The following is a 72,089-nucleotide window of genomic DNA, read 5'->3' on the forward strand; positions in this document are numbered from 1 at the left end:
GAAATACAGGATCTCACAAGATCCCAATAAAATAGGTATAAGATACAGTTCAAGACTTACAGTAATACTGTAATGTTCTACAGTCAGAAACATTGTCTAAGGTATGAAGAAGCAGACACTAATCATTTGAAAGTCAAACCCTTCAGACAGGCCTGAGATTTCTGCATTAGGAATTAATCAAGACAACTTCACATTCTGTCTGTATTAACAAACTACAAAAACAGCTTAAATTAAATAACATGAAGGACAGTTGTTCATGGTATCAAAATGATTTAAAAGGTCTGTAAGGTCTATACAATATCTTGGTATTTTCTATCCACTTTAGAAATGTTGCTAAATGTTAGAATTGTATCAAATGGGAAATTTTTATCCAATGACTTCCAAACCCTGAGTATCCTCAGTGGAATAAATGTTGTGTTGAGCCAAACTAGGTCTAAGTAGTTGCAAGAGAGAGGTTCCAATAAAAATGATACAAGATATATTTGAAAGAGCAAAGATCAATTCTCCGAGAACTGTCAGTGGCAGTCTTCTGGTTACATTTAACAAAGGTCATGATTTTACCAATATAAAATTCAAAATTGAATGAAAAAAGTTATGGATACTCAACAGTGCTAAAATCTGACAAAATATTTAGTCTCAGCAGACGCATATAAATCACTGTACACTTTCAGGTAAGCAGCACTGGATCTTTGATGGTAGCTGAAACTTTAATAAATAATGAACATTTGGGGACCTTAAAGATATACTGACGTGTTTTTAATAAAAAAATAGATTAGCAATGCAGCATGAGTCAGTGAATTCTTCATTAGTGAAATTGAATACTACAACTTATTTCAATCTTTAAAACTGGTATGAAAGGTAACCTTTATATTTGGCAATGATTAAACATGTTGGGGTGGAGGAAGAGAGAGAGAGTAACATGCTTAGATTTTCAATTTTGGAAATTTACGTTCAGATCATCCTGGATCTATTGTAAAAGGAGCTTGGGGACTCAGTCCTTGAAAGATTTTTCTATCCCTAAAGCAGCACATAGTATGAAATAAGTAGTAATTCAATCCAGGAGTGCAGTGGAGATTGTTGCCCAGATCTCAGACTACATGTCTGTCTGTCAGTCTGTCTGATGCTTCTTTTTTTTTGATTTAGTGGCTTTATTTATTTTGATCGTTGTTCATCAATGATGCTAATCTCAGGTATAATCCTTTTTTTTTCTAAATAGAAAAATATTGAATCCTACACAGCATATCCCTTCAGAAGAAAGCAACAAAAATCCCCTTCTGTCAGCTTTTCCTTTAACATAAGTCAGTTCTCTTTGTAGGGGTGGCCTCTGAACATGTCCTAAAGTCAAGAGGTTTGGGCTATTTTGACTCATGAGAGGAAGTACTTTCTAAAGTCAAGAAGCTCTCAATGAAATTCCTTTTTAGTAGTCCTCTTTCTTTTAAACCATGGAGAGCAAAGCTCTGGTACTTACCCTTTTTGCAACTGCAATGCTGTGATATTGCGAGAGAAGAATTTTTTTTCTGATTTGCAGGTTCCCCACTATTTAGGGTATGATAGGTCAAAAGCAACACCTATAACTTCAGTAGTCATCAGACAGACAGCATATGTTAGGTGGGGCTTGGAGGGTGAATTTACATGAAAAAAAATCACATACAGAAAGGGATAAGACAAAGATGTATTTTGGCCCCTTTGTTGTTTAATCATTACACAAATGACATTATTGGAAATATGCAGGCTGCACATTTTCATCACCCAAAACTACTAGCCAGCCCTATCCGTATACCGTCAAGAACTCCTGTTGGATTATAGAGAGCAATTACAACTTTTGAGCATCTTGGTGGACAAAATAACTTAAATTATGATAAATCCAAAATAATGGATTGGTGAAGTCGTTTGGTGAAGTATCCATGAAATATGGGGGGAACCAAACTTGAAGTTGTCAAAACCTATAGGTATTTGGGTGTATTATTCACAGCTTCTCCAACATGGAAACTTCATATTCAGATAGACATCAACATCAGTTAAAACAAAAGCTGCCCAATCAGCTGTGGCTATAACGAAATTTTATGAAACCATAGCAGGACAATCAATCCAAGCTCCTATATCAGCATATAAAGTGAATGTTACCTCTCAGATCTTATATGGTGCTGAAGTATGGGGTGATGCTGCTAGTAATGATGTAGAACAAGTTTTTAGGGCTCTTCTGGGTCTTCCTCCCTCAACTCCTTCATCTTTTTTGAGATGGGAATGGATTCTATTTTAACTAATATTATTATTAGAATGGCGGAATTTTGATTTTAAATCCTGCCCCTTAGAGCATCCCATCTGATTAAATTATGCTACATAGAAGATATTAATAATCCTTCCCCTCTCCAATCATCCTGGTTATCCTTTTTTTCGCTGTACTTTTTTTACTTTCTGGGATGGGATACTATCTCAAAGATAATGAAAGATTTTTGTCCCCTATACAAAAGGTTTGGGTTTTCCAGAGGTTACAAGATATTGCCAGGCAGAATGATTTTGCAGTGGCAAAGGCTACTCGTATTGCCTCTTTATGGAAATTAGAACTGGGGGTGGGGGGGGGGGGACGGGACAAAGGTATTTACAGTTGGATCTCGATAATAAATGGTGGTCCTCTTTGACTAGTCTTAGTACTGAACAGATGCCCACAGATGTTCTGGCTGGATGTAGATTTTCCATTCCAAGGGCTAAAAGATGTTGCCCAGTCTGTCTAGCAGTTTTGGAAGATATTATCCACTATGTTTTACAATGTTCTTTATATAATGACATAAAGATAATCTATTTATTACCATTCTTGCAGAAATTGATACATTTTTGCAGAAATTGATACATTTTTCAAACAGAGAAAAATTAATCCGGATTTACAGCAAACAGATCCAAATTTAGAAAACTGTCTTGCAATTTTTGCTAATAAGGCTGAGGTGATTAGTGTTAAATATGCTTTATTACTGATACGAGTGATACGTTTTAACATTAGATTTGATTTTATTGTCTTAATTGTGGGTCTTTGTACAACAATATTATAGATCCGTGTCTTGATTTACAACTATATTTATATTAATAATGTTTTTATGTTGGTGGGCTGTATTTTTAGTATAATATTTGTAGTTCAGTTACTTTGTTCAAATGTATTTATAGTATGGTTGTGTGTGTGTGATGTCATTTTCGGGAGGATGGCATTTAGCCAGAATCCTTAATAAATTAAAATTGAATTGAAATATGCTTCTAATGAATTATATATTTAAAAAGCAAACTGTATTGGGCCTCTGAATGTATTTAAAATCTAGACTCCAGACCATTCTACAGGTACTTTTAATGAGGACAGGGAGGTGTCACTGTAGCTATTTGAATATTAAAGAACAATTGGGATACTAACACTTGTGTTTAAAAGAAATGTATGTAATATTTGCACTAATTTCTCCCCATAAGCAAGCGTCATAATGACCTCAATCTTTTGTAGACTAAGCCTAGTGATTAGACCTATAGAATCAAATAATCACATGGCTTGGTCCTTATATTCAAGAAAAAAGGAAAGGAGAACATGGCAAATCTGAATCTCTTTACATGATATGCAGAAGTGTAGCAGGGCAGTTCTGAGCCTGAGGCAGCACAGGCTGCCAGTGCCGATGGCAGTGACATGCCTGCCCACTGCTGCTTTGTCTGCTATTTTTGTGCCCCTCTGTCAAAGGCTGATGCTTGTTACCTCCCTTCTTCCGCAGTTTTGTAACTGGTGATATGCATACCTGTAAGTAAAGAATGTGGACTATTAGATGGCTTCATTTTTCATTTCCTTGCTTTTGTGACCCTCACTCAGGTATACTGCGCAGGTAGCAATCTTAACTATTTTGCAGTTTTTTAACATTATATATAAAAATGCTTCTTCCCTGTCAGCAGAGTACTGAGAGACCGAGTGGGAAGAAAGTAGGGCCTGTGGGTGAAATTCTGGCCCGTTTGAAGCAAAAGGCAAAACTACTGCATTCAGTGGGGCCAGGATTTCATACTTTCTTTTCTCCAGAAAGGAAGGGCAACTATATACTAATGCAGTTGTGCTTGCTTTGTAAAGATATAGGCACATGCTCCTGAGAAGAGACTGTGGAGGCAGTATCAGTTTTTTGAGCAACATGAGATGAATACCCTGGCCAGAATTACTTCTGCTTTTGTTACAAACCCAATGTATGTTCCTTGTTTTTTTCTTTCCCCTCACCCCAGCCTGCTGCACACTGTGATATCCAGGGTTTCTAAACGCAGAGGTAGATTTGAGCTATTTCAAGTTTTTCTATCTTTTTAATATTTCCCCTGCTAAGGAAATATTTTAATACTCACTGCATAGGTCTATACATTGATTATTCTTACTGAGCCCAATCTGCCCAGAATTGAAATCAGTGGCTTCCACTGACATCAAGGAGTGCCTGTGTAACTTAATGTTTCTTTTTCTATTTCTATGAGATTAGATGCTGAATTGAAGATTAAGGTCCCAATCCTGTATATGTTTAACCCTACATATTATGAGCAGTCCCATTGACTTCAAAGGGATTATTCACAATGCATAAAGTTAAGCATGTATGTAAATTTTTGCAGGCTAGGCAGCAAAGCTTGCTATATAATGATTAGTTCTGTGGACGAGTGTGGACTGTGTTCACACTATATTTTCTTGTTTTTGAGAAGCGTGGCATTTGATATGTAGTATATAAATTAAAATGCTGTTAGTACGTATTTTTCACTCACTGGTATCGCAGACTACAGACTCACGTGAGTTGTAGTATTGAGCAAAATGTTTCTCACAATTAGATGAATACAGCTCTAGTCTGTTTGCCTCTAGAATTTCAATAGCCCACATCACTCTAGAACCGAAGCCCTTCTTTCTGTTATTTAAGTGGATTACTTAAAAATCCAAGTGTAAATCTAAAGCAAACTGAGATCAGAATTGACCAAATCTATTCACATGAGCAAGAGAGGTAGGATCAGACTGCAGACATTGCAAGCAAACAGCCATCCTATCCCCTTGTCATGTTCTAAGTGCCCAAAAATGTTGCTGTGACCACCCCATGAGTCAGGGTGTAGCACCTGGAGCCATTGTCCTGCAGGGTTGAGCCCAAGAACCCCCAGGAGTGGCAGGCATCCAACTCCGTGGGACAGTGGTTCAGGGCAATGTCTGTAAATGCAGATGAAGCTGATCAGCTGTGCCAGGACACATCCTGCCACAACTGATCCTGCAGCAAAGACGATGCCTGTTTAATCCTGTGGAGAGTTTGTGCAGAATAGCTATTTGCTTCAAATATATACCCTATTGGATTACATGATGATGGAAAAGTGGTGGTGGAGACAGGACTAGTGAATCCAGCAATCTCCAGCCATGAATCTGTACACAGGTACGCAGGCAACAGAAGCCTGATGTTCATCTTGCATCTGGGCTGGGCAGGAGTGCGATTCTGCAGCTGCTACCATGATTGAGCGGTCCTATTCAGGATTCCTTCTGCTCACCGCGCAGAGGGATGGAGCTAGAAAATGTGCCCTAAACCTAGGTTGTCTTATCTGCTCCTGGATAACTGCATCCAGCAGGATCAGTCTCTCTGCAGCTGAAAGCATCAAAAGACAGTGATTTTTTGCAATGTGAAATGTTTGCACCTTGATGGACAACCAAGACAGTAAACAACCAGAAAAAAGAACTTCTATTATCCAGGAAACTAGTGAGATACAACATCAACATTGCAGGTGTGAGTGAGACGAGATGACCAGATAAGGGTCAGCTGAGGGAAGAGGGTGAAGGCTACACCTTCTTCTGTAAGGGGGAACTGGTGCAGGACAGACATATTCCTGGCTTCAGCTTCGCCATCAAGAATCAGCTTAATTAATTTACAAAGCTCCTTGTGGGTATTAACAAATGTCTCATGACCCTCTGTTTTAAGCTTAGCAACAACCCGTATGCCACCATCATCAGTATATAAGCCCCAATACTTGATGGTGATGATGATGTCAAAGAACAATTCTACTCCAACCTTGATCGTGTACTAATACCACAGGGAGATGCGATCATTCTCCTCAGTGTCTTCAGTGGCAGAGTTAGATGTAACCTGGAACTCTGGAGTGGCACCACTGAGAAGGAAGGAATAAGGAAAGCCACTTCCAATGGCATCCTTCTCCTAAGCAAATGCATGAAGCATGGTTTTGTCATCATGAACACAATCTTCAGACATAGTGATAAATACAAGACCATATGGGGATATTCTTGCTCTTAAACACTGGCACCTCCTTAGCTATGGTTTTTGTTGGAACCGATGATTGAATGGATGTTTGTACCATGTGAGCTATGCGAGGAAACAATGACTTCTGAACCGGTCACTGTCTTGTCAGACCCATTATAAACACCCGGCTTGCTCTAAAAGTCTGAAAATAGCCAAAAGCAATGTGAAGGAGTCTCAACACCAAATCTCTTCAAGACCCCAAGGCCTGTAAGGATCTCCAACAATGTCTCCATGAAAAGCTCTCTATTCACAAATGAAGGCAAAATTAAGGAACTGTGGAGGGGATTTAAAACCACTGTCTATATGGCCTGTGCTGAATCTCTTGCTTATCTTACCTGTGAACACCAAGAATGGTTCGATGAGAGTGATGCCATGATCCAAGCCCTCCTTGACCAGAAGAGAAGGGCTCACTCTGCTTGGCAAGATGGCACCGCAACTCAGCAGAAGGAACTGATCCTCCAAGGCTCAAAGGAGGATCCCAGAAATCAAAAATCAGTGGTGGCAAAATAAAGCCAAGGATATCCAGTTCTATGCTGACAAACATAACATGCACAGCTCATTCCAGCCAACAAAATTAATCTACAATGCAACTTCCCATGGCCCTACTTTCCTGTGATCACAAGATGGCTTGATGTGCCTCAAAGTCAATTAATCTATCCAAGTTAGATGGAAAGAGCACTTTGAGGCACTCCAAAACTGTGAGTTGACTGTAGCAATACCACCAAGTCCATCCCCCAGGCCTTGAAAGCAGATCCCTCACCAACCCTCCTACCCTAGAAGACGTCTGGTGTGCCATCAAGGAAACCAAGAGCAACAAGACTACTGGACCAGATGTTATGCCTGCTAAAACCTACAAAGCTGGTGACAAGGAACTGATACTGAGACAGAGACTCCATACATTTATGCAATGAATTTAGAACAGTGAAGAAGTCCATGGGGACCTGAGGAATGACAACATTATGACTATCTTCAAGAAAGAAGACAAGTCTGTGTGTGGAGAATTATTGAGGTATTATCCTCCTCTCCACAGCAGGAAAAATCCTCTCCCACGTTCTCCTAAACCATCGTCTACCTCTTGCCAAGGAAGTCCTGCTGGAATCTCACTGTGGTTTCAGACCATCAACTGACATGATCTTTATTGCCTGCCAGGTCCAAGAAAAGTGTGAGGAATAATGTTAGTTCCTGTATATAGCCTTCCATAGACCTCACTAAGACCTTTGATTCCATCACTTGCAAAGCCTTGTGGAGAGTATTGGACAGATTTGGATGGACATCAACGTCCTGGGGCTTCTCATGGCCAGATGACTGTGGCCGTTCTATGTAACAGGTCAGAGACTGAACCATTGGTCATCCAAACTGGAATCAAGCAAGGATGTGTCATCACCTCAGTTCCATTCTACAGTTTTTTTAACAGGTATTTTGATTCTCATTAAGGACCACGTTCCTTCTGGAATTTATATTGAAGATCAAATGGATGGAGGGTTCTTCAATCTGAGATGTTTTTGCTCAAAGACCAAAGAACACAAAACAACCATCCTTGGCTTTGATATTCTGACTGCACTGTCTTTCACACTGAGGAAAACCTCCAGAACCATACTGGATCTTTTCAGAGAAGCCTACCGAACTGTGGGCCTTTCTCTGAACATCAAGAAGACTAAAGTACTCTATCAGCCTGCCCTGAGCCATGAATGTGAATCCCCATTCACAAACTACCATTGAGGGAAAGATCCTGGAGGTAGTCAAGCACTTCCCCAACCTTAGTAGCCGTGCCTCTCAGAGTATGAAGATTGGTGAGGAAATCCAGCATAGGATCTAGTGTGCAAGTGCCTCCTTTGGGAAATCGCATTGGTGTGTCTTTATTCATCATGCCCTCTGGAAAGACACAAAGATCCAGGTCTCTGCACTCTTATACTTAAGTGCATGTCATTCTTCTAGTTGTGGCCTTTCCCATGTCATTCTGTAGCCAGCAGGATCCATGTCCTTGCTACCTTCATCAGAATTGACCTGTCATACACTACCAAAGGACATAACAGCTCCCAGAGTGCAATAGGATGGTGCACTGTCCAGGTCAATGACATAATCATTGTCAGTATATACAAGCTACCCTCTGCTGTGTTGTCAATCGCAGCCCTACCTATTTACGATCAGACAACGTTATATGCTGGTGACTTCAACTGCCAATATTAAGACTCAGGATACTCTGTTAACAATAGCAACAAAGATGATCTTTGTCTCTTGGCAAGCCTGAATGATACAACCCTTGTATATGACCTGGAAGAGCCACGTATCTTCCACTCAGGACGTTGGAACATTCAGACAAACCTAGATCTTTGCTGGTGGAAGGGTGACTCGAGTGAAATACCAATAAGAAAAATACTTGACAAGTTTCCATCAATTCAGCACAGACCTCACTTATCAGCATTGACAAGATGATATTTTAGCTCCCACTAGCCAGACCAGCTCCAAGATGGAACTTTTGGAAAGCAGATTGGCAGAAATATCAAAGGCTGATCAATAAGAGAGCAAACCAATTAGAGGATTCATCAGAAGCCAACACTGATCAAGGCTACAATATATTTGCATACTGACTAATTGAAATAGCCAAACTCTGTCTACCTAGAGGCTATATAAGCCATTATGGGCCATGCTAGGACGAGCAGTACAAACAGCTCTTTAACATCATCAAGCAATGCAATGACCCTGCAACTGTAAAGAGAACTACAGAACAGCTGGCTGCCACACTGAACAGTATGAAAAAGGAGAGATGGCTTAGTACCATAGAAGGACTGGATATAACCCACTCAAGCAGGGCTTTCAATACTATTATTCTTGTCTCCCTCCATTTTTAAAAATTTTCATCGTTGTGATTATTTGCATATTCATTTACAATCCAGTACCAAGAAATTAGATCACAAAACAGTGAACAGTTGTTGGGAGTATAAATCATTATTGTTCATGATTTGACAAGTGGCTGTCACACAAACCTTTAGTTTGGAGAACTCCAGAGGCTGAGCTGTTCATGTTAAAAGCTGTCTGATCAATGTATTTTATTTTCCCAAATATCATCGTTTCTTCCAAGTATTCAAATACCACAGGTATTCAGAAAGACCCAGGTGTATCATTGGCTGAAGGCTGTTTAAAGACTCTAGAAATTGTCACTTGTTTCACCCAATGAATTTAGTAAGAACTACCATATTGTTTCCAAAGGCTATGATTTTAAGGCTAGGGACAGAAGTTACGCATAAACTAGTTTAAGTGATCAGAAAGTGGCTTAAACCTGTAACGGGAAAGAAGTTCAGTGCACAAAAACCAGTTTCAAACTGGCTGAAACTGATTGAAGATAAATCTGGTTGAACGTAGTATCAGACTTAACTGATTTAGGTCAAACTGGTTTATGCAAGATTTGTCACAGACCCCTTCCTGGTTCAAGTTAACTCTCAGTCCCCCAACATCCCAGGATGCTTTTCAGCCCTGGCCTGGGCAGTGCTGTCTGCTTGAGCATAGCAGGGATGGCCCTTACCCTCTATTCTCTAGCTGAGCAGTGGGGGCTGGCTGACAAGGGGGTGGGTTGGGGAAACCAGCTGGGGATGCAAACTGGTCTGCCTGGTGAGGGCAGAGCAGCTCCTGCTAGACTTTTTCCTGCTGGAGTAGAGGGGGTGGGGGCATGGGTCATCAGACTCAGGTGGAGGGAAGGGAGGGGGTTTAAACTCCCTTTGTTTCCCATGAGACCCCAGTTTAGGTCAGCTGTGATCCTTCTGCTCCCCCCGCCCCCGCTACCCCATTCTCTGTTCCAGTGGTGAGCAGGGGGCATGGCTACACCCTGGCTGGGGCGGGCAGGGTGAGGCAGAGAAGTGGGGTTTAATTCCTCCTTCCACCAGCATGGGACCCCATCTGGGGTCTACCCAGCTTTTCCCCCATGCTTGCTGCTCAAACTGTGGGGGATGTGACCAGATGGTTGGCTGGGCTGTGCCTCAGGTAAAGGGAGGTGGGGAGGGAGAGGTTTTAAACCCCCCTGCTTCCTCTCTCCCACTGGCTGGGATCTGCCTGGCTTTTCTTCCCTGCTTGTCGCTCAAGCATTTAATTCCCCTTCCCCACCCCTCCCCCCAAGGCACTGTCTGGGTTACCATCTGGCCATGCCCCCCACCACTCAGGGAAAAATCTGGCAAGGGCTGCTTCCCCCTTCCAGGTATACCCTGGCTGGGGTCACTGCAGGCTAGGGTCAGGGTTTAACCCCTCCCCAATCATACTGTGCAGGCTACCGGGGCCTGGCCACATTCCCTCCCCCCACCTTCCCAGCTCAGTTTCCCTCCAGCCTTCCAGCCACTGCCAAAGGGAAAGGAGGGCTTGCTTTAGCACCCCCCCCCCCCCCGGCTTCTAGCCTGAGCCACTCCAGTCATGTGGCTGCATTTCTGGAATCAAAAATCAAAGTCTATTCACTTGCTTCTCAGTTCAATCTACAATTCAGTCTTTGCAGGTTAGATTAAACTGCAAAGTCTGAATCAATTCAGGCTCAGGCTTTTTAAATATCTGTACCAGGTGATATGTCTAGGTGTTATGGCATAATATTCATAGTACCAGCTAAACAGTGATGGACAGTATAATGTCTATTCTTTGTCATGTACAAACTTCTCAATAACAGAAGTTTTGGGTTCCCCATTTCCCTATAATCTACAATCCATAATCTGCCTTCCCTAGAAACTTTACATAGGACAAGATTGTTAAAAGAAAAATGGAGTATGTCTGTTTTTGGCTGATCATCTTGGAACATCAAAAATGCTGTTACCTCAAACCACTGTTTAAGGTGCCACCTAACTGGAGGCTTTTCAATTGTAGAGGTACCTAAAATTTCAGCATTTCAATTTACTGCATGTGCAAGTTACTTTCTTAGATCTGATTAGCTCCCCTTTAAATGGAAAGCAGAGTACAACTTTATCGAGCTGCATTCCAGGCCAATTTATCACCAAAAATTATCACTGGCAGTGTATTTTTTAAATGTTTTCTTTTGGGTTTTTTTTTTGTCGAGGAAGCAGCAAACTCTGGCCATTAAGGCCAGTTGGCAAATGGGAAGTAGTGAAAATTTTCAATCTTTGACTTCAGTCAGCAATGTTCCACCATGCCTAAAGACAGCAGCATAACAGAATAGGAGCAGCCAGGGCACCAGCTATGGGCATTGACCTGGATGGGTAAGGTGACAGTGGCAAAAATTATCTGTAGCTACATTGCCAGGCCCCATGCTGCAGTTTGTGGGGCATGTAAGTGCCCAGTTGTGGCTCTGAAGACAAGACAGTTTCTTGCTGATGCTAACTAATGAAGCACAACAAAATTAATCTCCCTAGTTGCTGTCTTCTGACTTTTACTGCTATTCTTATGAAGCATACTGCTCAAGTTTTACAAAATATTATACTAAAAATTAGTGGTATCCATTCCTTTTTTTAAATTTGATTTTTCATCTTTAACATCTTTTTTTTTTTTTAAATATAGCTATGAATCCAGTCATAACTAAAAGATCTATAAGTGATGTATTTTCATCTTTTTGCGGGGAGCAATGGATCTTAATCTTTTTGAGTTGGGGATTTTGGCTGCTACCATAGTGTAAATGTTTAATAATTAAAATAAATAATGATTAAAATATACTAAAACTATCCACCAACAATTGTCTTCTATTCAGGCTAGGAAACTGTGGAGAGAGAATAGTTTAAAATAGGAAGAAAAAAGAAAGATGTTAAGTTTTATTGTACTCTTTATTGTTATTAATGCCACAGTGTCATTTGTGTAGTGTAATGTATTAGTATAAAGCCTATGCAAATGGATTGTACTTTTTCACACAAATTGCTTCCCTGCAGTTTGTGTAGTCATTTTATTTCCAGGACTCTGCAGGTCTTAGTTTCCTTATTGCTCTTACTTAGGATTAGTAGAGATTATATGCAGCATGCAATTGTTTTCTTTATTTTCTTTTTTATTGCCTTAGATTATATGACGTTTAGCCTGACTTTTTATATATAATTAAACTATATGTGAGATATTTGTGACCCAGGACAGCATGTTCCTTAATGCAAATAAATAAACCAATAAAATTTGGAGAGCATTCTGGGAGTTTAAACCTCATGACAGGAATCTCTACCTTTACTGGAACCAGGTCCCTGTAGGACTGAGAAGTGGATATGTTTATTTCATAGTTTTTATTGTGCTCATCTGAGTGGGGATTAGTTGAGTAAAAACGTAAAGTTTTTGTTTCAAATGGATATTTGTTGCCAGATTTTAATGCCAGTTTTCTTTTTTCTGTTAGTCCATTTTTGCATTTCCAATTAATTGAAGGCAAAGATCTTAATTAATAAACATCTAACTGGCTGCTTCTCATTGTTTTTCAAATATTTTGTTGAAAAATTCTCAGCCAGGTCTAATGATCAGTGTTTAACACAGTGAGCCCCCGATCCCAATCAGGAGCTATCAGTACCACTGTCATACAAACAATTTACAGGGGGGCATAGTTGTAGGAGGTGGGGAGGCAGAGTGCAGGACAACAGAGAAGAATAAAAAAATCTGCAAATGTTTCTGTCTTCTCTTCATAATATAAAACAGCTTGTAGCCTTTTGAAATGTATTTATTCCACTTTCAGTGTACAAGCTGAACTGGGACTCATTGAGCACTCCAACACAGATAATATGTGTCATAAAAGAAAGAAACAAAATTGTTGCTGGGCCATAAAGTCCTGTGTCCCCATGGAAAAGGAAGGGTAGATGCAAGAATCTAAGTAGCGTCAGGAAACTTAAGTAGACAGACAGAGAGAGGGAGAAGGTTGGAAGAAAATGAAGAATGATAAATATGCTCAAACTGAGAGGTGTACCAAAGGATTCCTCCTTCACCCCCATTATGTTCCCTTTCACTTTTAAACAGGACCTACGTTTATGGCAGAAGAATATGTCAAACAACCTTACAAATGACAAATTAATGAGACAAACTCTAAGCCTAGGTACAGACAGTCAAACAGCTTGAGGCTGAATCGATTCAGTCTTTATGGTTAGTCTAAACTGCACAGATTAAATTGGAACAGAAGTGAACAGATATTTTTGATTCAGGAAATGCAGCCACATGCCTGCAGTGGCTAAGGCCAGAAGTCGGGGGGTGCTAGAGTATGGCTCTCTGGCTGTGTGTTTACTTCTTCTTCCTGCTGCTCCTGAGGTCTCTGGGATTTGCAGTCCACAGTCACAGCAGCAGGAGTCTGCAGGGTTGCTCATCACCTCCTCTTGCTGCTTCCAGGTGCCTCTGGGATTTGTAGTCCAAGGTTGCAGCCAGCAGTAAGTTTGAGCAGGGGAAGTGGTGTTTAACGCCCTCCCCCTTCCTGAACCCAGACCACAGCCAGGGTTTGCCTTGGGGGGGCAGTTCCCCCCCCCCCCGTAGACTGGGCTGCATCCCCAGCCGGGCTTGCCCCCCCCCTTGTCAGCCAGCCCTCACTGCTCCAGCTAGGAAGCAGGGTGATGGGTCCAGCACTGCTCTCTGGAGCAGACAGCACAGCACAGCCCAAGGCTGCAAAGCATGCTGGAATACTGGGAGACTGATTTAACTTGAACCAGGAAGGGGTCTGGGACAGAAGTTTCATAAACCAGTTTGCCCCAAATCAGTTAAGTCTGATACTACATTGAACCAGGTTTATCTTAAACCAGTTTCTGATCAGTTAAACTGATTTATGTGTAACTTCTGTCTGTAACCTAAAAGCAGTAAAGCACAGCAATGTGTGTATTAGTAAGCAGTTGGTACCCTTCTGAGGATGTCACAAAATGCCTCAGGGTTTGATCAATAGCTCACTAGTGCATGCGCTATTATGTCTTACTGGAATAATAGAAACCTTTCTGAATGTCATCTTCCACTTCCAAAGAAACACAGGTTTTCAGCAGCCTGAGCTGTACAATAAATGCCAAACTTATTGCCTATCAAGCATGGAGATGGTTTCCAAAATCAAAAATAAGAAAAGTCTTAAATGATTTGCCTCAGATTGTTTTTGACACTCCCTGTTTTCAAAGCTTTCAGAGCATTAACTGCAGTGCTTGCCAAAGAGCCAGATGCCTCTGTTGGAATAATATGTTACAGTTTGGCATACCTAATTATGGTTGCTCACATGTTTTATAGGCTTCTCCCAACTCTGAAAGTGAGAGGGAGGTAGGGGAAAAATAATCACAAATTATCTTTAATCAGGTGTTCATTTAAACTTTTGTATAAATGCCAGTAAGCTAATGCTAGCACTTGTGCTTTGGTAATATCATCTATACCTTCAAGGGCGTAGGCAGAAGTGACACTTTTCACTTGAAATGGCCACAGAAAGTGGTCTATTGCTGTCATCAAACACAAGCGTATAAATGACATTTATCATCGCACAAGGGTTCAGATGAAGACGTTTCAAAACAGAGCGTCTTCTGTAACTTGTGTCTGTGCTGCCCCCCAGCACTGTTTTCAGAATGGGAGGGGAGAAAGGGAGCACAAGGAGTATGGTCTGGGGTTTTCTAGCCCCTGCTGGAGGGTAGGGTGGGTGTATTGGAGCCACCCTGAGGTGGTGGGACTCCAGTTCATCCACCCCATCCTCCAGTGCCAGCTGGGGAACCCCTAGAATGAGCTCCCTCTTCTCCATTTCTCCCCTCCCATTCTAAAAGCAGCTGGGGCTGGCAGGGAAAAGGGACTCTTGCTAGGGGAAACCAGCTGCGGGCTGCAGCAAGCAGGTAGATTCCCCTCCTTCCTGGAACAAATGGTGAACTTCTGTTTGGTCTGTGGGATCCTTATAGCTCAGAACGCTTCCTGCAAAGCATTCTCAGTTACAGCAGGGTTGTGCTTCTGTCTATGCCCCAAGGGGGGACTACTGAGGCACTGGTAGTTTTGCAGTAATTTGCAGATGAAAAGCTTCTGCCTCAGACCTGAGCTGGGTTTCCTTTCCTCACAATGTCTGGAACTAGAGGATGTCCTGACAAGTGGGAAGGAAAGTTGGGAGGACAGATAGCAGGAGGTGAGGATAGGCCTTGCTAGTTTTTGCCTCGTAGGTAGTTTATAATAAAGGTGCTAATAAAAATTTTCCCTACAGCTCTACAATTATAAGTGGTATACTTATGCAGAGATTTTTGGGGGGAAGGTTATGGAATGGATAAGTGGGACATGGAGATTCTAAACCATACTAACTAAATTGTGGTTATTAAACACAAGTTTAAAACAATAAAAAGATTGAGCATGAAATATTATAGTTGATGTAGATATAGTGTCAATTGATCTCTGGAGTAATTCTATTTAAAGTCTAGTAAATGTAAATACAAATAACATTAAATGATTTTTTCCCAGAAAAAAAAAAAAATCAAAGTGTAAGGTTCCTCCCTATCTGGCCTACTATGGACAAACAGAAATAATGGCTATTTTACACAGTGATGAAAGAAATTTTAGTAAATATTATGAGATGTGAAGCTAACATTTATGATGAGACATCTCTATGATTGATCATAAACATTTTCATTTGTCTAATACTAATATTGTTACATCACCATTTACTTGTTTTGTTTTACTTATTATTTTTTCCATTTAAAAAGTACCCTACACCTGCTGATTTATCAGTATTTGAAGACGGTGATTAAGCCTCAGAACAACCTTGAGATGGATAAAGAGTGAAGTATGAATGACTCATGGTAACAGAGATCAGTTTCCGCTCTTAGATAAATGATTTCCAGTCCACCAGGCCTTTTCTTAGCCTTTTTGTGCAATTTAATTCATTTAATATTTTAAATAATCTGACAGGTTGACATTGAGAGCCATGATCTGATCCATTTGTTGAAAAAAACAGAAGTCATTTAAATTATATAACAAAGCTGCTGCTGTAAAAACAAATGTCTAATGAACCACATTGTGGTTATATTAGTTACTTGTTATTGATTACTTTTCATAATTACCATATCACTGCCACTCATGAGTAGTAAAGTAAGAAAGGTATCACTAATGAGTAGAAATTACATATCCTGTGGGCAGTGCATTTCTTACCGGTATATGGTTGGCCAACATAACTATATGCCTATGGTATCTTTCATCTGGATTGTTTAGATCTGTTGAGCTTTTTACTTTGTGAGCAACTCCTCCAGGCTAGATTTCTGTTTTATGAGATTCTATTTAACTGAGGCAGTTTTAGTGAGAGCCACCAAAAATGTTTCAGTTAAACACAAAAGAAATCTTTAAAGTGTAAGAAAACATACAACAGGAAGAATAATTCAGCCAACTTCTCCTAGCTGGTTCCCAGATGTCAGCTCCCCATTGGTTTATGTGGGTTGCTGTCTACTCTTATAATGAAACAAAGAATCCTTTGCTGTAAAGAACCTCTGCTAGATCCTCTTTATATTTCCTCTCTCCTTAGTTATCAGCAGTAGATAAGATTAGAAATCTACCTCCAACAATTATTACGTGCTCCCAAGACTGGTCTAACAAAAAATTGTCAAAAATGCTGTCTCTTATCTTGGTTGGAGAGCTGGAGGAGAAAACAGCTCCAACTGTGACTGGGTAAGGTGAGCAGCCAACTAGGTGCACACATAGATCCTTGCAGAAGACACTGAGAGAAATCCCATTCTTAACACTTGTTGAAGAAGGTGACATCTGAGGGGAAAAAGTGGTGAAACAAGCCACTGAAATTGGAGTCTGGCAAGCCACTGAAGTTGCAGTCCGAGTTTCCTGGGTCCCTGAAGCCATTAACTTTTTTGGTGAAAACTGGGTGCGTCTACACAAGATGCTTAATGGCGAATTAGCATAGTTTACTATGAAGTAAGCACATAGGTCTACATGTGCACATGCTTACTTCACAGTAAATCTCCCTAATCCTGAGTACATTCATTACCTGCAAACGCAAGTAGCAAATTTACTTGGCATTAGGAACAACACTGTAGCAGTTGTGTAGATGACTGGCCATAAGCCAAATCTGCTCCCAGACAACCATTCATGAGGGGGCAGGAGATAGCTCCCTGTCCCCAAGAGCTACCTGCCATCAGGGTGGACCACAGGAGCCCAGGTGGGGACAATGTCCCTTTGCCCTGGCAGCAGGGAGCTCCAAGACCACTGCTCCCAGACTGCAATCACAGAGTGGGGTCTAGGAGATGTCCCAGTCCCTGCTCCAGCATTGCAATTGGGAAGTGGGGGTCTGGAAGACCCTAATCTCCCAGCAGCAGCTCTGCCACCATGGGGCCACTGCTGAGAGATGCTTATCTCCCAGCTTGAGCCCTGCAGCTATAGGGCTTGGGCTGGAAGACCCTTATCTCCCAACCTGAGCCCCATGGGGCTCAGGCTGCAAGAAGCATCTCTCAGCAGCAGCTCCACTGTCACAGAGCTGGCACTGGGAGTTCCCTGTAGGCAGGGGCTGGGGATCTTGTTCTCTGCCCAACTCTGTGAGCTTGGAGCTGGAGGAGGAACAAGTTCCCCAGCCTGTTTCCCTCCCAGCTCTGTGCTCACAGAACTTGGTGGAGAACCAGCTCCCCAGCCCCCACTCTATGATTGGAATTGCATGGGGATAGTTCCCTGCCCAGCCTGGAGCTGACTGGGACCTGTTCCCTGACCAGAACAGTTCCTAGGCAGCCCCAGGCTATGTGGGGAAGCATGTGCTGCCTTGAGGTGGCTGGGGACTGTCCTGTTTTGGGCAGTCCCCAGCCAGTTCTGAGCTGCACAGGTAGACTTTCTAGTGTAGCCCAGGGCTGGCTGGGAACTGTTGTGGTCAGAGGCAGGTCCCATCCCCATTCCCTGATTGGGTGATTGAAGCACAAGGCTTTGAAAGGACTGTGGGGGTGGAGCAGGTCCCAGTCCCCTGCCCTGATCCACTGGTGGGGCAGCTAGCAGAGAGCTAGCTGCTAGCTGCCCACCAGTGGATCAAGGCAGGGGGCTGGAATCTGTCCCTCTCCTGCAGGTGTTTCTAAGCCCCATGTCCCTGATTGTGGAGCCAGGGCCAGAAGCTCCCTGCTTCCAGGGCAAGGAGACATTGTCCCTGCCCCAGCAGCAAGCAGGCCCCCAGGGCCAGAAGATAGCTGTCTCCTGGCTCAGTGCTCCCTGCCAGCCCCTGTGCTAGCACCTAGAGCAGGGGCGGGCAATTATTTTGGGTAGAGGGCTGCTTACTGAGTTTGGCAAGCCATTGAGGGCTGCATGACAGGGGCAGATAAATATTAATTTTCTAAATTTTTTTAGGGGCCCTATGGGCCAGATAGGATGGCCTAGTGGGCCGCATCTAGTCCACGGGCCGCATTTTGCCCACCTCTGGCTTAGGCGGAGCCTGGATCTCCCCCCCCCAGTGGTGGCAGGGGCACATTGCAGGGAACTGGGAGAAAATCTGTTTCCTAATCCCTGCATGTGTAGATACCCACCCAAAACCCCTTACTGGATGTGTATACACGTTGCCATATGGTGACATTGTAACTGCGCCATGTTTTAGTACTTGGTATGTGGAAGTACTAAAACATGGCACAGTAGCCACCCATACTGTGGCATATAGGTGGCATACGCTTAGATTCACTAGCTATGTTACTGTAGTAGCATGCTAAAGCCAGGAAGTGCACTGCTATGGCAACATAGCTGGCAATCACGTGTAGACGCATGTGATCACTATGTCACCCTAAGGCAATGTGTAGATGTGTCCACTGTATAGTAGCTTACTGCACAGTAAATGTAGGCTGGATAAAATGCATGTGCAGATGCACCCACTGAATCTAAAAGCTCTTTAAATGGGGCAGACATTGCTTTATTTTCTTTCATCTAATACTTTCCTTTTTCTTAACCAGGCTAAGTCAGAGCCAGGGCATCTTTATCCAGCTTAAATGTTGCCATTTATGGTGTTCATCCACATTATTTCATTATTTTCTCTGTTCTACCAGAAAATAGTAATGAGACTAAAGTCCACAATGAGGAGATGTGTGAGGACTTTGTACCACTGAAATACAACACAGAGGATGCGTCTACACGTGATGCTACACAGCATATGTGCTACATAGCAATGTGCTACACCGATTTAGTGTCTGCAGGCAAAAACCATGATGCCACAGTTATGTTGCCATAGCAACACACCTCCTCAATATATCGCGTCACTACAGCGATGTAGCAGCTAAAAATAACCATGTGCCACTCGCATGGTTCAATACGGGCTGTTACTGTGTCATCATTTAGTACTTCCAAAAGGAAATACTAAATGATGGCTCAGTAACAAAGGCACTATAGGGTTATGTATAGACATGCCCAGTATGTCTTGCCTTGTCTTGTAGTGGTAGGCTGACAACATGGAACTCCATGCTATCCTGTGGCTGACTGTCTAGCCCATTTTACCTGATCTTTTAAAATAGTTCAATTAACACCTTCCAGTTTTGTTATTGGGTTTAATTAAAATTACAATCTGTGTGCTGTTACTGTATGCTCTGTACTAGGATAAAAGGCGGTCTGTTATCACACAATCTGATCAGCAAATTGTTATATAGCATAGAGAAATAATTTTCTCATTCTCTTTGCTCTTAATTCATACAGGCCACAAGCCCTGCCTTTCTATTCTTGTCTTAATCATAGGGTTATAGAAATTCTAAGTGAAAGGAAAGTGATCCACATAGAAAACAGAATATTGAGTTTGTGCGAAGATCTGTCAAATCCAACTGTGTATAGTTTATAAACTGTGGTTGAGGTTACAATATTGGTGTGAATGTCTGCACGGATGTGATGTCAAACATATATTAAGGAGACAGGCAGATGTTATATTTACATCAATCTAACTAGGGTTAAGTTGATTAAAGTGCTGATCTGTACAGAAGTTTGGGGAGAGTAGACTGGGCAAAAAATGGTTGGCCTGATCTAAATTAGTTCACTTGCAAAGGTGAACTAAGTTAAATTAGGAATGGGTTAGCCTGGTCTACCACATGTATGTATACATTTCAAATTTAGCCCTTGGACTGGGAAAACCCAGCCACTCACCTCCACATGTGTGTGCGCACATGCGCACGCGCACACACACACACACACACACACACACACACACACTGTGACCAGGCTATTTTCAGCATCCAGACACTCCCACCCCCAGATGGACAACCCCCGCCCCCATCCCAAAGCAGGAGCTTTAGGAAAACATGTGACCACCACAGTGTCTGGCCAGTCAGCACTGGTCCTATGGGGACTTCAGGCAACTGGACTGTGAAATACCATTTTTTGAGCCCATGCCCAGGAAATATACCAGACAAGCCAGATCACCAACACATGTACATTGTATTTATTTTTATACCCGGACACTCAAATGTAGAAGTGTTCCTGGAATAGCATCTGCCTGTTGTATTGTGCTGCAATCCCCCAAGAATTTGCAATAATTACACTCTTATTGTGGCCTGAAACCAATACAGCATTTAGGACAATAAAGCAAAACTATTGAGCCAAGTGTCAACTTTAAATCCCACCATATTTAGAAAAAGAGAATACACAAGCTGATGTTGATGGGCAGTTAAAAATTAATCAAATTTGCATCATTGCCAGCAGTGTTTAAACTTAATTGATCTGCAGTGTGAACCTCAAGTTATGCCAGAGAAAATTCATTTATAATTTATTAAATATCAGACATGTTTTATGAGAAGGACTTGAAAACAGCAAGTAGGAAAACATTGCTGTTGATAACATTTAGAATTCCAAACACATTTCAAATTTAAAAACAAAATTATCAGGAGTGTCTCTTGATTTCAAAGCTAGCTGAAAACAAAGCAAGTTTCATTATAGCCTCTTAAACTCTTCCTCAAGATAGTACTGAACATTTTGTTTTAAATGAGAGATAATTCAATTTTCTTTTCTTTATCTCGCTAAACAGTCTGATTTTTTTTTTTCTTTTCTCATTCCAGGTGGATTGCGTATCAACTTACAGAAACTGTCTCCAAGGGCTTCGTCCTTTAGTCTTTCTGAACTGGGATGCAAGCAAAAGATATTTTAGGTATTTCAGAAACACAGACCTAAGGTAACATGTTTAACAGTACGTAAGTGAATTAGGCACCTGGGACTATTCTAAATCCCATGATCAGCCTATTCTTGATGAAGAAGACCAGTGATGGACATTAGTTGGAATAATAGGTAATATTGCTGGGATTATGATGTCAGTTTCCTAATTATCAATTAATTTTAATACACTTCGCCTAAAGCAGTCACACACAAAAAAAGTCTGCACGGAACATCGGAATAGAGTTTCCCCATGTATTTCTGTGGTATGTTGATAAGTAAAAATTTAATTTTCCAGTGCAAATAAGTGTGAAATTAACTACATATGAAACACATTTTTTTACAGGAGAAGTATCTCTATTGGCTGCTTTCATTTAAAGTTTACTCGGCAATCTGTTTTAAAAGTCACTTTGGTTTGATGCCTACAGAAAATATAGTGCAGTGGATTAATCCACTTTGTAGGCTATTTTCCAAAGAAATGAAGTAATAAAAAGAATTTCATGCAATACACTATTAGAGCTTCATTTACATTAATAAGACTCTGTTCTCAAATTATTAAGCCACCTTTAAGATTGAAAAACAAGGGACTCAGTGTGTTCTGCACTAAGCACAACCACAGTGATTAGAGTTTCCACTGCTCTCGTACCCCTCTGAGTGCAGTGTAGAGGAGAGAAAAACATTGTTCTTCTCCGAGCTGAGATGATATCCTATCATCTTGCTGGTATGACAGTCCCCTCAAGCACAGCAACAAAACCCAAGAGACAAGCCAGTAATATGGCTTTACTTCACTTAATTGCATTCCAAAGACAGGAACAGTTATGAAAATTAGTTCAACTCCTTTAGTTGAACCAGTTTCAGTTGGAGCTTTTTTTTTTTCTCTTTGTATGCCCAACACAAAAATTGGTACTTGCCTAAGTGATTGGGATATCAATGCCTCAAGGACAGCTCCTACTTTGCAAAATATGGGGACTTACTATTCCTTCTCTGTAGCTTAAATGGTAAATATCTCAGTGGAGGCAGATCTGAGGGGCTGTACCTTTGCATTAGCCTGTGTAAAGGATTCGGCACATAATTAGGTATTTAAGGAGGGATGATAGCTCCCAGTGCTTCTAGGCATCTCTTCATCAGCTCTCATGCAGGTTCTTTGTACCATGTATATGTTCTACCTTTCAGCTTAGTTGTGTTAATGCTAATATTTTTATGTTTTAACTTTACTGTAAGGTATTTGGTGCCTACTACAGCTGCAGTTCTCTGGGAGAGCACACAAAGAAATCTTCAGGGTATTAATGAGAACTTCTAACTGGAGCTGGAAAAAAAATAAGTAAATCTAAAAAAAATCCCCAACTATTTCTACTTTGCTGGTAGTTCTTGTTGGGGAAAATTCCAGTCAACCAAAGTAATTAAAAAAAAAAAAAAAAACGTTGTCAAAGAGAACAAAGAAGACAGTAACAAATTGTTTTGAGTCAAATGCTTTTTTTTTTTGTTGAAACATTGCTGCTTCAAACTTTTAGTTTTATCTAACCTTGAGGGAAATCCTGAAATAAATGTGATTTCAGATAAAAACATTGAAATGTTTACTTTTGAAAATACTGAAGTCAAACGTTCTGACTTTTTTGGCTTTTACATTTTTTTTCAGAGATGAACAACTCAGTGCAACTGATGTTAGTTCACAAATTGTTTCTGTCACCAAATCTGCATTTTTTTTTTTTTTGGTGAAAAACAAATGTTTCTTCTAAAAATAAAATTCACCCAGCTCTACATTTAACATTACAGATTCTATGGAAGAATCCAGATTAGAGAAGCTTTTTATTCCTATGTGGATATCATAATAGTTTTGAAACTATTAAGTATCAGAGTATCAGAGGCAACAATTTGTATCAGAGGAAAATAACACACTTTATTAAAGATAGGTCTATACCACTGGGTATCTCCAAGCAATAAACATACTTACTTATTTAGCAGGAAACTAAATATGATTAGTTGTGCTCCATCATAAATTAATCTAGTAATGCTGACTACCTTCTGAATCTGACTATTAGTAATTTCTCATTAGGAATGTAGGGTCTGCCATACCAAATTAGGACATCCGTCAACATTATGCTTGCCTCCTGCCTCTGGCAGTGCTTTGAAAAATTAAAGGAGAGGCAAGGGAAATGCAGCTATCCAATTGTTCAGTGTTGTGGATAAGAAAGATGGGAAGAAGTTGCAATGACCTTAACACCATCTGTTTTTTCAAGAAATGAAATTGGAGCCCATTGTATTTTATCAGAGATGGGGCTGGCCACTGTCTTCTGAGGATTGAGCACTGGAAGCAGACTCAGTGTTTGGGTGTCCTATGCACTAACACCTCCTTTCCCAAGCCATGGTTCCTGGTCTAACAGACATACAAAAGCAACCCCTATAGCTTCCCAATAGAGTGGTATGTGATACAATATGGTTCCTTTCCTTTTCTCCTGAATCATTTGGTTTATGAAACAAAGAAGTAGGACAGAAGGAAGCTCAATTTAACTTCTTCAAAGAGCAAAACCTGAAATATGATTAAACTAAGCATGTGCAGCAAACAATTTATTCAGTGCCTATATCCATAGTTTTTGCCACAAATTGATGTCAAATTATTTAATAAACAGATTACATGAATCATGGTCTACAAGTGCCTACAAGGCAAAGATGTTGCTGATAGGAATTGGGACTTGCATCTATTAGAAACCTATTAAGTTCCAAAGGCTAGAAGCTGCCCACTAGTTAAATTCAGACTGAAAATAAGTTTCACATTTCTATCAGTAACTATATATAATATTAGAATGACTTACTCATGAATGTGGCAGATTTTATTTCTATCATTTGATTTCTAAGTCAAGCATGGCTATTTATCTAATGACATGCTATACTCGATACAGATGTAGACATTATTGAATGAATTTGTTCTCTGCTATTCTGGAGGTTAAACTACAAGATCATACCCATCCCTTATTAGCCTTAAAATTCATGACTCTATGAATATATTTAAGTCTATCAATTCTTCTTAAAGTATTAGCTATAGCTTTTATAGGAGTGCTTCATGAAAGGTGGACGTCAACATATACAAAAACACTTAATAAACTACCTGTTGCAAATGCTCAAAAATGTGCAGCATTTCTACCAGATCAATAAACGTCTGTTGTTGTGCACTGCAAATTGCTTCTTGAATGAAGTTCTTTAGCATAACTCTTGGTTTGAGTATCTGCTATTCAGAACTCACTGTTTCTGTAATACAGCTGACCATGTAAGTCGCAAGGTATTGTTTATGTCCTCCGATTTGATAACTGGCAAATAAACAAAGCACAGTCAAAAGAGTTACTTCCCAACACAAATACCTTTATTGGCATCTATTTTCAGTTTTTAGACCTTTTTCTTTTTCCTGAACATTCTTCCAAACTGAAGTCCCCTCAGGCATCTCTTTGTAAGAAAGCGAATAAAAAATACTTGTGAATGGTGTTTAAGTGAATATTTATGGATGATTGAAAGTATGTAACAGAGAACTGTAGCCCTGTTACCAGAAAGCAGGCCAACCCCTTTAAGACCAGAACTTTCCAGGCACAGCCTGCTGACAGGGTAGGGCTTAAAAGCTGAGCCTTGCTGGGTAGTCAGGTGGCCAGAAGGGGACAGGCCAGAACTATAAAAAACCTGGGCTGAGTGGGCTAAAGGGGGGTTTTACATGCAGAAGGGGTGAACTCCTGATGACTCCCAGAGAAGCGGAGGGAGCCCCACAAGAAGGAGCACAGCAGACCGTGGGCAGCAGAAGCACAGAACCATGGAAAACATGAGTTGGCAGACTGCCTTCCTTAACTTTATTTGGGTTATAGCCCATGGGCTTACTGTTTGTGTTTGATTAGTAATCCAGTGGTTTGTGATTGAGGCTTTAGGGGAGGAGGAGGCCTCGTTAGCGCCTTGGGGTGCAGTCATAAAAGGCTGAAGGGCCCAGTGTGCTAGCGAGTGCATCTGTACAGGGCCAGGGACCAGAGCTGGCTGCAGGAAAATGGGACTTCGAAGCCACATCCTAGTGAGTGGATCTAAGCTAGTAGCCTAAACTATAAGAAAGGGGCCAAGCCTGAAGAGGAAGAAGACCCAACAACGTGGCGTCCAGGGGCATAGCATGAGGTAGGGCCAGAAGGCCTGCTGCCATAGTGAGCACAAAAGGAGGCCCACAGGCTCAGAGATTATTAAGCAGCTAGAGCCTCAAAGTCGAAACCTACCTGGTGGGTTTAGGGTGGTAGGGCTAGCTAGAGAAAGCCATGCGTGAGAAGCCTGTCGTGGCTGAGAACCCCAACATAGAAGTATAAACAACATCTGTGAGGCATGGGGCATGTATTGGGATGGTCGGAGCATGCAAAGACGGTCCTAGTTATCGGGGCATACAATAGGTAGTTTCCCGCTTGTAAGAACGACTAAACTATATTTGCATCAAGATGTGGCAAGTGAGTAAAGGTGGGATACAGGACAAAATACTGTATTAAAGCACTTCAAGGGTGCCCCTCACAGGCCACTAGAATGCTGCTGGGGATGGCAACCTGCTACATGGTAGCACTGATGGTAGTACTTGTACAGGTCTTTCCATAACACTGATTCACCACTTATGGTTACAAAACCACCTAGGTAGTTGTTAAAAGTCTCTGTTCCTGTGACCCAGAAGCAAAAGTGTGTTACCAGCAAGGTCTTAGATTATTAACACATCGTATCTGTGCTTAAGAAAACCTTTGATGGAGATGCTGTAAAATTGGGATCACTGTTATGCAACCCAGCAAATGGAAATGGCTATAGTTCTTAATTAAACCCCAACATTGTAGGTTTAACAGTAGCTGAAGTACTATTTCTCCACTCTAAGCAACCACTGGGTTTAAGTTTAGGCTTAAGAAATAACCCATTTTCTCTTTTTTGCACATGACTCTGATAGCTATATTATGCATATCTTTTGGCCTTATAGATTCATATTTCATAACATTAACTTTGGAATACAAAGAAATATTCATTTTTTCTTAAATCTTCTATTGATGAGTATTCATGAAGTTGCACTTTTATCAGGAGAATAAAATAGAGTAAATAACGTATTCAAAAGTATGCTACTTAAATTACTATTTATTTTGACTTTAATGTTATTTCTAAAGGAGTAAGGTACATTATTATGATCATACTAGAAAGAGTGACAAAGTTCTCAAAGCCCAATAATATTGAAATCACTGTTCACCAGCAGACTGATAAGGATTAACAATTAAAATATAGTGTTTAGAAAATTTGGGAATATTTCAACTTAGATTTTGATTTTTCTCTTTTTTTTTTCCAAGTTTTTTTATATAGTTCCACTGTAGTAAAAAGTTAAAATAAGAGCAAGTATAACTTTAAAAAACAAATTTTTCATCCTGTAAGTGTTAAAAAAGATGTTTTCCAAATTTTTGAACTTTTCCCTTAATACTTTTTGTCTATCTGGAAGATTTACTGACATCTTTAGTGCAAAAAAAATAGTTTGCCAAGCATTAGATGAGCTCTGTCACTAATCCAACGAGAAATTGCACCTGTGCTTCAAGGAAAGGACAGACTTATTTTAATTTCTCTTTTGGTCCATCTAATGTAAGCAAATGTGAATAAAAGCCTGCAGTGTTTGTGGACTTAGAAAGTGTGAGGTTCTGGAGATGTAGTCTAACTTATCAAACCCTGACAGTTCTTACTGTGATGAAGAGAAAAGCTTCAGCTGTATAGGCTGAAAGCATTTAGAAGCAAAGGGTTAAGGAACCATTCTTTTTGTGCTGTGCTTCAAACAGATATTATACCAGAAGCCTACCCCTTACAGGAATTAGATAAGCTCTTCTTTTACACTGGCTTTAAGACTCTACAATTCCTATAGGAGACTCTACTAAAAGATTGTTTTTTCCCTTCTAGTTTTGTGTAGGCCTCTGTGGTATTTTTGTCAGGTGCTGGCAGGTTTTTTGATTTAAGGACATGGTACCTGCTGAATCAACTTGGCAGTTCCTCTCCCAGGCTGGCTGAGGTAGACATGGCTAGCCGTAGGCTTGCCCAACACTAGAGTGGATTAATATTGACCTGCTGGCTTTGGCTTTCCATTTTTTTTTCCTGGGCAAGGCGTGATTTTTTTTGTCAACTTCTCAATTCTTCAATATTTTAGGCACTGCCTACATTTCAGTGAGGGTAAATCAATATTGGGAATTATTAAAACATTAGACTATTACTTGTATTCCACTAACATCTAGAGTTACCAGTCAGTGGTTGCGTCTACACGAGATGCTGACTACACAATAGCCTGTGAGTACTGTGCAGTAGCATTGCGTGGCACAAAGCATGACACAACACTACTGCGTGGTAGTCTCAGGCTACTACACAGTCAGTGTCACAAAAAAGCTGTTCGGTGATGCTACTGCGCGGTAGCTCTGGGTTATACAAGTACTAAATGACTGCTACAGTAACAATTGCGGAGTCAGCGTCTCATGTAGACATGGCCAGTGATCCTTTGCACCAGATATTGTGTAGTGAAATGCCAGTTAAAGAATGAAAAATAGACCGTAGATCTGTGGAGCAAAGAGGAGTTATCAGAAGTCGCTTCAAACCAAATGAAGGGCTGTTGAAATAGATAAGCCTAATTATGTAAAAGAGTAAGATTATAGAAAGGGAAAGAGGGTCATTATTACCTATGGAGTACAGATAGGTTAGCAGAGGAAGCAGTTGCATTATAATGACCTTTAAGCCATTATCTTTTATTTAGTCCATGTTTTTTAGTGTCCACAGGCCGATGAATTTTTTTTTTCAGATCCTCCTCCTGCAGGTTTTGTGCAAGTTTCCTCTGAGTACAAGGAACGTGAAGTCAGAGTAGAATAGCTGTTTTGTGGAAAGTGTTCTCCTCCTGGTGCCTGGGGTTTTTCTGTCCTTTATCATTTTTTTGTGAGAGTTGGTTTGGGAGCATAACAGGTAAGCAGCATCAGGGCCGTCTAGAACATTTTCGAATCTTTATGAGTTAAGCAGACCTTGCCTCCTCCAGCACCATCCCTTGAAAACAGGGGAATTTAAATGTCGTCTCAGCACAGTTAATGTGTGTGATTATATTTACCTCCATTGTAAAGGATTTAGTTAGTTTCCTATCTGGCTCCTCAAACTGTCTTTCTGTTAAGGTCTCATCAGAGCTTGGAAATGTTGTGTAAATACTCAACATCCCATCCTCCATAAAGTTAAATGTAATGTTGCATTTAATGCAGTTCTCTCTTGTTGTAGCAGTTATTAAGGCAATAATATGAAATCTTTTCAATATAGACACCAAGATTTTCAGAAAAATAAAAGCCTAGAACAGGGGGAGCACACCTCAGTAAGAAAGTTTTCCCAGTCTTCAAAAGTTTTCACAATTTCAAAATTCTCTCTTTCATGTTAGGATAAAATAATCATTTTTCAAGGTGTATTTACTTTTTGTGGGAAATGGGACAGAAAGAGACCTTGCATGCACTTCAAATTAGTCCAGTGATTCAGCACTTACATGTGATATGGAAGACCCAGGCTGAGCCTTCTTCCACTGCATATTTATTTATAAAAAATGGGATAGCACAATCAGGGAAAATGACAGTGTTACCCCAGAACCAGGAGCCTGGTGGAGGGGAAGAATAAAAGAAAATTTTAATGTCACATTATGCAATGAGTTGGGAAAATTGAAAAGCAAGAACTGAATAATTGTATGTTACCAACAAAAAATTGAGGATGTGATGAATATCCCTGCTTTCATTCAATCGTGTAAGAATGTCAACATTGTTTTATTTTGTAGCAAAGTCAATCTTGGATACTCCAGTAAAGCAAAGAGTATAAATACTGTACATTGAAAACTTGGATGATAACGTCTGGGGTAAATGATTTAACAAAGAAGAGAAATGTAGTGTAAATTGGTAAAAATGAATTTCTGTTACGTTGGAAGTCTCTGTTCTTAATATTTGGTACATTTCTAGCAGGATGAGTCTTTATATATTGACCAGTACAATGGACTCTACAGAGATATCATGTAGCGTATACATACCTCCAGATGACGATGGTTTTGGTTGACATAAATTGATAGCTAAATAGCTAAAATTTAACATTTTTTTAGGTTTCCTCTGTACTGAGAAGATTTCTTCTAACCCCTAAGAGAGAGATTAAATCTTTTAGAATTTACAGCATTAATTCCCCGGCATTGAATTTGGAAGCTGAATACTTAAAAACCCTAGGGATCATTTACAAAGTTTGCCTGTGACAGGAAACACTACAGCAGTACTGAAATGTCTCAGATTCTTGTAGCAATTCCCATCACCTGAGGTCTGACACTTGAATTCATAGGCTGTCTGAATTCTGAACCACTTGGGAGACAGTAAATTATTTGCTATTACAGGTTGAACATGGGGGTGTAAAGAGTGATTATTATTCACTGGGCAATCTCCTCTATGTGCTTATGGGACCTGCCATGCCTACCTCTATGTGGGTATAGGGTTAATCATGGAGCAGCACCAATCTCAGGTACTGATGGAAGGGCACTGAACAGTGCAGATTGAGTTGATGTCAGGTGTGTTAAGAGTTAATGTAGAGAGGGCTATATAGAAAATCATTTGCCATGTATAACAAGAAGTTAAATCCATTGCAGAACCTGGAGCTAGGGGTAGGTTTAAATCCTACCCCTAGCCTGGAGCTAGGGGACTGTCAGGACTTGCCTTCCTATAAATAGGTTTGTAGCTGGTAGAGATCTGTGGATAAGGGCTACAGCTGAGCCAGGTAGACTCCCAGAGGTTTTATTTTTAATATGAAAATATTCTTTGATAAAACTTGTTCAGGATGTTTCTTAGGTCTAGAAAAGAAAGAGTGGTTGAACTCCAGTTGCCCCATATCTGCTAACTACCTAGTGGCAAGTTAGGGTATGTTTGATGTTTTGGGCATTTGGACATTTTGGGTTGTTTGTGAAGTTAAGCAAAGTTAAGGCAAGCGCTTATCTAGAATGGCTTAGATAGGGATGCCTAAAGCAAGGGGTTAAACTAGATGACCTCTCAAGGTCTCTCCTAGCTTTACTTTTCTATGATTGTATGAAGCACCAGGCATTCTGTCCTCTCTAGAATTGTACAATCCTTTCTGTTAGCATTATTATTCTACTTTGTATAAATTATACATAAATATTAATAAGATTATGAAAACTGCCCTTGTGGACATAGTAGAAACTTATTTAAAAAACAAACAAACCCTGGATGGGACAAAATATCTAATCATTTCCTGTAGGCTATAGTATTGTTTTGAAATAATGGAATGATAATTAGGATCATTTGAATAGATCTTTTTGATCTATAATTCTTCTTATTCAGTTTTCTTTGTGCCTCTTATGTGGATCACAGAAGATGATTTAAATATACCTATATTTTAGTGTATACCACTGAATGCCATAGCAAATTATCCCGAGATTAAAATGCCCATCAGTTAAAAGAATACATTAGGTTTTTACTCTTTTGAATTGAAAAGATTTGGAAAATGAACCAAATGTTGATAAGTAAAGTGAGATATCTGTAATTACATGGAAATTTTTTATACTTGTTCTGTATGAAGGATTAATGTAACTTCTAGACAGGAATTGTTTTTCTTGAGCCCTTAATGAGCTGCCATTTTATTCCCTAAATTAGTTCTCAAAGGTCAAAATGCAATCAATTATCCAGTAATTTAGATACCTTAATTGGCTTGGTTGTGTTTGAAAAGCAATGTGAGCTACTGTTTTCATTCTAATATACAATCCACAGAGTAGGGTAGAATTTTGGGGTGATCTTTAGTACGACATCATAGATTTATCTGCAAAAATAAAATACATATAGATAATTATTTGGGTTCTTTGTGTTCATGCTATTTTATGAACTTTACAAAGTTTGCATTTTCTTTTGAAAGATTATATGAAGTCAGGAATAGATTTACTGTATTTACTCAAATACAAATACCATATTTACTACAAATACGAATCCATCTTCCATTCGCATACAAGGAAACCTCATTAAATACTTTGTCCATCTTTAAATTGGTGCCAAAAGCAGCATTTGCTCAGTAATGGAAACCAACTGTGAAGATGATTAAATATAGCCAACACTATGAACATGAGTGTAAAACACATGGCCCACATTGGGCAAACATACTGATGAGGATTTTTTTTTATATCTAAAATATATTTCTCTCTATATATTCAGAGTTATATATACATCCTCTATCATAAGCTTTGCATCACACATCCTAAAACTGCATTAAGAAACCCACTCTTCCCATTATAATAAACGCACCCAATCCCCTGTACCCCATGCACCCACCCTCACCTACCCAAACCACCGTCCAAACTCCAATTTGGGGTTTACATTCTCAGTTCATTCACTGTCCTTGACACTGTCGTTGTTGATGTCACTGTCACTTCCACTGCTGCTGATCCTGTTGTAGTCCTTCTCGCTGTCTCCAGGTCCAGTTGCATCTCTGTCCTCTTTATTCTCCCTGTCTGCTTCCTCTCCTGGGGGGTCTTGGAACATTCTGCTCCAGGTGTTGTTTTTCCAGATGAGGTTGGCTACAGCTTCTCCATCCTCACTCACCAATTTCCAGTGGTAGGATTGAAGTTCACGCAGAAATATTTTAACAGTCTGTTTCCTTGAGCTTGGCATGCCTGTATAACAGGTGGCTCCTGCATTGCCACAGGGCGCTCCTGACACAGGACACAAACTGGTCAAAACACATTGTCTGGAACCCCTGCTGCTCAGTTTGGTGTCTGTACGTGGCTGCTTCCCTTGTCATCAGCCTGACTCCTGTCACTCTTTCAAGGATCTGGCTTACCTTTTCCCACATACTCTTGGCATACAGGCAGTGCCATAGGAGGTGGTCAATGGTCTCTGCTTCTTCTTGGCAAGTTTCCCTGGGGCAATTGGGTCGCATCCCTCGTCCCTCCCCATACCTTCATGCCCTCACTGGGAGTACTCAGTGCATTATCAACCAACTCATGTCCCTGTGGTCCTTGTGGAAGCCCTTGTGGAAGATCCAGTTCCAAATGGCTTGGCAGTCCTCATTGGGCAGCATTTCCATGGTTGATAGCCTGTCTCTGTCTCTAACTGCTCTCTCTCTCTTTTTGTGGTTGGACATAGTCCAAGCTTTCCTTCTGTAACCTATACCGTCTCTAGAACTCATTCAGGACCCTGTAGAACCAGGACTGCTCCGTGGTCCACGGTCTCCCATTGGTTGGTATGTACACCCTGCACCATCTCAGAAAGTGACCTGAGTGCAAAAAACTTCACTAGACAGTCTGTTTTGGTCTCTGGCCCGGTTACCAGCTTGTATATCTGACTCGTGTACCATGCCTGCAGAAACAGGTGGAAGTCTGGCTCTTGCCCTTGCCTGTTTCTTTTTGTACAGGGTCTTTCTTGCCACCTTCTCCATTTGGGATCCCCAGAAGAAGATACTCATGGCTCTCCGGATTCTGTGGATGATACGCTTTGCAGGGGGGAGGACGAGTGCGGTGTACAGAAGCACTGGTAGCAACACCGCCTTTATGAGTGCCACGCACCCACCCATGGAGAGGTGATGCCCGTGTCATGTACTCAACTTCTGCTTCACCTTGGCCTCCTTCTCCCAGGCCCTTCTTCCACTCAGCTTTGGGTCAAATTCCACCCCAAGAACCTTTACCTCCTTGTGGGGGACTGAGACCACTAGAGACTCCAGATCCCTGAGCTCACCTACTGCCAGGCAGGTGCTTTTGCTCACATTGACCTTGGTGCCCCTGATGCTGCTTTGTAAGTCTGTGCCACAGGACTCTTTCTACTGTACACTTATTCTTGCACAGGATGTTCAAATTGTCCATGTAGGCCAGGACTTTTGCTTGCTCCCTACTTCCCCTGGGGATCTGGAGTCCATGGATCCCAGGGTCCACTGACCCAGGGGTTCAATGGTGCAGATGAAAAGGATCAGGGAGAGTGGGCAGCCCTGATGGACCCCCCAACTCTATTGCCATCTGCTTGCTCAAGAAACCATTTACCAGCACCTCACTGCTTCCGTCCATGTACAGGGTCCTTATCCAGCTGGTGGAAGTTGGAGGGACACTTCAGGGTCTCAAAAAGGAACTGATGTGACACCCTTTCATAGGCTTTTTCCAGGTCCAGGTTCAGCACTGCCATCTTCTCTCCGCTGTCTAGTTCCAGCTACAGCACGTCTCTCGGTTGCAGCAGGGCTCCATGGATCTGGCGTCCTTGTGGATTATGTCTCCAAGGACAGATTTAAATTGCTCAGCCAAAACCTTGGCCAGCAGTTTATAGTTGAAGTTCAGGAGGGTAATGGGCCTCCGGTTCTTCATATCCTCCCTAAGACTCTTCTTGTGCAGGAGGGTCATGAGGCCCCTGTCCATCCCAGCCCCCAGGCACCCCTCTTGCAGTCACTCCTGAAAGAGCTCCAGCAGGTTGGGGCCCACCAGGTCCCAGAAGATCATGTAAAACTCCTTAGGCAGGCCAGCTAACCCAGGAGTCTTACTGTTCTTAAATCCCTGGAGGGTCTTCTTGACCTCCTCCAGTGTCCACTCTCGTTCCAGCTGTTGATGTTCCTCCTGGAAGATCTTTTTCCTGGCCTTCTCTCGGTACCAGGCACCAATCTGGGCCTTTGCCTCCCGTATGTCCTCCCTCACATCCCAGCCCACCGCTGCCTGCCTAGGCAAGGCCTGCAACTTACGGGTCAGGCGCTCATGTTGTCTTCTGTGGAAGAAAGCTTGCCACTTGCCAGCCTGCTGGAAGAAGCCTTTGGTCCTGTCTTTGATGCTGGCCCACCACTCTGTTTGGTTCAGGTACAGGGCCTTTAGGGTCCTCTAGCCTGCATATTGCTTTCTGAACCTGTGCTGGGTCTTCTTATCTGTCAAACAACTGGTGTTTAGCTTCCACACCCCTCTTCCCCATTCCAGCTGTCCTCCCACTTTAGCCTGGATGTGAGGAGACCGTGGTCTGAGAAACAGATGGGTGTGGAGCAGGCTTCCTTTGCCCTCCGCTCCTTGGGGAGGAAGACAAAGTTTATCTGGGTCCTGTTTTTCCCTGTGGGGTCCATCCAGGTGAAGTTCCCCCCAGGGCTTGAGCTTTTTTACCAGCATCTACTAGGTTATGGTCCTGGATTAGTTGTTTCAGTTGCCTAGAGGATCTGCCCATGCCTAACTTCTGGGCGCTGCTGACTCTATCATTCTCACTGATGATGCAGTTGAATTTCTCTACTATTATTACCAGCTGGCCACTCAGCATTGTTTTGGCCATGTTTTCTATTAACTCACACCTTGCCTTGGGGTGGGCAGGCATCTACATGCACACTTCAAAAGTTATCCCATTTGCTTCCATGGTGGCTTGCAGCAGTCTGCCTGCAACTATTTCTCTGTGCTGTAGAGGTCACACGGTGTCTCTTTTCAGCAGCCCTATTGTCATCTCACCCCAACATGGCTGTTTAATGCGGCCAGCATTTGGAGAACAAAGAGCTGGCTGTTTGACTAGGCAAGCCAAATTCTTGCAGGCAGATTATGTCTGCCTCTATTTGTGCTAATGTCTGGCAGATCTGGTCCCACTTCCTTTGCCCAGCAAGGCTTCTAACATTAACTGATACAATGTGGAGCCTCTTCATTTTGCTGGCTGTTCAGGGGGGAGGGAGGGGGGAAAAGTTTTCTGCTTTTGCTTCCTCTTTGCAACCAGAGTCTCTAGCTTGTGCCTTGTGTTTTCATATCTTTGGTGACTGCTTTTCCAAGCCCTGATGTGCTCTTTTTCGGGAGAGTGGTGAGTTTTTCCTTGTCTGGCTTTTCTTTGTGCTTTCCTCTGCCTTTAGATTATTTCCCAGTCACTTATATTCAGATTTCCTGCTTGGACTTGCGGGGGGGGGGGGGGCGGGGAGGGGTTGAGGCTTAGGGTTTTTACCTTCCTCTTCCATGTCCACCTCTGCCTCCTGGGGCTGGCTCCGTGCTGCCTCTGGGGTCTCTGTAGTCACCTTCATTGCTCCTTCTTCTGTCTCCCCATCCTCTGCACTTTGTTCCTCTGCTGGGTTTGGCTGGGTGCCTGTCTTTTTAGCTAGCTCCTTTAGCTGCCTGATGGTTTCCCTCACTTCTAGAGATAGTGTGGGGGTCTCTGTCCCTCTTCCCTTTCTTCCTTTTCCTTTCTCTCTTGCTTTGCTTCCCTGGAGCTAACTTCTTTGATATCTCCCTGATATGTAATGTCAGAGAGCATTGGAGGGGATGTCATCCTCTTTCTCTTCTTGAAAGCCTGCATTGGCTTTTGCCCTGGGCCATTTTCTAAATTGGTGTCCCTCCTCCCCACAGAGGTTGCAGTGCCATGTCTTCCCACAGGCTCCTGTTTTACATCCTTTTTCCTGACACATTACACAGATCTCCACTTTACAATCTTTCCTCATGTGGTCCTCCAACCCACATCTGTGGCATTACTTGGGTTGCTCCCGATAGTAAATCATCCCTTGTGGTGTCTGAGAGTCAGGGCTGCTGGCAAACGCTGCAGCACTTCTGGTTTATCTGGGCCATGTTTCAGCTGGACCCTTGCTATCCAAGCTCTTGTCCAGATTCCCTCTCCATCTTTTTCTTCCTCAACAGACCCCACCGATTCACAGTGCCTGCTCAGCCAGAAACAAATGTCTTCCTCCTCTATTTCTGCAGTGAAAAACTGCAGCTTTACAGTCTTTTGCTTCCATGCCTTCCCCAGGGCACTTCCCCTGAAACAAAAAAAAACTAGATTAGCCAGTCTGGGATCCTCCTCCTGCTCCCAGAGGCGGTGCCAGAAATCCACCCGAGAAGTGGGGTATCTGAAGCCAATCTCCCACTCTGAGGCAGAGCCTAGGTAAATCATGTAAAACAAATTAGCTTTGTTTACCTATAGTAGATCTTGCAGTGCTTTCCTGGAGAATTCCTCTCTGGACATGTCACTGGGGAGTGCGTTTGGCTGCCTGTTACTCGGAGTCTGACAGAATATGCTCTTCTGCTCAGTCTTGCTGCTGCTTGCCTTGCTTGAGCCTCTCCTGAAGCCACAGCCATCTGGGCTGCTTCTGCATAGCTTGCCACCATCTGGATCTTCAGGTGTCCTCAAATACCAGAAGTCCCAAAGGGAAAAGAAAAAAATGCCTGTCTCAGATGCATACACTGGGGCAAACAACAAGGATCCCCGACCAAGCAGTCAGACAAAATGACCTATACCTTATCCTGGGTAGCCCGCCTACATGGTCACAGTGCTTCCCCTGCCAGGTGGGATAGCTAAACACAGCCCATCTGAATAAGATACATGCTAGTTCCCATTGCATACAGTCCCTCTCAGCACCAACTCTTTTCCAAGTCATGGTGAGCCCCTACATGGAATACATTTTGACTTCCTCTTTATTCCCACTGCTGAGTTTTACCTTTCTTTCCCATTTCCAAAGATTCCTGTCTCTTACTCAACTTAAATGTCTGGCAAACATCAGCAGATGTACTTCAAAGAGTTCACCCAGAATCCCTCTGTCATCTCTTCTTTCAGCCAGGGTTAATTAGCACATGAATCCTGGGGATATTTGGAGTACACACACATATTAACCAGTACTGAATGATGAGGTCACCATGTCTTGAAACACTGTTGACTTGCTGGGGCACAGCCTAATAAACTATATGGTAAATCGTGAGCCTTTTGGCTTTAGACTAATACTACCCATAATTTGTAGCATATATAAATAGGTACAAAAGTACCCCTTAAATATGTTTATGGGGTACCTGTACTAAAACTGGAAGCTATGAATGTTGTTAAATTTGCCCCTCACTTTCATGTGGTAAGGGAGAGCATAGTCTGACAGTAAGGGGGGAGGTAGGTTGCAGGGAAAAGAAGTTGCGGGGGCTACCTGACACCACCTAGATTTATTTTCCCCACTGTAGCAGTGGGAGGGGGGCAAATTCAAGGCAAACCTCCATTAATTTGATTCTATACCTGGAAAATTATAATAAATGTATACATTTTCCATATATAGAAACTAACTGTCGGGGGTCATCTTATATTTAACATCATCTTATATTCAAGTTAATATAGTAAATTTCCTAGACATGTCTTTTGGAAAGTTAATTGAAATAGTCTTCAGAATGTCTCTAATGGTTATAGAACAGCATAAAAAGATGGATATTGTAGGACTTTTCTGTCGACTTGGATGGGTTTTGCACAAAGAGCGCCTATGATAATTTACCCTTCCTCTGCCAGGACTACTCACTTTGTTTCAATAAATGGTTCTTACAAGAGAACATGGTTAAGATTTCTGGGGCATTTTGGAAGAAAACAGCATGCTTATTTATAATGGAATGTAATCTCTCTCTCACATTATGGGCTGAAAAAGAGAGTTAATGATCAAATCACCTTGCCTGAAACCTCTAATGAAAAGCATTGGTAGAGAACTCTTATTCCATTATGCACAAAAGTAAGAGAACACATTAATCTTGTGGTTACATAGTAAAGAATAGTCTGAAATCTCTTCTCCAAGCTTTATATTTCTGTTTATAACATGTTTCTGTGTATCTCAATTCCCCAAGTGTTCCTAGTGGAAAGTCTAAGCGTAAAATAAATACAACACCTGCCATTTTAAAGATTTTTGTTTGACTGTGTACTAATTCCATAGCACTCTTTTTATAATACTCCAAGGAAAGGATTATAGTGTGCCTTGGAAATCTATTCAGAACAGTAATTTTGGCAAACTAATATTTAAACTCCAGTTTACTTGAGGCTGAATAAAGTACAGTCAGATACTTTTTTGTTTTCATCCAAATTGCACTTTCATGGTGATAGTTCCTAAAAACTGCTGGATAATTTAATGCTTACTTTGTCACTGCTGTTAAGACACAATCAAATAGGACTGGCTTAGGCATCCTTTTCTTTAAATAAGACAAGTAAACCTGAGAGAATGCTATATTACATCCTTCCTTTCTTTACAAAGTTGAAAAGAGAGATCCATTTCTATTGTATTCACACAATGACATCATGTTGGGCCACAAACTGACAAAAGAAATCAAAGTTACGGGATAGTCTTTAGATGTATTTTGCTTTTGACTGTGCATTGTATTCAGCATTGTTTGGCAGAGTATAAATTATGTTCAGTAATGAAATGTGGTTTCTTATCCTCCCATGTGTTTTCTCCTGGAGACTGCTCCTTAGACTAATACAGTTACTGAGAGTCTTGTCATTGACTTCAGCTTTATATCGGGGCCCTTTTCATATTTGATATTAAGCAGAAATGAGCATTTATACTTATTAACTATTTAAGTTAGCAGTTATGCTAAATAAGTATTGGACTCAAAGAGTTCAATATTCTTTTAAATCTTGTTTGTATGCAAGTTTTCTTGTTTTCATACATAAGAATTTCTAAAGAAAATTTCTGTACAATATAATTGACAAAGCAACACAAAAAGGAGTGTAAATATAAAAGGCTTCTAAAAGCAGTAATGTAGGCTTCCGTTTTCTTCCACTATAAATTTGCTTTTTACTTCTTACAATATATTTCGCTTTATGAAATAGTCCAGGACTTTAAAATGGCATTTGAAGGCTACTTCTGTTTACTGAATTTGCTTGATATGTTTCTGGGGCAGGAAGGTGATTTTGGACTTCACCTTTACTGTATAGTAATGACCTTTCCTTTTTATTTCATCTCAGTATTTTGTGAAAAACTAGGTTTTGAGGTGAAATTGGAGCAGAGATTTAGGGTCTGCTTTTAAATGCAACAGTTCTGTGTTGTACAGAACTTAGAAAGGCATTGAGATCTTGGAATGCTTCTGACGCACAATATGGAGATAAATCTTCAGGGTTACACCCTAAACTAGTAGGGCTGCTCATGCAGGGGCTTATGATCTTTGTGCAAATACTTTGCCTACATGGCTTGACAACAACCCTAGCCCATAAAGATCATTTCATTGGGAACGGAGAAGTCTGTTTCAATACCCATCAAATCCATATCATTTTTACTGGGTCAAGAGTATGAGGCCTGGATTCTGAAATGTTCTCCACAGAATGTTGTAGGCTACTGTGAAGAATCAGGAGCATGTAGAAGAACTTGCTGAATCAAGAGCAAAGATTCTAATTAATATCAAGTCTGTATGAATTTTCTGTGATGTGGACATGTATTGTTGGAAAATTAATTTGAAGCTCAGGTCTGCAGTACTTATTCTGACAAAACCTCTACTGGATATAAAAGTCAATTATGATATTAATCTTAAAATTAGCAAAAGCAAAGTATTTGCACAAAAGTCCTAAGCCCCTACGTGAGCAGCCCTACTAGTCTAGGGTCTAGCCCCAAAGATTTATCTTCATATTGTACATCAGCAGCATTTCAAGAACTCAATGCCTAAGTTCTGTACAATTCAGAAGGATTGCATTTTAAAGGCAAACCCTAAATCTTTGCTCCAATTTCACCTCAAAATCTAGCATGCATATATAGATAGATATAGATATAGACTTAGATATAGATCTATCTATCTATCTTGGAGTTCAAGGTTTTCAAAGTAAATACTTCAAATAATATTAAAACTGAAATAAAAAATGAAAAGTTGGTGAATAGGTATATTAGCAGAAATTACCCATGTGCATCAAAAAGGGTTTAGACCTCTTTGATACCAAATGACAGCTGACAAGAAATAATTCAAATCTCAAAGTTTTGAAAATATGAGTGCATAATTAAATTAGTAATAAAACCTTCATGCAATCTGGTAACATGCAGAAAGTTGAATTAAAAAGCCATGAGATTTAAGGTGCAAACTTCCAATAATAAGCATAACAGAAAGCAGCATCTAATACAATCTCTTAGATGTGTGAATAGAAATAAATACATAAAAATAAAATTATCTCAATAAATTTTCTTTTCTTTTTAAATACCAGATACATTTCCTACATTTCTCATCTAAAGGAAGGCAAACCCCTCTGTTACATCCAAAATAACAACTATGTTCAGTCTTTTTGTATGTGTTGTGGCATAACTGTTCAATATTAAGGCAGGCACTTAAAGCATTTAGGATTGACTGAAAGTGTTCAGGAAGGATAAAAGCTTAGTGAACTAATTCAGGAAAAATCATATTTATCTGAGCCAATTTCTTTAGCTTGACATTTTATGATTTACTTCTAAGCTGCTAAAAGAGCTTAAGAAACCCTTTCCCTCTGGTTTGTCTGATTTTTCTTATATGCTACCTAATCCTTTCTGAAATTTGTGCAATTAATATTGAAGCAAACATCACATATATTGACTCTGACAAACCTAAAGATGTGCGAGATTAAAAATGGTTATGTACTTCATGCTGCTGTTTGATGCATGATAACATGCATCTGCACGTCAGCCCAGAGAAATGAAAGACACTGTGTGATGTTTAAAAAATAGAACTGATAGCATGTGGTGTTAAAGGCAGGGAGTTGAGGATCTGTTTCTTTCACCTTAAAATTATTTCAAACCAACTATCCACTAAAAATGAGATTTTCAGAATCTGTTTCCCATCCAAAGTACATTATGTATTGACTAACGGAGGGTACTTCAAATGTGAAAAGGCTTGAACTATGGGTAAATCCCTCAGGAAATCTCTAGGGAAAGAAGAAAACTTGAAGAAAAGGAAAAATTGCTGAAGTTATAGGCTTTTGGATAGGTTTCTCTATGGAATCCTAGGGCCAGGTCATTGGATGTAAGTCCTATATTTTTTAACTGCACACACAGAATCATCTGGAAATGACCCCAAATGAATGCATATGCAAATGCACCAATGGAGACTGTTTGTGCTCTTGGAACAATTGTGCTGAATAAGGAAAAGTTAGGAGATGGGGGAATGCGTGGGTATGGATACATATCGAGCCGACCCTAGTGGGGGTGCGTGGCCCGGGGCAAACCATCTTGTGTGGGGCCCCCTTAACACTGCAGGGCCATGGTACCCCCACAAAGTGGGGGGGGGGTCTCTGTGCTTCTTCCACGGTGTGGGGCTGAGCTGCCAGCTCCAGGCAGGCCCCATGGAGGTGCTGTGGTCACTCCGTCTGGTTCCTTGGGGCCTCCCCAAAGTGCAGGGCCTGGGGCGGTCACCCCAGTTTGCCACACTCTAGGGATGGCTCTGGGTACATATATGTGTTACATTTAGATTGACCTAGGCTAGGTCAGTCTTAATGCCCAGGAGTGCATGCATTCATAGGGCTTAAATTGTCTTCAAAATGGCATACCTGGTCTAAGTTAGATCACCTCATGAGATGAACTAACTTTAGATTGACCTGGGTTAATTTGCTCTAAAATGAATTAAGCCTAGCTAGTCAATGCCTGCATGCATTCACAGCACAACCCTAGGGCTAGGAAAGCCCAGCCACTTGCCCCAGCCCCGGGGGCTGTGCTATTTATACCCCCCTAACAATGACCAGGCTATTTCAAGTCTTCCAACTACCCCCCACCCCAAGGAAATCTCCCTCTACAGATCCTGCGGACCTGGTAGCTCCCACCGTAGACCTACCCGCCCCTTCTATCAGACTTACTTACCTTCAGCTGTCAACTCCTCTCCCAGCAGCAGGAAATAGCTGCATGTGCCATTCCTGGCTTAGTTAAAGCAAGCCACCTAAACCTGAACTGGGTCTCATGAACGTTTGTTTGCACCCTGTGTTTACTCAGCAAAGTATGTACACACATGTAACAGGGTGGTCTGTCCCCTTAAGAAGGGACAGCCACCACTGTTAAGGATCTTCAGCTGTGGGACATTCTACTAATAAAAGGAGTGTCCCACTAGAGAGGAAAGCTGTGAAATAGGAGGGAACTCTTTGCAGGAAAGGAAGCTAGGTGTGAGCAGAACAGCTTGCTACATGTAGGAGCCAAGCTGTTTTGCTCAGGTGATAGCCAAATTAATCATCTTAACCTTCTTCCTCTTCCTTTCTAAATGCCTGGGATAGGGCAGAAAGATTTGGTTAAGTTTACTTATTTGCCTTATTGTTTGCAGCTTAAAGACTGTATTTGAATTTTTGAGTTGAGAGGAGTGGCTGAGGAGTTCCTCAGGGAGCAGACCTTCTTGCAGAAGCTGGCAGGTTAAGCAACCCACTTACAACACACTAATGCTTTTGATATGAGCACTGGGTTTGGAAGCATGGAGAGTTTCTTTCATATACAGGTTTCCCTCACTTTATGTTCATAGATGTTAGGGTCGGAAGGGACCTCAATAGATCATCAAGTCCGACCGCCTGCATAGGCAGGAAAGAGTGCTGGGTTTAGATGACCCCAGCTAGATGCCTATCTAACCTCCTCTTGAAGACCCCCACGGTAGGGGAGAGCACCACCTCCCTTGGGAGCCCATTCCAGACCTTGGCCACTCGAACTGTGAAGAAGTTCTTCCTAATGTCCAGTCTAAATCTGCTCTCTGCTAGCTTGTGGCCATTATTTCTTGTAACCCCCGGGGGCGCCTTGGTGAATAAAACCTCACCAATTCCCTTCTGTGCCCCCGTGATGAACTTATAGGCAGCCACAAGATCGCCTCTCAACCTTCTCTTGCGGACAGCATTCCTGGAAAATGGTGCATAACTTGAATTAGCATAAATGGAACCCACTTTACAACGTAACTGTCACGGCGGGGTCCTTCAGGAGGGCCGTGATCTCCTCAAGGCCCTCTCTCCATGCTAATTTGGCCCAAGGGCACCCTCCATTCTCGCCCGCCACGTCTTTGCTCTTAAGGTAAATGTAATAGGGAGGCTGCCTTGCGTCTCCTCGGGCACGTAAACTCCTGGACCCCTCGTAGGTCTCCCCGTACACTGGGTGCTACTCAAGCACCCTAGCCTTGTGGGCTGCGCATGGCTCCTACCACCCCTAATACCACGCCCCAAGCCTCACTAATGTACCTGACATTGGTGTGTCCTTCTCTATATAGTCTGCCCCCTCTCTGGGGTCTTCTCTCACAAGGCACTCCCCTCTTCGGGGCTCGCAGTGCCCACCTTGGGCTTCCTATATACTCTGCCCCCTCTCTGGGGTCTTCTCACACCGCCCCTCTTCTCTGGTGCCTCTTCTACCCTTGTCCACCTTGAGACTCTTATCTTGAGCCTCCGGTCTTTCAGGCCCACCGCGCTGCTTCCCCTTTTGCAGGACGCTGTGCTGCTATCCCCTTTCCTTGGGGACCACCGCAGCACCCTGTCCTTCTCTGGGGGCCACTGTGCTGCTAACCCTTTCTGTCTGGGTCCACCGCAGCACCCTGCCCCTGTCCTGGGTTTTTCCCTGCAGCACTAGCCAACTACCGGGCTCGCTACGCCCATCCTGGGCTTCTCAATCTGGCCCCTCTTGGGCCTCTCATATTCTCACATATTGCCCCTCTCAGGCTCCTTGTGTCCGCCTTGGGCTTCTTAGTAGTGCCGCCCCCTCTTTGGGGCTCGCTGTGCCCACGCTGGGCTCCCTAATAAAATCGTCCCTCTCTCTGGGACCTGTTGTGCCCACACTGGGCTTCTCCACAGTACGCTCCCCCTTCCTGGGGCTTGCCACACCCGTCGTGGGCTTCCTAGCAGTGCCCCCTCCTGGGGCTTGTTGTGCCCACGCTGGGCCTTCTAAAAATGCCCCCCTCGGGGCTGGGGTCTATGCACCCCGCACACAATCCGGGGTCTCAGTTCCCCGCCTGCAACCCACTGGTTGCACTCAATTGCGCCTCCACTGGCGCACAAGCTGCACCTCCACTGGCACTAGGGCACCCCGCCCCTATGGGGTCCCTATGAGGTCCCTATGAGGCCTCCTCCAACCCCTACAGCCTCACCCAAACCTCCGGTCTAATAAATAACAATGCCAAAGCAAAACCACAAGCCCCTAGGCTGTAACTCAAATTGAAGCCGCCTGGCTATAACTTAACATTACGGCTCAAGCCTCCCGAGCTGCCTTCTGTAACTCCGTTCGAGCAGTACTTGCAGTTCTCCCTGCTTCTAGGGTCATGGCTGAGAGCTCCTGCCTCTCTGGGTGCTGGCAGAGAACTGCCAGCCTGGCCTTGGCTCTAGGCTTTATAGGAGCCAGGCCCTGCCCCTTCTGGTCAGCTGCTTCCTATTAGTTGCCCCGGCAACCCACAGCTGTACTCCTTCTGTTCCGCCAGGGCTCTCTCTCCCTGGCAGTTTCTCCCCTCTAGGAGCAGGGCAGTGAGGTGCGCCGCGACAGTAACAAATAGGGATATGTTCCAAAACCTCAACTGTACTGCCCCCCAGACCCATTTCTACCACTTTTACAAGACAATTTTGGTACTCGTCAATAGCAGACAGTACACACAAGCACAGGGTGGTGGTGAATATAGAGTTGGTGGGGATGGCAACTACAGAAACGTATCTCAGACAACGAGTGAGGAGCACAGGTCCACGCAGGAGACTATATTTTGGTGTGCGTCACTCCCACAATGCACCTCACAAAGCAGCTGACTGTGGGCTTCCACCACACTGTTTGCATAAGAGTGGATTTACGTCACATATAACAAATTTTTGGTATAAAAGGGGTCATTGCTCAAGAGCGAGTTTGCACGTACAGAACCTGCATAAAGCGAGGAAACCAGGATATGTCTCAGTCACTGAGTGAGAATGAATATCCTTTTTCTGTTTTTTGGAGTAATAATATTAAAGATGGGAAAGACTTAACAGGCAATCTAATAGAAAGAGTAGGTGACAGTGGAAAAGCAGAGCTGATTTTTGTCAGGGAACTTGGGTTCCGTCCTTGTTCAGCCAGAGTCTTTTTGAGTGAGCTCCACAGGTCACATTCAATTAGATTTTCAAAGGTAATTGTTTAGCTTAGGGGGGCACTTTGAAACTCCTCATTGGGTACCCAGAAGCAGCCACAACCAAATTCTGCTATTGCTTGTGAAAATATTGCTTGCAACTTCCCTTTATCTCCATTTTCCTATCTGTAAATGGAAAAAATGCTAATTTCTCCCACAACCCATTGATATCTGGAAACAGAATTGGTCAGGAACAACCCCACTTCCTTCTTCAGCTTCCACCTACTCCTTTCCATTACCCCCAGCAAAATGTTGTGTGAAAAAACAAAATTTTCTGAATTTAATTGAAATGTGTAACATCCCAAACTATCCCATTGAACACCTTTGCCAAACAGTTTTTCTATTTTAATTAGAAAAAAAAGTGACTAAATGTCAGCCTCTGTCAACTGGCTTCAGTTAGCTTCTTTCCAATTAAAGCTGCTACAGTATGACAAAGGTGCATAATACATTTATGTCTATTAATTATGTGTTTTATGAGGTTGTCTTCGACTGTTTTCTTGAAGGCATGGCATCTATTCACCCACTGTCATAGTAATCAGATACATTTAGGTAAAAATTAACTGAAGTGCCAACTGTACAGTCCATTAGACCAATGTATTTTCTCTTTTCTGCATTATAGATATCTACGAATCAGATTCTCAGTTGTGCCCAAAAATATTATTGGCACAGTTATTGATGGGGCATGAAGAAGCCTAAATACCGTTTTGTTTAATCACAGTCCCAAACGTACTTTAAACTTTAGAACATCCTGTTTACCCATTCGGCGTTAGGTTGTATATATTTCATTGGAAAGAAAAAACTTTTGCATAAAAAAAGAATAAAAAGGAAAGAAAATGCAAATTTTTAGATATAATTCTTTCTATTTAGGAGTTTACTGTAGTCAATGAGTGTGTACAGCAGTACCAGATGTTTGTGATATTATGGGCATATTCATCCCAACAGTGATTAATGATGGAGAATTTATGTACATTTGCAGGAGACAAAGAAGTTTCATTTGTAATACATCCAGTCTGAAGTACGTATAATAATCACTCATCTTCCTGAAATATTGCCAAAAGGAAAACATACTTTTTTCACATCCCCTGAGCATGTGTTTTTCTTTTAGATAACAAGAAATAAAGAAATATGATTCTTCAATGTTTTATGTTCCCACAGGGATGAATATTTGCATCCTCTTTTTATTTGAACACATGTATTCTCTGTTCATTGTTAGGGATGCCAGATGAACTTTGACACTCTTACTCTGAGAGCAGCAAGCATACAGATGTTTATTGTTTACCTGTGGAAGCTGGACTTTTAAGAGAGTTTACTCTGTATTCCAGAAAAAAGATGGTAATTCAGAAATTACCGGTTCTTAGCTGTTCTTATGCTAAACTAAGTCACTGAGGAAAGTTTCTAAATTTACTCTCTGTCCTAATTTGATTATTTCACCTTAAAGATGTTATAATCTATATATCCAATCCTATTTCCATTCAATATAGATGAGATTTTTTTTTTTTAATGCAGATTGTTGTACTGCTGATTGAAAAGAACAAACTGGTTGTTCACAGCTAACTTCCTCAGCATAATTTGCTAAAATGAAACAAAAAAAAAATGTTTTTACTTCTTTTGACTTCAGGGCCTTCATCTCTTGCTAAGAAATGAGATGTTAAAGCAGCCACCTTTGCTCAGCAGCTGGAGAGTTTGGGGTTAAAGTTAACTTGTGATAAGTGCATAATCACTAGGTCTGTGCAAAGCTTTGATCCCTGCTTTGGTTCGGCGGAGATTCAGCCTGACTTGGTGTTTGACTCTCCAAATCTGAATTGAATCAGAGAACCTTTTAATCTGTCTGAATTGAATCAAAACCCTCGAAATAGATTTGGAGAGATTTGGAAAAAATTGACAATTCAGACATAGACACAGCTTTGAAACTTTTTTCTACATACCTCTGGTAGCAGGCAGCTCATAAGTGCTGCAATGCTGGGGCACGTGGAGTGTCTCACAGAAGTTTTGGGAGGTCCCCAGCGTGCTTGGCAGCAGACCTTGAAGTGGACCAGAAGCACTTGCAGTCAACTTCCAGGTCCTCTGGGCAGTGTGAAGGGGGCCCCCCACCCCCCTCCTAGATCAACAACTGGTGCCTCCTGGGTCTGGCAGGGGCACCTGGGCTCTCCCTGTGGCTGATCACTGAGCCAGGGGGGTGTAGGGCCCCCCCCTGCATGCTCTCTGGCAAACTCAGAAATGGGTTTGCTGCTAAGCATGTGGAGGGCCCCCCTGCGCTCCTGTGGGATGCTCCATCCACCCAAGCATTGCAGCATTCACAAGCTGCACTGATACCTCAAGGTATGTAGAAAAAAAATATAAAGCTGTGTCTATATGTGAATCACTGATTCTCTGAATTAGCATTGAATCTTCAGATTCTGATTCAGCCAAATCAAATCAGGGACAGTGATCCAAATCAATTAATTGAATCACTGTCCCTGATTTGGACCAAATCCGAATCTGAATCAAATAGGGCCTGCTTTGCACACCCCTAATAAGCATATTGAGCAGTTTGGGGGGGGGGGGGTTCCTAATATATTTTGAAGAATCTGAGCTAATAAAATGTCATGTCATTAAAATACCAAAGTCTTGCATGCCATTGAATAACCCTGACCTAAATGGGACTCAGGTTCAGTCCCAGTAAAAATTAAATAACTTGAATCCAAATTTTCTGGAATCCTGTTGCAGGCTTCTTTTTGTAATTATCAGCACTTGAAATTTTAGCTAACACCTCACAAAGATTACATTAGCATAAAATGTTGTGTTCTTTTGATTTAATATATTCTTTGAGAGAAAATATTCTGCAGTACTAAAGGTAGGGATGAGAAATTATTACCTGCCAGGTGATAAACAGTACTCTATGTTGATGAGAAATATTTAAAAAAATGCAAATGACTCATTTGAAGTTGACACTCAATCTGGTTAAAAATATGCCAAAAATTTAGATTTGAAAATCCAGTATTAAAGTACTTTTTGAATTGTAGCAATTACTGGTTCTAAATTAGTGGGTTCTCCTTTAAAATCTACCTGTCGCATTGCATTTTGTCACAACATGTTTTTTCACTTTATTTCACATCGGCATACAATCCTGATTGGTAAAATGAAGAGAGATGATCAGACTTCTGCTTTTCTTTGGGAGCTTGTGTGTAAAAAGAAACCCAAACATGGTACAATGCAAAGAAAATGGTTTACCAGTTACATACCTATGTTTTGTAAACCATAAACTAGTGCCTCTCCGCAGAGAGTTTTACACCTTGCCTTAATCCCGTTATGCTCCTTATAAATTATTCTGCTTTGTTTTATAATTCTATTGTAGTTACTGCATGCTGTAAATACAACAGTGCCCACTTCCTTGTGAATCTACATTGCCATTGAAAACACATATATCATTAGTTAAATTATGTACAAGTAGGGTTACCAAGCTTTCTCAAGCATGAAAGTTTATTATTGCAACTCAGCTGAACACCAGTCAGACTGCCTACCAATGCTGCAGACTAATTCTGCTGACCGCTTTTTATGTTTATCTACCATTGAAATCAGTGGGAGTCTGGATGTTGAATAGCTGCAGGACTGGGCCTGGGAGAATTCTTTGGTTATGGCTGATCTATAAACCTGTGAAATATCCTCCCAGGTGAAGTAATGGAAGCCCCATCACTTAATATATTTAAAACTAGAGCAGACAAAAATCTAGGAAATATAGAACTGGGAACAATACCACAGGGACTAGAACTAGATGAGCTAATAGGTCTTTTCTGTTGTTATAAAAGAGCCCGGAAGGGAACAGATTAAGGGGATTTGTTCATTCTCTCCTGTTCTTTACTAGGGCTGTGTGAAGCTTCGGTCACTGATTCAATTTGGAGGAGATTTGGCCCAATTTGGTGGCCGAATCTCTGAATCCGAATTGAATCAGGAGAGTCATTAAACTCTCCAAATCGAATCAGAAGCCTCCAAATCAATTTGGAGATATTCATAGAGATTCGAGAATTCAGCTATAGACACAGCTTTGTTTTTTCTATGTATCTTGAGGTGCCAGGCATGGCTCATGAATGCTGAGATGGTGGGATGGATGGAATGTGGCGGGGTCCCCCAAGCACTCGGCAGCAGACCCAGAAGTATTTCTGGTCCACTTGCAGGTCTGCTGCCGAGTGTGCAGGGAACCCCTCCCCGCACTCCTGTGGGATGCTCCATCTGCACCACCACCTCAGCATTCATGACCCACGCCTAATACCTCAAGGTACATAGTAAAAACGTATAGAGCTGTGTCTATGGCCGAATCACTGATTCTCCAAATCAAAATCAAATATTCAGATCTGGCCAAATTGAATTGGGACAGTGATCCAAATCAGATAATCAAATCACTGTCCCCCGAATTGGGCTAAATCTGAATCCGAATCAAATACTGCCCGCTTTGCACAGCCCTGTTCTTTACCAGTGAAGTCTGTCATGGTGGGGGATGTGATTAGATGGAAGCATGACAGGCAGAGGTATAACTGGACTCTTGAACACCTTGGGCAGCAGTTGTGCAAAGGGGTAGCATCAGTGTCCATTCTAACAGCACAACTGCTGTTTGAAAGTCCCTGCCAGGGTTGGCATCAGAGACTGGGGCCCTGATTACCTTCCTCCCCTCCCCTGACTCCTTTGTTAGCTACTGAGGACAAGGCCAGAAAAAAAAAATCCATTAAAATTCCTGGCTTCAAATCCGGTGAACTATCCCTAGCTGCATAGAGTTGCTTTATCCCCTTTCCAGTCTGGAACTCATCAGCTCTGCTGTTGTTAGGTCATTGAATATTAGGGCTGTGCAAAACAGCACCATTTCATTTAGACTTCTGTTTCACCATTTCAAAGGGACAGTATTTCATTTCATCATTTTGTTTCATTTTGAAGCACTGTTCTGTTTTGTTTCATCAGAACTGTTTCACTGTTTTGACGTTTCGCCCATAAGCTATAATGGGGAATCATGTAGATGCCTAAAACCTTGTCATTTCTTGCCTGATTTGGATGAAATTTGCAGGGATGGTAGCCCCTTCATGAGGGCATGAAGCCTGCCAAATTTCAAGGAGATAAAATGCACCTCAAACAGTTGAAAGGAAAGCTCATATCACCTTGCCTGCAGCGGCAACCTGCTGTCATCCTGTGTACAGATCTGGGGGCCTGCACCCTTGGGCAGGCTGCAGAGCTGTTCTGGACTCTTCCTGGGTGTGTAGGCCCCTGGATCTGTGCGTGGGATGACAGGAGGCTGCTGCTGCCACCTGGAACCAATGCTGGGTATAGCCTGTGCTGAGCACTGGGAAGTCTACTGCTGCCTCTGGCCCCAGCCAGCAGTGGCAGCATGCTGTCATCCCATGTGCAGATCCAGGAGTCCTTGCCCCCTGGGAGGGCTGTGGGCCTTGCCAGACTCCTCTGGGGAGGCTCGGGCCCCTGGATCTGCATGTGGGATGACAGCTGGCTGCCGCTCCCAGCTGGGACTGGTGCTGGCTAACACCAAGCAAACCCAGCTTCGAAACCCAAGATGTTTTGAAACATTTGAAAAGTCTTGAGTGCTCTTGTTTTATTTTGAAGCTCTTTTGAAGCCTTTTGTTTTGTTTCGATGTCACTGTTTTGAGCTCAAAACACGTTGAAACAGCTTCAAAATGAAACACCTGGGGGAATTTCATGTGGCCCTACTGAACATACTTCTTTTTAACTTGGGAAGTTTGAAACCAGGGAGGGGTAGCGCTGGTATCCCTGGATGCATCTACATGTGCAATTAAGCCAAAGCAGTAAACTCTGGAGCACTTTGAGCTGGAGTAAACTACTCCCAGGCACAGCATCTACATGTTTTCCAGGAAGAGCAGCAATTTAAGCCAGGGTAGAGCATTTTACTTCAGGGCTGGAGACACAAGGGGCCAGCCCTAGGCTCTGGGTGGTAGCGTTGGGCAGCAGAGGGTCTGGCTGTGGTTAGGTGGCAGGCAGGAGCCTGGTCCCTTGCTAGCTGGACTGACTGGATACAGTTTATGCCCATGGTCAGTTCTACATATGCATTTAATTGTGGTTAATTATCTCACTGTAAGATAGTACTGTCCCCAGTAGTACTATCTTATGGCATCTTTAATTAGCTTACTGCAGCCTAATACCATAGCACATGTAGATGGTGATGCTTTACTCTGTGGCTAATTAATCTATTCCACAGCTAAGTGCACATGTAGATGAGGCCACTGTGTGGGAATTTAATGCCACCTCAGAATAATTTGGTATCCCGCTGCTTTTATATCTGGATTAGATACAGTTTTGAGAGAGAGACAGAGACTAATTTATAGATCTCCTTCCCCAAAGGACTATTTTTGCTATTTTTCCCTACTTTGATTGTGGGTTCACAGAGACATTTTGTAGAGGGGGAAAGATCCCATTGTGGAGCATGAGGAGAGACATTCTGAGCAACCCTTTTCTCCCCTATAGAGTTTGTCATCTTTTTTTTTCTACAGCTTTCCCACTTTTCAGGGGGGTGCCACGGGCCAATGAGGATTACCTTTTAAAGTGGCAGGATGAACCAGCTTTTAGTCTTAAAATAAGGAAACAGCATTTCATTTGTTAACTCTGCACTGAAAAATGTGTCCTATTTTCTGTATTTCAGGGTAAGTGGCATCTGGACTGGGAAAATGCATGTCTAACAAAATGTGACTCAGTCCAAATGCCAGATTATATAAGAACATGTACAGCAAAGTGAAAAAAAGAACACGTACATTATGAATAGTCCCAGTTAGAAGCCTGGATGTGATGGACATTGGTACCTTCAGCATAGCAGTGACATTCACGACTACATCACTTTCTCAATAACATGCTATAAGCCCCTTTCTCTGTTAGGTTTTATCTTTGTATGAGAGGAACTTTGCACGAAAAGCAGTTGGTTCATATTAAGCCTAAGACACACAGAGGGAAAGGGAGAAACATTTATGTGAACTTTTTCCCTTGAAAACATCGTGATCAGCTATTACTTGTTGCTGATGCTAGATGCTAAAAAGCAGAAGTGGTCACAAGGACCTAATCCATCTCTGGAGGCAAAAGCAGACGTAGTTTAGCTGTAGTGTCAGCTCTGCCAGACAGTGTCCCAGAACAGCTGATCTGATTGATCAGCAAAAACATACTGCCATTGTCCCACAGGGTCAGGCCTCTGAAGCTCTGGGAGCTTAAACGCACACCCCAGGATTCCCTAAAGAGGATTTCCAGGGCTTTTGTGTCGCATTGTCACATATCAATCTGGGGCGTAGCAGTGCAATATGCAGGGGGATTCCCAGGGTGCATGGGATAGGGCCCTTGAAGCCCTGGGAGCACCTGCCAAAGGGGTCTCCCCCTTTGTAGACACATGTCCCAAGTCTGGGCATAGCAACATGCTCCCTCCTTATAGCACACTGTCCCAAGTGTGGGCACAGCAGCATGATATGTACACCCAGGGAATCCCCTTGCAAGTAGGAAGACCCAGACAAGCATGCCTAGGGCTTCAACTGACCTATCCTGCACATCACATAAATTCCCTGGTCTTCAGATAACTATTCTCTTTTTCCACTTGTATTTCTCTGGCTATGGTGTTCCAGGGGCTGCTCGCCCTCTTGGTAGGCAAACTTGCAGAAAGGCTGGCAACATAGAAATAAATATGGTGAAGCATGCCGTAGCCTGCTTCCTATATGGGCCATAATGAGGATTCATAGATGTTAGGGTCAGAAGGGACCTCAATAGATCATCGAGTCTGACCCCCTGCATAGGCAGGAAAGAGTGCTGGGTCTAGATGACCCCAGCTAGATGCTTATCTAACCTCCTCTTGAAGACCCCCAGGGTAGGGGAGAGCACCACCTCCCTTGGGAGCCCATTCCAGACTTTGGTCACTTTAACTGTGAAGAAGTTCTTCCTAATGTCTAGTCTAAATCTGCTCTCTGCTAGCTTGTGGTCATTATTTCTTGTAACCCCCAGGGGCGCCTTGGTGAATAAAACCTCACCAATTCCCTTCTGTGCACCCGTGATGAACTTATAGGCAGCCATAAGGTTGCCTCTCAGCCTTCTCTTGTGGAGGCTGAAGAGGTCCAGGTGCCCCAGTCTCTCCTCATAGGGCTTGGCCTGCAAGCCCTTAACTATACAAGTGGCCCTTCTCTGGACCTCTCCAGGTTACCCACATCCCTCTTGAAGTGTAGCATCCAAAACTGCACGCAGCATTCCAACTGCAGTCTGACCAGCAACCGATAGAGAGGAAGTATCACCTCCTTGGGTCTGTTCGTCATGCATCTGCTGATGCACGATAAAGTGCCATTAGTTTTCCTGATTACTTTGTCACACTGACGACTCATGTTCATCTTGGAGTCCACTAGGACTCCAAGATCCCTTTCCGCTTCCGTTCCACCCAGCAGGTCATTTCCTAGACAGTAGGTATGCTGGACATTTTTCCTCCCTAGGTGCAGCACTTTGCATTTCTCCTTGTTGAATTGCATTCTGTTGTTTTCTGCCCATATGTCCAACCTGCCCAGGTCTGCTTGTAGTTGTTCCCTGCCCTCCGGTGTGCCCACTTCTCCCCATAGTTTTGTGTCATCTGCAAACTTGGACAGAGTACACTTCACTCCCTCATCCAAGTTGCTGATGAAGATATTGAAGAGTATCGGTCCAAGGACCGAGCCCTGCGGGACCCCACTGCCCACACCCTTCCAGGTCGATACCGACCTATCGACTACGACTCTCTGGGTATGGCCTTCTATCCAATTCACCACCCACCGGACTGTGTAGTTATCTAAGTCACAGCCTCTTAACTTGTTCACCAGTATGGGGTGGGATAATGTATCGAAGGCCTTCCTGAAGTCTAAGTAAACGACATCAACCCCTACTCCTGCGTCCTGCGTTTGTAACCTGGTCATAAAAAGAGATTAGATTAGTCAGGCACAATCTACCTGCTACGAACCCGTGCTGGTTTCCCCTCAGCATAATTTTTCCTGCTGGGCTCTCGCAAATGTGAGCCTTGATAATTTTTTCAAAGACTTTGCCAAGGATGGAGGTGAGACTGACTGGCCTATAGTTGCCCGGGTCCTCCTTTCTCCCCTTCTTGAAAATGGGGACCACATTGTCCCTTTCCCAGTCCTCTGGGACCTGGCCCGGGTGCCATGAGTGTTCAAATATTCCTGCCAGTGGTTGTGCAATGACGTCAGCCAATGCCTTCAGTACCCTCAGATGGAGCTCATCTGGGCCTGCCGACTTAAAGGCATCCAGTTCCTCCAAGTGACCCTGCACCATCTCAGGGTCTACACTTGGTAGTCTGGCATCCTGCTGCTGCCTCTCTACAATCCCAGTGAGAGCCTTGTCTTGCCCCTTGCTTAGGAAAACTGAGGCAAAGAACTCGTTGAGAGTTCAACCTTGTCCCCCCTGTCCGTCACCAATTGTTTATGCCCATCTAGTAGGGGTCCTATTCCACCCTGGGCCTTCCTTTTACTCCCTATATAGCTGAAAAACAATTTTTTGTTATCCTTAACTTGGGATGCCATCCTCAGCTCCATGGTAGCTTTGGCCTGTCTATGTGCCTCCCTACAAGCGTGAGCAGAGGAGGTATACTCCTCTTTAGTAATCTCTCCCCGTTTCCACTTTTTATATGCCCCCCTTTTAGCCCGTAGACTGCTCTGGATTTCTCTGGTCATCCATGGAAGCCTCTTGGCCCCTTTCCCCCTTTTTCCCCGCATCGGGATCGTCTCCCTCTGTGCCCGAAGGATCATTTCCTTAAGGCACAGCCACCCTTCCTGGGCTCCCAACTTTTTAAAACTCCTACTCTGCAATGCGTCCTTGACTAAACGCGTGAGTTCATTTAAGTCAGCTTTCCTAAAGTCTAGCACTTTCACCCTACTAGTTACCTTACCCACTCGACGTCTTATGGTGAATTCTATTATTTGGTGATCACTGTCCCCCAGGTGACCACTGATCTGTAGGTCTCCTACCATGTCATCCCCCATTGCCAATACCAGGTCCAGTAAGGCATTCCTCCTAGTGGAACCATGTACCTTCTGCATCATATGGAGGTCCTGTACACAGGATAGGAACCTGCGTGAATGGTGGGACTTTGCTGTCTGCGTCTCCCAGCAGATGTCTGGGTAGTTTAGGTCCCCCATGACTACCGCCTCCCTAGTTTTTATGGTCTCCGAGAGCTGCCTCAGGAGCCCCAAATCTAGTTCTTCCCCTTGGTGTGGGGGTCTGTAGCAGACCCCTACCACCAAATCCCTTTCTCCTTGACCTCCATGTAACCTAACCCACAATCCTTCTACTTTCTCCTCTTCTGATTCCGTTTTGATAAGGGTCGATGTATATCGCTCATTGACATAGAGCGCCACCCCTCCCCCTCTCTTCCCCGCTCTATCCTTTCTGTAGAGCTTATAACCCTCAATGTGTACCGCCCAGTCATGGGAAGAATGCCACCAGGTTTCTGTTAGCCCTACTAAGTCGTAGATGTTTTCTGCAAGCAGGAGTGCTAGTTCATCCTGCTTGCTCCCCATGCTTCTAGCATTAGTGTATAGGGACTTGAGCCCTGTGACTGGTGCCTTTGTTGCCCCCTGCTCTGATGTCCAAAGGGCCCCTTATTGCTTACCTCCTTATTGCTTACCTGTGGTGTACTGCTGGCCGCCCCATGGAGAACATGCAGTAATTATATCTGGTTGGAGAACAAGAACTTTGTTTCACAAAAATGCTGAGGATCTGGCATTTGATTAAGAAAGAGGAAATAAGGAAATTACAGACCCCACAAGTTAAAGAATCAACATTTTTCATTGAAAAATACTTCATTGAAAGAATCCTGCCCAGCTATAAGTGGAGCAGTACTTTGCTTTCCAGTTGTTGTTTTAGGTCTAATTCAAAATCCAGTTTTTAAAGCTGTAACTGCTTTTTATATGCTGATAATAAGGCCCTAATTATCTCAGAAACTGGCTCTCTCTCATCTCGCTTTGGCACCATTTGTATTCATACGGGGTAAGTTTACCATTTTACAGTAAGGTTCGAACATGTACAACTAGAAGCAAGGTGCTCTCCATGGCGTACCAGTAACTATGGATTCATTACTGAGCCAATGACATCCCATTTTTTTAAGGTGCAATGTAAGTCTTACTTAATGCATTCTGGAGTGTTGTTTTGCTGGGGAATTCCACTGAATTAGGTGGTGACCTGGAAATGGACACTTCCTCCTTGCAAGAGCATTGGAAAGGTAAAACTCCCAGATATAAGCAGGTGTTTCTGAATGGCTGGAGTCCTGAGTGTGTGATCAAACACCCTGCTGAAAGCTTTATAGTTTCATAGATGTTAGGGGCTGGAAAGGAACATACAGATCATCAGGTCCAGCCCCTCTGCACTTGGGCAGGAAAGACTACTGGGGTCAGATAACACCAGCAAGATGGGCATCAAGATGCTTTTTGAAGATCACCAGGGTGGGCGATTGTACCACCTTTGGGGGGAGCCTGTTCCAAACCCTTGGTACTCAATTTGTAAAGAAGTTTTTCCTAATGGCTAGCCTAAAATGATCCTCAATCAGACTGTGCCATTATTTCTTGTCCTCCCCTGGGCGGGGGGGAGGGCTTAGTGAACAGATGCTCCCCCAGATCCTGATGTATGCCTTTGATATAAAATCATAAGAGCCAGGCTAACAGCACAACTGTTGTTTGAAAGTCCCCACCAGGGTTGGCACCAGAGACTGGGGCCCTAGTTACCTTCCTCCCCGCTCCACCAAGTCCCCTCTGAGTCTTTTCTTCTCCAGGCTGAACAGTCCCAAGTCTTTCAGCCTCACCTCATATGACCTACTCTCTAGACCTCTAACCATGCACATGGCCCTTTGTTGGACTCTCTTAAGCTTATCCATATCCTTCCTGAAGTGCAGCTCCCAGAACTGGACACACAACTCCAACTGTGGTCTCACCAAGGCCAAGCAGAGCAGGAGGATGACATCCCTGGCCTTGCTCGAGATGCCTCGGTGGATGCATGCCAGTGTTTGATTAGCTCTGCCAGCTACGGCATCATGGGTGCATTTTTTTTCCACTGATTTGAATGGCGTTTGGATTGTGCAGTTACATCTTTGTAACAAATTTTGAACATTTCACTTGAAATTTGGAGTTTGGAGAAGGAAAGTTCTCTCTTTTAGAGAGGCTGCTGTGTTTCTTAATTTGCAGGATGTGCAGAAAAAAGATATAGCGGTTAAAATAATACTGATGTCATGAGAACTAAAGATGTACTGTTTTTCAGATTGCAAGGTAAGAGTGTAGCGTGAAGATACCCATAGTAGGTATACATCACCAACACAACCAAAAGCAATCTAGCTTCACTAGTGCACAGTCTAAGTGGACACAGTAAATTAGTCTTCAAGTGCTCCATGATGCCCTGGCGAACTTGACTGTAGTACCCATGCCAGCTTGGTTAAAACTGTCTGTACACTATACTTAAGTTGGAATTGTAGACATACGCTGAAAAAAGGCAGAATTAGCCACAGGACTGTAAATCATAAGAAGTCAGGGTTCTGCTCCTGGTTCCATACCAGACTTTCTCTAAGAACTTTCTGGGGGGAGGGTAGCTATATTTTTGCATGTCTAGCTTGAAAAATCTGTAAAAGGAAGGGCTCAGGATTGCTCTCTTCTTTTGAAAATATCAGCCTGCATCTTTCTGTGCTTTCATCTTCCTCACTAAAATAAAGACAATCATTCTTTCTTACCTCCCAGGCATGTTCTGAGACTTATTTTATCAATGTTTGGGAAGCTCTCTGATGAAATGTTGATAAGTAAATATAAGAGTCTAACAAATTGTGCTTCAGTAAATGTGGCCTATGATTTACGTCATAATCCGTGTTGCTGGTATTGAATGTATACTATCTCTCTTTCCCTCTCTCTCTCCAATTTTGTTTTTAAAGGGTGCATGTCCAAGCTATAAGTGAGCCTACACATACTATAATTTAGGTATAAATATTGTGGATGATAAAGTTTTAAATAAGAACATTCGCCCTGACAAAGAAAGAAATGAAAAGGAAACAAAGACATTGCCCCATGTGTACTGTATAATGAGTTGCTGTCCTCATTTTTCACTTGAAACCAATCGTTATGGTGCTGCAGTGAACAGTGCCTCATCTATACATATATATCATTTTTCCAAAGGATGCTCTAGAGAGGATGTAGATCAATATGAATTCATTTTTTCTGGTAATGGAAAATATTTGAACTGTTCAGTTATCAGATGCCAAAGAGGACTTCTGGGGCACTTGTGTTTCTTCCCACTGCCCTGACAATTTCAGGCACATGTAAACCTCCAGCTTCACATACATTCTTGACAGGTGTGCTAAAGAGACCTGAATTATTTACACTGTTGATAAGGTAAAATGATACGTGATTAGCAACTGAACACAAATTCTCATTAAATACAGCCCTTTCCCCACTCTCTCCGCTATAAATCTTCTGTGCTTAATGTTGTATACATGTCTTAAAGCAACCACAAGCTGGAAACAAGGAAATAAAGCTTTAAAAACATATGAGGGTTAAAATAATTCTAATTTACTTCACATTGGGTGCCTCTACACATGCAATTAGTGAGCCTGAATAAACATTGGTGTGATTCATCCCACTGGGTGACCCTAGGTTTTATTGCTCCCAGGTGCACCATTTACATATCTATCCAGGACCGCAGCACATTGAGCCGGGGCAGCTGGCAGGGGGCCTGGAGCTGCTTTGCTCTAGCTCATCATGTTGCAGAGGGGATGGCTGGGGCATGGGGGTGCTACAGTGTGGGGCTAGCCAGCAGGCAGCCCCACACTGTAGCACCTTGGCAGCCCCAGTCACTAGCTACATGTGCATTGTGGTGGAGTACATTACTCCAGCATAAGATAGTACTTTTGTGTCTCGCAGTACTAACCTATGGGGCACATCTATACAAAATGCTATGGGGCTGTAGCGACATGCTACAGTGCCATAGCATTTGTTGGCAAAAACCATGACATCACCTTAGCAATATGCTCTCTCATTATAGTGTGTTGCTACAGCGATGTAATGGCCAAAAATAACAGCCAGCACAACACACTACAGGCTGTTACTGCACCCTCTTTTAGTACTTCCAAAAGACATACTATGACCTTATGGCCACATGGAGACACACCTACGGTGAAATTAATTAGTTTACTCTGGCCTAATAGCATTGGACATGTAGGTGATGATGCTTTACTGAGGAGCTAATTAGTGAACTCCGCAGTAAAGCACGTGTGTAGATGCCCCCACTACGCAACACATTAAAACATTAAAGCATCTTCATGATCATATGGGAATCTATGGTAAAATCATTCATACAATTTTATTTTAACATGTATTAAGGATATATTGTTAGTAAGAAATCATTACAAGAGTTATATATAATAAGCCTGAAAAGACTTGATTTCTAATCGTATCATGTATTCTTTGCAAACCGCTTACAATATTATCTTATTAATCATAAATAGCCAGAAATAGACACAGCTACTGAAAGATATTTCTCTTAGCAAACCACTTGCAAGCCACTTGAAAGCATCAAAATGCAGAATGAAGCAATAATACAATATTTAGTCAAGTGGAAATGCTGACAAAATCTGCAGTACATTACAGAGGCACTAGCACAAACATTAGCTGTGTTATCATTAAAAGGTTTAGACAATGAAAGAATACTGAACAAGAGACAAAGAAAGGGGTAGAATACAATTTAAAATTTCTTGCTAGGCCCAGCTTCTTGCAAGTTTTGGAACGAAGTAAGCTTGGTAGTGCGTATCTGATACAGGCATGAGCAACAGGGGTCTAAATTGTTGCACACTGTATTCTCATTAAAAAGTAGTAAGAATTAGGATGGAACACCCCTCTAGCTTATGCACCTTTGAAAATCATAGTCACAATGGTCATTCTGCACGTCCAAGCTGTATACTCCTGGCTGTTACTTCCCCATGACTTTCAATTGACATTATGCCCCTACAAAACTCTATGTTGGTTATGAGTTTGCAGAAAGACTTGGATACTAGTACCAAGTAAGAAAGGGATTGATGGTTATAGCACTCTTTATTTTTATTTATTTTTTTGCCTCTAACTTCCAGGATGGAAGCAGCAGGTGTAGAGAAGCTCCTCAAGACTTACTGATATAGATTTGGGCCTAATTCAAAAGAGTTTCAAATATCTTTAACTGGAAATCTTGGCCTTTCACTGGTAATGACAGTGTGGATACAATTATTATTATCTCCTCATATGTTTTTAGGAGCATCTCTACATTTTTAATTGTATCCATTTTAATCCAGTTCTGCTAAATTGTATTTGTAACTAGGACTCAGCAGTTATGAACCTCCTTCTGCAAATCAGAAATCATTATGTGGGATTTCAAAAAGCCTATTTTATATACATGGCCTCTTCTTCTCTATAGCAGGGCTTAAAATATGAAGATATGTTTATGAAATGACAATTTATCGGATTTGAATCACTGAAGTTGAAAATTGACTTGGACCTACCCCGGTGGAATGCCATATGGCAGAGAAGGGCTACTTATTACATGTTGGAGCAGTTCAGGTTTAGTTATAGCAACTTGAATATCAATTTATATCCTGACCTAAATATAAAGAAAGCATTTGGTAATCCCGTTTGATTGGTTGAACATAACTTCCCCTGGGGTAAGTCCTATGGAAATATATAGAGATGAAGCCAATAGGGTTATGTAAAAAATATTTGAAAAACCCAAGAAATGTTTTTGTCTGTGAGGTTTTTTTTTCCTTATCATTCCAAGGAAATTCTGTAGAGGAATAAAATAGTCTATTGATTACATGTGTAGCTTGATTTAAAAAGCCTAAAGTCAGAATACCATTTTTTATTACATTCTAAAAGATTTTTCCATAGAGGGGGAGGGAAAAAAAACAAAGACAAAACTCATTCTGAACAAAGGTTGTTCAAAAATGCCTAAAGTGACAAAAATTGCTAAACTCTGCTTCAATTATATCCATGTAACAAGCCAGAATTTTACCTTAAACCATATATTCCCCAATCCAAACCCTGAGGGGAAGAATTCTTTATGGTCTAATTATCAGAGGTCCTGAGTACCCAGACTGCCGACTGGATTCTCTTGAATAAGAGAAAATCAGTAAGGTTATTTTAGAAATTACAATTTAATATAGAATGATCACTTTTTGTATTTTAGCTGTTATCACTCTGTAGCAGGAATATCATTTTCTATTAAATTTTACATGATGTACCTATAGAAGGTTTAGAAATGTAGTTTAAATGTTAGCAGGCTGTTTTCCATAAGCAATGACCCATAATTTCCTGAACACTGAAGAATTAAACTATAAATATAAATTAAAGTCACAGTAGGAAAAATACCTTTATATTATACATTGCTCCAATGGAGATGAAGTCGTTATTTTGTGTTAATGTTTATTAATTTTGGATTATCAGCTGGTGATGCATCTTATACTGTTCCTTATTGACCTAAATTGGGTAAATTACCTTCATGGGGATATCCTATATTGTTTACTAGAAAACTAGTTCCTTCCTAAGGTTATTTTTTCACCATTATTTTTAAGAGAAGCAAAACCTGTTGAAGAGAGTTGAATAGACTTTGGTAGGTGATGGTTTGTGTTGAAGCAGTTGTTCTCAACTTTTTAGCATCATTGCACACCCTCCTTAACTTTTCTGATTTTTACAGGACCCTAGTTGAACATGACTGAGAAATTCAGTCATTTAGTTAAATTCAGAGAAGATATGCAGCTGGCCTCGAGGTCAAAAAAGTTGAGGATCCCTGATCTGCCTGCTTAAGGGCAGCAATGGCAGGACTTCTATTGTGACCTGCTGTTTCCACAACCTGCCCTTTCCCAACCCCTGGTCTGTACCTTAGGGGGCAAGGGCAGTCCCAGTTGCTGAGGCTGCTCCTGCCAGGTTTCACATGCTGGAAACCACCTTAGCAGCGCCTCTGGCCAAGCCTGGGAGCATAGGCACTGAGTACGTGGGAGTCCAAGTGCCCTAGTCCCCATCAGGAAGAGGACTGTTAGGGCTCAAACCTGAGGAAAAATATGTAATATTTTCTATATTCTTGTATGTTGTGAAAGATGGATTCAGTTATGTTGAATGTGCTGGATGTAAGGTTACACGCTTAAAAATGATGACTGAATCCCTGAGCTATTATCAGGGATCCGGGTTCTCTGTTCACTATGGAAAAACACACAAAATTGCAGATGTTCTCCTTTAATGAAGAAAAAATTCATGAAACCATGGGTTTCCCTTTGCTGGCTGGGAGAATTGCAGCCTGCAAGGGGCTGCTTGGGGCTGGGGGGAGCAGGGAGCGCAATTGCAGCCAGGGGGCGCCACGTGCATGTGTGTGAGTACATGCATGTGGTGGCCAAGTAGAACAGCTCCTGCAGCTCCCTCCAGGTAAGTCGATGGGGCTGAGGGGGGCAGGGGAGCACAGGTTACATGGCGGAGAGGGGTAGGGGGCGCAGGGCAACACAGCGGGGAGGCACATGCCCCTCAACATTTCTTCACCCACAGTGGGGTGGCCCAGAAGGCAGGACCTGGTGCAGGATGGAGCACTGCACCACCATGGCCATCAAAGTGAGGTGCAGCAGCAGCACCAGCACAGAGTTGGGCCCCTGCTGCTCCTGGGTGGGCAGCGGGTGCTTCACTTTGGTAACCATGGCAATGTGGGCAGCACCAGGTCCCACCCACTGGGCCATGGAGGCAGCTTCTGCTTGGAGATGGTCCAACCCAGCTGCAGCCCCACACCCCACTGTGGGTGCAGAAATCTTGAGGCACATGCCCTCTACCCCTCTGCTACATCACCTGTGCCCACACCCCCCTTCCACACACACCCATGCAGTTCCCTACACACTGGAGGACTGGGGATGGGAGGCACATGTCCATTAGCTTAGGCCCCCAGCAAAATGTGAAGTTAGCGCTTATGCCCAGGAGCATAGGAGTGGAGGGGATGAGCTGGGTTGCAAATCATGGATCTACTATGCATCTGTGTGTCCATTTGCAGCCCAGTGTACTGTTGGCAGTGTAGGTGGGACCAGTACAGGAACGCTGGGGGGTGGAGAAGGCAACGGAAGCAGCAGCAAGCAGTCCCTAGAGGATTACCCATAGGCACCACTGCAGTATCTGAGGCATGTACAGGGTGCTGGGCTGGGGAAAAGAGCATTTATGTCCTCACACGTGGATGTTGTTATGGCTCCAGATCTTGTGACACACCCTTTGGGAACTACTGGTGTGAAGTGTCCCAAAACCGTTCCATTTGAAGGTATTTGCTCCCACCATATGATATGCCATAGGACCTCAGTGTTAGTGACATAAGATGCATAGTAAGGTAAAAACTGAAAATGAGAGCCTTCTGTGAACCTAAAACTGAATGGATAGTTCATGAGGCTTCTAGAAAGGGACATTGATTTATTCACACTTAAATTCAATATGTGTTTAGAGTCATACTATAGAAGGCTATTTGCTTTCTACAAAACTCTGTAAGTTCAGTTCCTATTAAATTTCATTTTATGGTATGGTTTTCCTTAAGTATAAATGTATGCCTATTTGAGAGAAAGGTCCTTTTGATACTGTATCTGTCATTGGTTTTAAAGCTATCAGATGAATTCAAAGAAAACTGATGGAAATTTATGGAAATGAATTAGAGGTAAAATAATTTAATTGAAGGTTTAATGAAAGTAATAGAAATTAACAAAAACTATTGATAGAGATAAGAAGTAATTAAATTAATGGAAAGAAACTAGATTTAATTGAGATTTAGTTGAGAACTACTAAAAATTGAATTAAATTCAATGGAAAAATTGATAAGCTGTCTACTGATTTTGAAGAACATTGATATTAATAATTTTAAATACCAAAAAAAGGTTGGTATCTAAAATAATATAGTGTATCAAAGGAATGTAAGTATATTACTATTGTCTTTCTATAGGTAATATCAGCCTTAAATATTATTGTATTCTTAAAAATGATATTCAGTGTTATTCAAAATATTTGAATGAAAAAATGTGGGTAAATACACATTCAAAAGGCCAGCTTAAAAATAGAAGAAAAACATGCTTCTTTAATTTCTCTATATTTGGGTATGGAAAGGCCCTCAGTTTTTATGGTAAAGTAGAACATAAATATAGAGATCTGGTTATATTTGAACATAAATATATAACTTCTGACAACAGTAGAGTCTTTTGGTTGCTGATGATCACTGATGGTTTGGACATGGAGATAAATACTATTTCAAGGAATGTGGCTCATATCCTGGTTTGTGAAGGCTACAAAGAGGCAACAGGAACACTGGCAGTGTTTTGCAGTAGGTGTACAGTGTCTCCTATTGTGAAAAAATGTATTGCAAGTTCTAGCTCAAGAGAAAGAAAATAGTCTTGATTAGGTCTGGGCCATAATTGGTTTTGTAGTTCATTGTTTGGTATCAAACCAAAAACTAAAATTTTCAATTTTTTGAATGAATTAAGAAATCAGAAATTCAACCTCAAATTAAAGATTTTACATATACTGGAACAGTGTTAACCATTTTATTTTCTTAAATAAAACTGAATTTTCAAACAAAAATTATTCCAAATGAAAAATTAAATCCTCTTGTATAAAAAAAAAGGTTTATATAAAAAAATAACCCAAAGATGAATGCCTTTTGTTTGAAAGCTTGTCTACATCTATTTTAACTATGCAGTTGGTCTAATAAAAGATATCGCCCACAAAATCCTTGACTCATATAAATGAAAGTGGATTTTTCTGTTTGTTTTTTTTTTAATGAACATCGCGGGGGGGAATCACAAATCTGCAAAATACTTTGGTGGACTCTTTTCCAAAGCATGTTTTCCTAGCTTTGATAATACTCAATGTTATATTTCTACCATCCATGCTTGTCCAAGGAAGTTCTCTGCATCACATTTGCCTTTTAATACTTATAATGCTTGCTTCAAAAATGTCTTTGGAATGATCTATGTGCATCACTCACAATATATTAGTGCTTCTAAAGCTGTAAAGTCACACCCAAATTCAGCAAAGACATAAAAGCATATCAATTTTTTTGTTAGTGGGATCTTGTATGTTGAAAGATGGTCACAAAAAGCCTGAACCTACTTTCCTTATTTAGGCAACCCTCTCTCTGAAGCAGGTATTAGAAATGGTTTCTAAACTAGTCCTTCATTTCACTTTAAATCGAATTTGGATTACTTTCAAATAATATATTTTCCATTCTACGTACTTGATACATAATACCCCTTAACAATATTTTCAGAAACAATGCTTGGTAATGATTCTTAGAAAACAAACAACCTACTTTTATTTTAGAACAAATAAGCTCTGAAAGAGACAGTTCCATAATGGAATTTAAGATAAATCTGCTTATATAGGAATTATATTTTTTAATGCTAATTCTCTACAATTACGATGACCGTATATTGTTCTGGATGAAATATAGGTGTTATTGCTTCATTTCACTAAAGTTATAATTTCGGATTTCCATTACAGTCCTCAATATGATATATATTAGCTTGGAGCTTGCGAAGTATTTTTTTTTCTTCCAAGAGTTAAGGTAATTGTGATCTACCTCTGAGAGTAAATGTAGAAGATAGCTTTTTATGCTCAAGTGATCTACAGTCTGTGCTATTAAGGTAACAAGGGAAATAAACAGATAACCTGGATTCTATTCACAAATTATATATATTATTTGTAAATTGAAAAATGTGTTCTATAATCTAATGTGCATAACACACTATAGTATTATCTTGTGTAGCTGTAGCTTTTCTTTAGACAAGGTGTTGGTTATAGTGTAATGAACTGCCACGCTGGGTTATGCTTTGATTTACTGAGCTTTTATTATTTTTTACCAAGGAGGTGGTGCAGTCAAATTCTGAAAGGAAGAATACCCTGGCCTTGTGTAGAGGTGCCACCTGCTGTTTGATCCATGAACCTGGCATTTTGTTCTTTTAAGGCATTTTGGTTCACTTCCTGAGTCAGTGGCTAGACAGTAGACACCTGATAGACAGTAGTTTTCAAGAAGTATTTGTTTAGCAACTGAAATACTTTTTTCATATCCCTATGTTGCCTTAGAAATTATTGACATATCATGAATACAGCGTTATGGCTCAGTACTGATAGCCATAGAGGAATATTATGGCCTTCTGACCAAAGTGGTAAACCAAATTTAGGGTATTTTAGGCTGTGTTTTAAATGGAAGGATGAAATGGAGATGTAGTTGGAATTTTGTTGTTGTTGTTGTTTTCTTTTTTTTGCAGTTCTGTTTATTTATGAAGACTGAATAAAGTCCTCTTCCCCCAGAAATGCATAAATCAAACAGGAGACAATGTCTTTTCCTGCATTTTGAAGCCCCTTTCCAGTTGATTACCATAGTCAGCAGAGGTTATCTGAATTAAAAAAAGGATAAAAGTTAATATCTCTCTCTCTCTCTCTCTCTTTCTCTCTCTCTCTCTCTGCTTATTTTTATTTAATTACCTTGCAAATTCAAAATCTGGAAAAAAAAAACAAAACTTGACCAACTCTTTACAGATTTTTAAACTATTATTATTTCGCTTTTTTTGGGAGGAAGTTTACAAAATATATTAACCAGTTCAAATAATCATCATACACTGAACATACTCATCCAAGGCCTTGTCCACTGTCTTATAAGATAGAGCACAGCTGCAGGATAAATCCTGCATGTGTTGACTCCAGCTGACCTATGGTCCATCTTCTCTTAGTCCTCAATTTCCTAACCTTTTGAAAAATCTGTGGCCATGCAGTTCTTCATGATTGTCACCCAAATGTGACAGGGAGAACTGTGATGTCATATCCTTCAGGAGGAATGGTCTTCTATTCCAAATTATGAACCAAAGTGGATTCCACGATTTAAAAGAGGACTTCCAGAAGTAGCAGTCAAGAGGCTTCTAGACTCTGGTATGTCATGGTATAGCATTATTATGACACACGAAACACAAAAATTGTCTAAAATCAGGGAATGAGCTGGTCAAGTGGATCACTTAGTTTTAAGGAGCTCATAGATCTCCCGGCTTTTCTAGTCACCTCATGTTGGCAAGGTTTTTTGCCAACTTACAGTAAAAACAATATATTTATTTGATGTTGCTTTCTTCAGCTATTTTGATTGATCTCTTATCCATTGCCTGCAAAACTGAATGATGGGAAGCTCAATAAAACAGTTCTGTGCAATCAGCCTGTGTTCAATGGGTAATACTGAACATTTCTCATTTGGTTTTATGCCCCTTTTTTCAGGTGAGAATTTACTGTGCAGTTCAAGAGTAAACTTTCAGTTCAACAACCCTAGGTCCTTTGCTGTAATGTAATATCGTACAAAACCAATATCATACAAAAAGCTAAATTATTTCAGTTTTAAGTGAGGTAACATGATGGTGTGATACCAGAAATGAAGCCTAATGGGCAATTTTCAAATGGCAGGTGTAGTCAGTATTTCTTTTGTATACATTATGTCTAATGTATACAGTCATTATAGCAAACTAGAAGGTCCATTTATATTGCACATTTCTTCAATAAATACATATATGATATCCACCATGTTCCTTCAATAAATACATTTATGATATCCACCTTGCTCAGCACAAAATCTCTGTAAAGGATATTCTTTGCCAATTTATGAATGCATAACCACTTCCTTTGAACTCTGCCACATGAAATTGCTTCACTCTTCTCCACACTTACAGTCCTGTTCCAACATTATTTGTAATTCAGTGGCAGGAAGATAAAATAGGTTTTAATGTTATGGAAAAGTTAAACTTTAATGCCTGTTTTTTGTCCAAATTTTTATTCTCCCACTTTAGCACCCAAATACATATACCCACACAAACACACACCCACACCACCATCTTTGGTTAAAAATAAAGTAAGGCAGCTCCTTCAAATCAAAAGGCAGATAAAATCAATTAGATCAACAGAGACCATGTACAGGAGAAATAAACCTGTAAATATAAAGGTGTGTAGTACCTTTGAACATGAATATGATGGCAGTCTGTACCTGCTGTGGTCTAACCAGTCACCTCTAGAGGTACTGCCTCCTCTGTGCCATTCAATATATTCCATCTGAAACTTGTTCTATTTAATTCTCAAGCTCATAAATGAGTAAATGTTTATATTTTCACATTAACTGAACTATGAGAATTTTGTATAGAAGAAAACAGTTGGGTTTACAAATACAGTTCAGAACCCACAGGCAATAAAAAATGTTTACAGTAGGCAGCTGCATTATACTTCCCTGACATTTTATGCTGTACAAATACAATTTTCAGTGGGTCATACTAAGGTACAGGTTATCTTAAGCAAATAACTTTTATAGATTAATTGCCATCTCTCAGCCACATAGTTTCTGTAATATAATTCATTTGCCTTAGCTCATTTGAACTTGGGCAATCATCACAACCCTTTTATTAATACAGCCTGAGGCTCTCTGTATCCGTTCCACTCAACCCATTTATGTTTTGGACTATTATCAATGGAAAGGTGTAATTCCTGTCGTAATGCAATTTGTCTCTCTTTATAATTGCATACTGGTGTGTGAGAGAGAAAGGGGTATTTCATACTGAACACTCTTTCATTCCAAAACCTAGGCAAGGATTATTGTGGGTAATATCTTTTATTGGACCAACTGTATACATAGACAAGCTTTTGGGTACCCCTCTCCCCTTGTATTAAGCAATTGAATGGACTGCTATATTTACTCCAGCTTTGAAAAAAGAAGGCTCATTTTTAATTTCTTCTCTTTTGACAACAACAACTGAGTCATCCTTCCGCAAAAACATAATCACTGTTGGTCAGTAATTATAGGCAGGAGGCAGGTTGCTTGTATCTGAGTGGTTTGTAGTTTCCTAACACTGTTCTGGTAAGCTAAAGGAATAGACTCTGATCCTACTGTATGCAAGCAACCCTCTGTGCTTGCATGGAGAACCATGGAAGTTTCTTTCATTGTGTGATGTTGCTGTAACTTTTGTCATCCTTTGCCTTCTAGGAAGCAAGCATAGACCTATTTCATGTTATTACTTCTCTCTCCTCCCCTACATCCACACACACACCTGCTTCACATTTCTCATGGTCCTGTATTTCTGGAAGAATTCATCAGAAGCTGCATGCACTTTTAGTTGCATGCATTTTTACAAAAAGGAGGAAGATTTAAACCTGTGAGTAAGATAGGATTAGGAAATGTCCTTAAACTTTACATTTAATAATGGAAATGGAAAGGGAAAATATTTATCTACATTTTTTTCTTTTAAAAAGTGTGGCCTTTTTCAAAACTTTCCATGTATAGAAACTAATTGTTGGGGGTCATCTTAAATTTAGGGTCATCTTGGATTCAGGTTAGTCTACAGTATAGTCTATCTCTTGGTCATCTGCTGAAATCTAGATTTGGTTGGTAATTGTAAAACCATTATCATCCGCTGGTTATTTGCTAATCTTAAGGACCTATGTTAATTAGCTCAATATATTTTCTAATAGATTCATGTCCATATCCTCAAGCCCCCCCCCAACACAATTCACACTGCAATTCTTTCTTTTTTGACAGTAGAAATACCATGAACAGATTATAACAATAGAAATACCTTCCAATCTTTCAAACAGAGCTGAAACCTGATACACATAAGCTTACATTGTTACTTCTCAAACTATTTCTGATATTCTCCTAAAGATTAGAAGACGTCTGTTTATTCTAGTTATTCAATCAACTCTTGCAAACACTAACTCAATTTAGAAAAATTAAAAGAATCCTATGATTTTATTAAGTCTGTATTAAAATGCTTGGGCTAGATGTATGCTTGTTTTATAATTCTATTACATCTGCTTGATTAAACACATAAGTAAATGAGAAAGGATAAACAATTATTGAGTATTGCAAATGTACATAGAAAAATTAGCTGACCTTCAGTTCCAAGGCTTCAGTATCTCTTGACATTTACCTTATTTTGAGCTATTACATCTGGCCTAGCAAACACAGTGATAAGTAGTTTCACAAGCAGAACCAATATTTAGTTAAACCAAATCAAGCTAACAATGAAACGATTGCCTGTATAACTTAAATTATTTGGTTAGCAGAGACCAAACACACTATGTGATCAGCAAATATTGCCTAAATTAACCCATCCTATAACATATTAGTAATTTATGATGAGATGCTTATATCTAGTATAAAGTTGAGACAGGAATGTATAGGATGTGTAGGGGGAAAATGATCTATCTGGCAAAAGGATTATACTGTAATAAATGTAATAGTATAGGAGAATTAAATGGAAAGGGGAATTTAAACAACACTTTAAATAAAATATGTTAATAATGGTGATGCGTTTCATTTCTCAGGATGTAACTCCATTATTTCCATGATTTTAGAAAGTTACCATCTCTTTAAATTGGATGTGTTACAGGAATGCTCTATATCTGTATATACCTAAATAATTAATAAAGTGCCAGTAAGTGGTGCTCAGAAATAGGTAGTGTAGTTCCTGGGTTTTGCATGACAAAATGAACTTCTTGTGTCCTGCAAATAGCTTTTCCTAGCAGAACTTGAAAGGTATACTTGGAAAAGGTATACTTGGAAATCAGATGAGTGGTTTCTCAGAGCTAGGAAAACCCAAAATTGTCATTGATTTCATTGGCTTTAATACTGATTTACATTGCTGAGACTCAGGGGGAAATCAGGGAAGGGCTGAGTAAGAAATTATCCTGTTTTATACCACATGGATTTAACTTCTAAGCTTTATCCAGAGAAATAGGTAAAGTGAGTTGAGTGATTTAAAATGCTTGTTCCTGTAGTCTCTTGTAAGAAGCACTAACAGAAAGGGAAACAGAATAATTCAAGCCAGAGCACTAGGGGAAGTGCTTTCTGACATTGCAGCCATATCCTAATTGGCTAAAAGAGCAGGAGAATTTATTAGGATTGTTTCAAAGTAAAGCTCTGTAGGTTGAGGATTGAGGTAAGAAGCTGCTGTTCCACAAGAAAAAATACTGTCAATACCCATTATTAAGTTGTGACATGAGTAAGCCCTGACAAGGCACACAGGAGAAAGTATTTCAGGTGTACAGGAGAAAGACCAGCTCTCTCTACAGGGACAAAGCAAATACACTGTGCTGGGGGGCGATAGAGCTGCATTTCATTTTCTAGGGGGGAACAACTTTTTTGGTAGGTGTGATAGAAATTAGCCATGTACCCTCCGCAGTTGCCACTCAACCCCCTTCTCCTGCCCAGCTGGCAGCTTTTTCTGCTCCCTGCTTGATATGCTGCTCCACTTTGTTTCCTGCCTTATCCCTGTACTGCCTGTCCCATCCCTATCTGCTGCATGCCACATGTAGAAACTGCCCTTGTGGCATTTTTGCTATAGGCTGGCTACCTCTGCATTATCCTATGCCATCTCCTTCTCACTTCATGCTAGATAGGGTACAGAATGGGCATGGTGGGAATGACTGCCTTCCTACTGTTGATGTTAAGCTGGTAAAGTCATTGCGGGACCTATGGCGAAACTCTTCCAAAACTTGGGGTGCTCCGGGGAGGTCCCTGAAGAATGAAAAAAGGCCAGTGTTGTGCCCATCTTCAAGAAGGGGAGTAGAGAAGATCTGGGCAACTATAGGTCAATTAGCCTAACTTCTATCCCAGAGGAAATTCTGGAAAAAAATCATCAAGGAGTCTATGTGTGATAGGCTTGCAAAAGGTAGGTTTCTGAATGACAGCAAGCACGGCTTCATCACAGTCAGGTCTTGTCTTACAAATGTAATTTCTTTCCATGACCAGGTAGCTCGCCACATGGATAAGAGAGAAGAGGTCAACATTGTACAGGAGACCCTTGCCATTTGTGGAGGATACATTCTCATATCCCCTGCGAATGGCAAAATCTGCAAATAAGGCACTGCATTCATGAATGCTGTCTGCATTCATGAATGCAGTGCCCCTGGTGGCTGGGGGGCGGAGGGGCACAGCTGCGCTGGCAATGGCGGGAGAGCGGTGGCAGCAGTGGGAGCATGGCAGCAGCATCAGGAGCCTGGTGGTGGTGGCAGGAGCCTTGCAGCAGCAAGCACAAAGCTCCCAAGGAGTTTCTTTAAGTGTATTTAAGATGCAGGTTCAAAAACTGGAAACTTCAGTAAGTTATTGGAGTCCTGCAAGCCCATGTTGTCTTTAAAGGGTGATGGAAACTGGAAAAAGTGCTACTCCTATTCTAGGTGGGATGG

The sequence above is a fragment of the Alligator mississippiensis genome, chromosome 10 (genome assembly GCF_030867095.1).
Source record: "Alligator mississippiensis isolate rAllMis1 chromosome 10, rAllMis1, whole genome shotgun sequence".
Classification (NCBI taxonomy): Eukaryota; Metazoa; Chordata; order Crocodylia; family Alligatoridae; genus Alligator; species Alligator mississippiensis.